At 41.4% G+C, this 72,089-nt stretch overlaps 1 protein-coding gene, 1 non-coding gene and 1 pseudogene across 3 annotated transcripts; 1 reads left to right on the forward strand and 2 right to left on the reverse strand.

The window, feature by feature from the left end:
- Positions 1 to 288: 288 nt before the first annotated feature.
- Positions 289 to 37,782, reverse strand: LOC124981002 (multidrug and toxin extrusion protein 1-like). 2 transcript variants are annotated; one of them, XM_047547146.1, is made up of 17 exons: positions 37,608 to 37,782; positions 29,333 to 29,434; positions 28,766 to 28,834; positions 27,195 to 27,343; positions 25,777 to 25,819; positions 24,236 to 24,280; positions 20,630 to 20,727; positions 20,256 to 20,353; positions 20,038 to 20,151; positions 19,879 to 19,946; positions 16,930 to 17,038; positions 16,726 to 16,801; positions 12,017 to 12,086; positions 11,631 to 11,763; positions 5,546 to 5,640; positions 4,771 to 4,849; positions 289 to 1,309 (listed from the first exon to the last, which is right to left on the reverse strand). In XM_047547146.1, exons 1-17 carry the CDS (start codon positions 37,740 to 37,742, stop codon positions 1,086 to 1,088), a joined length of 1,707 nt encoding a protein of 568 aa, XP_047403102.1. In that variant the 5' UTR covers positions 37,743 to 37,782; the 3' UTR covers positions 289 to 1,085. The 2 variants fall into 2 exon arrangements, with proteins under 2 accessions (XP_047403102.1, XP_047403103.1); XM_047547147.1 differs by lacking the exons at positions 289 to 1,309; positions 4,771 to 4,849; positions 5,546 to 5,640 and adding an exon at positions 9,708 to 10,137.
- A 15,173-nt stretch (positions 37,783 to 52,955) lies between these two features.
- Positions 52,956 to 54,008, forward strand: LOC124979306 (dnaJ homolog subfamily A member 1-like; annotated as a pseudogene).
- A 9,378-nt stretch (positions 54,009 to 63,386) lies between these two features.
- Trnaw-cca (transfer RNA tryptophan (anticodon CCA)) lies at positions 63,387 to 63,458 on the reverse strand. The gene has a single exon. It is a non-coding gene; the product is annotated as a tRNA-Trp (tRNA).
- Between the last annotated feature and the right edge of the window lie 8,631 nt (positions 63,459 to 72,089).

Below are 72,089 nucleotides of genomic sequence, written 5' to 3' on the forward strand. Positions count from 1 at the left end.
TTAGTCATGTATCCATTCTAGCACTGATCCTACTCAGTATATAAAGGTTTGCTGAATTAGCAGTGTGTACTTTACCCTGTGAAGGCTCAAAGAAGTAGGGTTACTATGTAATCTAAGGCCTTTGTTAAAACTTTGTCCTCTGACACCACCACCACCAGAAATTATAATTCTTGTTTGAATATTAACAGCTCTAAAGACTTGCCTCAGTTATGCACCCACAGTGCCCGAGATCTGGACCCCAAATTAAGATTAACAATTTGCCATCTGCCATTGAATAATATTCTAGGATACAAGGAAAGATGTACTGTAAAATATATTTTAAATAATTCACACAGTAAGAATCCTAAAGCACTTTGTATATGGGGTTGTCTTAGAAAACAGTAGGCAGAAGAAATATGAAAGCCACGGGTGAATATAGTACATAGTGGTCCTTGATTGAGAGTGAATTATTACCCAAGTATCATCTTTCAGATATTTTCTTGAACCAGAATATAGCATTTGCCTTCGTTCCTTTGCTTCATTAGGAAAATATATCTTCGAATTCTCCATTCTTAAAATCCACAGACACAACTAAGTTATCTGAAAATGAAATGCCACTGAGAGGCCTATGAATTATTTGTAAGTAGGTTCAAAAGTACAGGTGGTCCCTGCCTTATACTGGTTCTATTTCTGATGCTTCAAAAGTAGAAACTCTACTTTGGATTTTGAATTTGGAGTTTATCCCGGTTAGCAAAATGTAGTACAATCCTCTCTTGAGATAGTGGGCTGTAGCAGCAAGCTGCAGCTTCCAGTCAGTCCCACAATCACAAGGGTAAAGGATCAGCATTCCACAATATGCTGTGTTACTAACACTGATGATTGGTAGTGTACGTGTATTAAACGCACTGTCAACTTATGAAATATATATATACACGTAGGGTTAGGGATTGAACCCAGAGCCTCAAACTAAGCATGAGTTCTATTACTGAGCTGCACACCAGCCCCAGCTTGTGACATTTTCAATTTTTGATGATTTGTCAGGAGGTAGCCCCATTGTAAGTTGAGGAACATCTGTATCATTTGACCTGACCCTCTGTCTCGGCACATCACTGAATTCTGACATACATTCTCACTAAAATCCCGACTAGCAAGATTAAAATGGCGCCCAGCAGCAGGACTCCTCGCCGCAGAGCCAACTGTTTCACAGACAATTTATCATTCTTTGGATGGACAGGCGAAAGTTGTTCTTGGGGCATCTGCTGGTCCAATTGAGTCTCATCTTTTTTTCCAACATCTCTCATTAAAATTTCTCCATGGTTTTCAGGACCCACTGTGGGAGAAAAAGGAACTTAGCTTCAAAGGGATTTTTTTTCTTTTTCGTTTGTATAAAAGGTAATGTGCACATGTGGTAATAGCTGGGAGAAAGTTAATTCAGGAAGCAGTTACTACGGAGAATAAATAAATCATTTTTTAGCTGTTGGGCAAGAACATGTAGAGGCAAGCTCCTATATGTGTGGGTAGGATTGAAGGTATGTAAGCTGCTGCCCCTTTAAATGACTATTAATATTCCTTCAAGTTGGTGTTTTTTGGTTTGGGGGGATTTCAAGGTTCCAACACCCATCTCACAAGCATTTCAGAAAGAGAACAAAGCAAATAGAGAGGGAAATAAACTAAGGGGAAAAAAATTGAGGCTATTCACAAAACTAAAGATGGAATTCTTCATATCCAAGGACCTACAAAGTACCAAGCAGAATAATGACTCACACTTTGACTTAGTCTCATTATGCTACAGAAAAATAATATCCTAAAAAATTCCCAAGAGAAAAATAAAGGCAGATTTTCTAAAGGCACAAGAATAAGATTGGTATTCAACTTTTTTTTTTATTCATTTGCAGTACTGAGGATTGCATAAAATGTACTGGGAATTTGAACCCAGGGCCTGGCACATAAGAAGAAAGTACTGAGCTGCACTCCCAGTCTTTTTATTTTATGTTTTGAGACAGAGTCCTGCTAAGTTGTCTAGGTAGGCCTTGAACTTGTGATCCTCCTGCCTCAGCCCTCTGAGTAGCTAGAATTATAGGCCTGTGCCACCACGCCTGGCTGGCATCCAACCTCTTAATAAACACAAGTAGATACAGGTTGAGTATTCCTTATCTGAGATGATTAGGACCAGAAGTGTTTCAGATATCAGATTACCCTGTATTGGAATGCTGTAAGCCCTCAGAGTTCTGAAGGAAAATAATTTTGAACACAATAATACCAGCTCACATCTACAAAATGCTTACTCTGTGTCGGGTAGTTCTCAGCATTCACTTGACCCTCACAATAATAGTGTTAGGTAAGTACAATTATGATCCCAACTTTATAATTTGAGGAAGATTTCATTCATGGTAGAAAACTCAGACCAACCCTTCCTCTCAAGATAATTATAAAGTCTGGATAAAACAAGATCATCTTGAAGGCATCAGAGAGCTAACAGTGTAATGAAGAGATACCTGGGCAAGACCACAAGGAGACTGTAAACACAGAGGGGCAAGCCTGGCCTTTGGAGCTGCTTTTGCCCTGTGAGTTTTCTGTCTGGAACATGTGGCAGAGAGGCTGAGCAACACCTAGCAACAGTGGGCTATGGTAAACCTCTCTGTGCTAGGGCTTGAAATCCTCACCAAAGTGCTACAATTAAGATGAAACAAATAAGACAGCTTCACACTGGCTGCCTCTCATTCTTAGGTCAGCTGAGTAGTCCAGAGACCTTAATTTCTAAAAGTGCCCTATATTGCTTATGAAACCCAGCATCTGACAAAAGCAAACTAAAATCCTATCTGAAGCTAGAAAACTTTAATAGTGGTTGCTCCTTTACAAGTTGCCCTTTTGCTCTTTGCAAGGTTACTTTCTATCCCTATGCCTTTTGCAAGGTACCCAGCATTCTAAAACCTGCTAAATAATGTTTATTTAGATTTCCAGAACCCTGAACATCTATCTGGTGACCTTCAAATAACATCAGATTGTGTAATACCACTACTCCTTAGTCTTTAGTTCTGTTCAACTAACACTGTGTGTGTGTGTGTATACATATATATAATTGTGAGGTTTAACTTGAAGAAAAGTAATATGTTTGGATAAAGAACTGCAGGACTGACCCCAGTAGGTTGAGGTACATTGTGATATTCCTGCCAGAGAAGGAAAAAGAAGACACAGGCCTTGGTGGGAAAGACCCCACTCAGCACATAGCCTTCCTGCCCTGCTCCTTCTTTCCCTTCCTATAAAAACCCTTCACAGTCAAGTTCCCCAAGGTGAAGCTTTGAAGACAATAATTTTCTCCATCTTCCAGGATGCCAGCCCTTGAATAAAACCGATTTCCTTCTTACCAACTCTTTTCTCTTGAGTATTGACTTTTGAGTGGTGAGCAGCCAGACCTGAGCCCCAGTACAATTTTAGAACTCAAATAACTTTCAAAACAATGTCTCAATATAAAGCCTGCAACATAATCTAAGAGAAGCAGACACACAGGAGACTAGACAATATGCATGAGAACTGAGGAAGAAAACAAAACCCAGAATTGACCCATGGCAGACATTTAGCCATCAGAAAGTCCAAAGGGTTAAATTACAAAGGTGCACTGGGGCTCAGGACATGCTGCCCCAAAATATGAGTGTAGAAGACCAGAATATGCCACCCCAAAATAGCCTTCTTTGGCATGTTTCAAGCTGAGAAACTGCAGATAGAGGAGTACCTCTGAAAAGCTGTCCTTGAATAAAAGAAATTTACATCTATAAAGAAACATCTGTATTAGTAAATATATCTGTGTCAGGAAGCAGGCTGCTCCTGGACAACTTCTATTACCTAAGAAACTTTCTACATAAGAGGGCCACCTTTATTCTCCATGCATCTCCTCTCACCCTCCCTTGTGTAGCCAACCCCCTAGAAGCCCCACACCTTTACTTTCTGTTGTTCAGGAAGTTATATTAACTATACTCATTTGATCCTTCTTTGAATATCATTTTGTGGGATTCCCAAGCCTCTGGATGAAATTAAATATATATTTTTCCTGTTAATCTGCCTTATGTTAATTTCATTCTTGGCCTAGCTATAGAACCTAGATGTGCAGAGGAAAACCATTTTTACTTCCCTTACAGTAACAAAGGACTAAAATGACTACCTGCCTAAGAAACTGGGAATGTAGAAGAATTACTAAGCTGACAGGAAAAAAAAAATACTACATTTGTATGATGTTCATCAGAAGCAACGATCCAAACAATAACTTGCTTAAAGCAGGTTTCCCTAATGGACACTAGGGATCCCATTAAAACAAACACAAATGTCAGTTTCCCAGGTATGGCCCATGCATAGAATCATCAAGTATTAGAAATATCTGTAGCCCAACACAAAGAAATGATAAATGTTTGAAGTGACGGATAAGCCAATTACCCTAAACTGATCATAACACATTTGTACATATGTATTGAGATGTCGCACTGTACCCCACAAATATGTATAATTATTATGTCGATTAAAAATATTTTTAAAAGAGAAAAAATGCCTATAGAATGCTTTCAGAAATACCACAAATTAGCAAAGGAACTGAGGGTCTTTTAATTACTATAGCAGTATGTTAATGGATGGAACTGAAGCCAACAAACTTTAACTTACCCCAAAATGGGTGTTAACTGACTCTATCATTTGTTTCTGAAAATTAGTACCCTATTTCAATGGGAGTTCACAACAGCAAATCTAGCAAATGACCCCTCTAATCCTACCTAGATAGGCCTAAGAGTTGAGAGGATTATATCATACCTGGGTAAACTGTATCTTGAGAGACAGCAGAATTCTCATTTGGAGACATATTTACCTTCAAATTGGCATGTACTTGAGCCTAGAAAATGAAATTCAAAGTAAGTTCACTGGTTGTTAGATAGTGTAGGTTTGACACCCAGTTTAGGAAAAGCCAAGCCATGTTCCTCAATTGACATGTAAAGTTGAATCTTCTCTAGGTCATGGTTATAGCATCCTCTTTTATAAAGGTTGAAATGGAGTCAGTGGGAGAGGGAAAGTTAGATGGAAACAGTGCAGAGTGAGAAGAAGGACCAAGGTCATTTAGAACCCGCCTTTTCTTCACCTCCTTACTTCTCTCCTTTTTTTAACCTCCTATTTCCAGACCTCACATTGATCCTGGAAAGGTGAAGAGAAGGAGGCATACAGTATCTTAGCAAAATATTTTAAGAATAAACAGTGTTAGGATGAACTTGATGCTTTCTCTCAGGTTTCAATTCTTATCCTGAAATTGGCCAAAGGTGAGAATCTAGCATGAGATTTAAAAAAAAAAAAAAAAAAAAAAAAAAAAAAAAAAAAGGCCTATATATGTCTATCCATTGTCTATCCATTGAATCAACAAAGAGAAAGAAAAAGAGAAAAAGCCAGGGTCATGGAGTCCTTCACATCTGAAAATCCAGTTAAAACAAAAATCGCATTGAAGAGAAGAGAGCCTTCCAAAACAAAAGAGAGCACCACGTCAGATCCTTTTGTTTTCTAGGGAAGGAACTTCTGCTGGGACATCAACGAGCATAGTTACCTGTTGACAGGCTTGTTTCCAATTGAGCCGAGCAATAAAGACTATAAAACACACAGCTTGAGCGACAGTACAGATGATGATCCCTGCCCACAGACCTGGACATGGAAATATTTAACAGAGGTTAGCTCAGTAGAAAATGGCCACCCCTGGAAGGATGTGTCTCCTGTCACTTCTGCAGACCATGCTGGGAATTTACTTCCATGGCTGAGGTAGAGTCCACAAAGGGCCAAAGAGCTCTACCCTGCTCTCTTCTTGGGTTTCCAGAAGGTAAGCACCCACTGAAACCACCTCCTGTGATTCAGCATGTCAGAGCAAAGGCTCAAAGGTAATTGCTGGCCATTGTGATTATAATGACCAGATATTAATAAGAGTGCCAGTGATAATAAAATTAAATTTCTCAGGACAAAACTCCTTCTGCCCTATGTTCCTCAAAAGAGATGAACATTTTTTTAAAAAAATAGAAATCATGGTCAATAAGTGAATTAAAATACTTCATTTTTAATTTGACTGCTTCTAGTAGAGGCCTTTGATTTGGGTATTAGTTTGCATGTTGATCAACTGCAGATGAATTAAAAAGGAAAAAAACATGTAAGAAATCCCTAAGATTTATTTGTTCATATTATTAGTCCAGGTGGTTCTTGTGCTTCATCAGAAGAATCAGAGGAAGGCTCAACTGCCACAGGAACAAGACTATCAGGATCTCTTGCTCTAGCTGAAGGGAGGCACGGCATTAACCTAGAGACTGTCAAGCTGGCTCTCCAAAGAAGGGAGCTAAGTTTGTATTCCTGTGCAGGGATGGTAAGGGTCAGCTGGAGTCTAGGAATTTTAATTGGCTTTGGGTATATTTTCTAAGGTGTTTTCTTTGTAGGTCCTTCAACCTTGAGGGAGGGGCTGTCAGTCTGGAGCAAATGTTACATCTTTCCCTATATAATCATCTCTGCCTTGTGATAAGGATGAGTTACTGCAGCTGTGAAGAAAACACATGCAGGTTGGGAAGAACATCAATCATGCAAGTAACAATGCAGGGTCTTTGGAATTTGCTATTTCAACGACACCTCAACAGTTTTATCCTTTTTGTTGTTTGTTCTTGGAGAGTCATGGCAAAAATATCCTGACTTTAGTGATGCACCTGGTTTTTCAAGACCTATAAGAAGGTTTGAGAGTGAGTGGGGTGGGGGGAGCGATATACCCTAACAAGCTGAGTTAGTCCCTGGAGTGCTTTGTCCCTTGGAAGCTCTGACTCTATCTCATTTCCCCCTCAAAGATTTTACTACCTTAACCTTGAGGGGTGCTACTTTCCATGGGGCGGGGGCGTCACTGACTAATCCCTCAGTATTTAGGCTTCTGAAAGGGAAAGAAAGCCTTTTTTTGAGGGGGGGTGTGCTAGGGATTGAATCCACAGCCCTGTGCATGCTAAACACATGTTCTACCACTGAGTTACACTCCCAGCTGAGAAACATTTTAGAAATCAATGTATGTGTTCAAAAAGCTGCTTTTAAAGCCTGGATCCCATTTTACATTGGTATTAAAACATTTTAACAGTGAAAAATAATTTCATAGCAAAAATCACCACTCATTAAAAAGTAATATTATCTACTCCAGAGTTTCCTACCTGACCTCTATAGATTTTTCTGGAAGTTCCCAGGGGAGGGTTATGCACTCAGAGATGATCAGAAAAAAAGAGAAGAGGCTAAGTGGAAATGAATGATAGGGAGAGCCTGTTAGATCTCAAAGTATTATACAGATTCTACCTAATAAACCTACACAGGGCCAGGCACAGCAGCACACATCTGTAATTCTAGCTACTCAGGAGGCTGAGGCAGGAGGATGACCAGTTTGAGACTAGCCTGAGCAACTTAACAATACCCTGTCTCAAAATAAACATTTTTGTAAAGAGGGAATGGGTTGTAGCTCAGAGGTCGAACGCTCCTGGGTTCAATTTTCAGTATCAAATTAATTAGTTAATTAGAAACCCTACATAGGGTATTGAAGAGATGCAAATAATGAGACTTTTTTTTTTTATCAATAATGAACTAATGACAGAATCAAAAGCTCTAAGGTAATCTGTGGGAGGCTGGATGTACAGACAGAAAATTGCCAGACCCAACATAAAAGTAGAACTCACCTACATATGCAGCAACCAGCCTAGGAAACCAACCTTTTAACCACAATAAACAATGCAGGAAGACAGCCTGCTAGAACTCAGATTTGCAGGAAGTCACATGGCCATCTCTAGTGACAAACCAGGAAGCTAAACCATAAATTCTACAACAGTCAATGCCAAATGGCCAGGGTTTAGCTCGTAACTGACAGCTTTTCTAATTTGGGTCCCCACTTGCAACTTAGGACAAATATATACCCCTAGCCAATCATGTAGTGGCCCCATGTCTAGTCAGCCACTTTTAGCTCCTCCAGGCCAAGAGCCTCTCATCAGGCCCACCTGAACTATTTGTTTTACCCACTATAAAGCTCTCCTACTAATTGTGGCTGACTTCCTTGAGTGGCAGGCTCAGAATACAAAGCCTTTGCTTTTCTCCTTTGCTTGGTCTTGGTTTATTTCCACAGCTGTTCATATCCATGTAAGGATTTAGAAGGCTAGACTGGGTTCCCAGGTTCAGGTGGGGAGACTCCATGCAAGGTTTACAGCTCCTCTGCTCCTCTTCGCCAATTACCTTCACATCACATTTGTCAGGAGTGGCCAGTCACTCTTCACAATAGTGAAGTTAGTGACCACCTGCTATTCCTATAATAGATTAGTAAAAGTAAGCCACTCCTTCCTTTTCCAAATCCAGAGTTCCTAGTACACAGAAATTATAAGTTCACCTTATCTTCAACAGAAAATAACTAGCTAGCCCCAGCCATAATTTGAAAATTATGAACTTGATTTCCAGTAATTTCACAATACATACTAAAAGATTTCTGTTTGACTCAACTAGGAACCCCATGCAGAATTTTTCTTGGGGGGTGGTGGTACCAGGGATTGAACCCAGGGGCACTTAACCACTGAGTCACATCCCCAAACCTTTTTCATGAGACAAGGTGTTGCTAGTTGCTGAGGCTCGCTTTGAACTCACAATCCTCTTGCCTCAGCCTCCCTCGCTGCTGAGATTACAGGTGTGCACCACTGCGCCCAAACAGGATAATTATTAGAATATCCTGGGCAGGACCTAGGAATCTGCATATTAGAAAGGCCTCTAAGGGAATTCTGAGGCTGTTACAATGTGTTAGGGTTGCTCAGGAGAACCTGTAGCATTTTGATACCCATCTGGGCATGTTGTGTAGTTATAATGCACACCCTACTGAAAGCAATATGACATTTTGAACCAATTCATGCTATACTTCCATCTAAATGATAGGTAGAGGGGCTGACTACAGTCTTCTCACAGAGTCCCAGAGCCCTCAACATTTCCTTTTAGACATTCTCAAATCCCTCTACTTTGCACACAGTAGATATGCTTTTGCTAAATGAATTAAGTGGGCCAAGTACAGCACATAGAATAGAGATGGATCTATATTTTAAAGTAAATTCCTCTTCTGAAAAAGTTGAACTGAAAGAAGTAGAGGGTAGAATGATGGTTCCCAGAGGCTAGGGCGGCCTGTGGGGGTGGGGTGGGAGGGTACGGGGAATTGTTGGTCAAAGGGTACAAGGTTTCTTGGGCCAAAGTGTGTGACAGTAGTAGAGTGCCTGCCTAGTATGCACAAAGCCCTGCATTCGATCCCCAGCAACACAAAAAAGATAAACAAAGAACATAATGTTTTAGATAGACAGGAGGAATGAGTTTTGAGATCTACTGCACAGCAGGGTGATTATAGTCAATACCATATTGCATATGAGTAAATTTCAGATGTAAATTTTAGATATCTCACCATGAAAAATAAAAAAGGTGACAGATATGTTAATTACCTTTATCGACTCATCCTATATTATATGCACATGAAAACATCACATTGTGCCCCACAAATGTATACAATTGATTCATTTTTAAAATTACAATTAGTACATATTAATTGTACAAAACAATGGGTTTCTTTGTAGCATTTTCAAACATACATGTAAGATTTTTCAATTAAAATAATTTATATATATATATTTTTTTTTATTTGTAGGTGGACACAATACCTTTATTTTATTTTTATGTGTTGCTAAGGATCAAACCCAGGGCCTCATGAGTACTAGGCCATTGCTCTACCACTGAGCCACAACCCCGTCCCCTACAGTAATTTTAATAAGATACAATATAAAAAAGAATATAAGCTATCTCTTTAGTATTTTATACTTATTGAATGTTACAATGATAATATTTTAAATATATTGTGTTAAATAAAATATATCACTAAAAATATAGATTCTTCTGGTTAATTTCCATTAACATTGTCATCAGTGAACCCAAAGCATGAATAATGCCAGAAACTCAGCTAAATAATTTTCTGCACCAATGAATTCTGGCAATTCCATTCTTTGACCATCTTCTGTATTTTTAATTAAAACATTATTGAACTTGAGAAAAAGGTGCAACACAATGAAGCATATTGGACTGGAAGTTCTCTGTGGGTATCAGATGTCTTCTTACTGCCTCTGAGCCCGCCAAATACTAATGGAGTAAAACAAACCATGCTTAAGTCAGTTACCACTTAACCCCAAAGACAATGTTCAGGTTTTAATATAATCATGTATTCACTGCCAATGTATTCCCAATCATTATTTTAGAAACCAAAGCTGGGCAGTCATTTATTTCCCTACTTTAAAAAAAATAACTCTGGTAATTTCAGATCATGTGGATTCAGTTCTTTCCTCCAAATTCAGTAAGAGGATGTTATGGTTTAGATATGAGGTATCCATCAAAAGCTCATGTGTGAGACAATACTAGAACTTTCAGAGGTGAAATGATTGGGTTATAAGAGCTTTAGCCTAATCAATGCATTAATCCACTTGAATGAATTAACTGGGTGGTAACTGTAGGCAAGTAGGGTGTGACTAGAGGAGGTGGGTCACTGGGTATGTGCCTTTGGAGTTTATATTTTTTCCTTGTTAAGTGGAGCTTTCTCTCCTGATACCATGCCCTGAACGGCTTCCCTCTGCCACACTATTCTGTCATGATGTTCTACCTCACCTCTGGTCCAGAACAATGGAGCTGGCCATCTATATACTGAGACCTCTGAAACTGTGAGCCCCCAAATAAGCTTTTCCTCCTTTAATTGTTCTTGTCAGGTCTTTCAGTCATAGTAACAAAAAAAGCTGACTAATATAAGAGATAAAGAGGTGTCCTGCCCCACCTTCTTTCTGCACCGCCCACACTGCCCCTCCACACTGCCCCCCCATACTGTGGGAATACCCAGAAGACACATGGATAAGATCATAGCAAAGATTATAGTAGGTGGGAGGCAGAGGCTACAGAAGAGGGGGAGGATGATAAGGAGTGCTAGCCAGTTGCCATGCCCCTTGGTGCTATTCTGTGTCCTACTATGTCCAGGGGCCATGCTGCTGACCTGCCATTTTCCCACCTCACCCCAATCTCTCTAGGATGGCCACAGGAGGACGACTTTCCTTCTGCAGCTTCACTGTGAGGGTCTTGCCACTCAAGGGGCTATCATTAAAAAAACAGAACAAAAGGGACATTTCCATATGCTTCTTCAATGGTCCTTGCTGTCACTCATTTGAAGAAGTGAAAACTGGCTGGATAACTCAGGACAGGGAGAGCAGTAGAAAGGGCATTTTGTTGTACTGGGTGTGGCAATGGGGATAATTGCCTGCATGGGCAAGAGGGGCATGACCATGCAGCCTTGGGCTCCTGGCTGAGGCTGGGGCTGGGGCTGAAGGCCACCAAGTGTCCACTCCCTACTCTCTCTAACAAGGGGTAGAATTGAAGTGGAAAAACTCCAGAATTCCAGAATCAAGTTTCAGTGTTCTCTGAGGGTCATTTCCTGGGTCTGTAACTCAGCTCTGTCTGCCCAGATCTGATGGATTAAAACAAACCATGCTTAAGTCAGTGATACTTCACCTAAAGACAACCTCAAGTTTTAATATAATCATTTATTCACTACCAATGTATTCCCAATTATTATTTTTGAAATAATTAAAGCTTACCGATCACTCCAAGCTTGGTCGCAAACATCAGTGCAATCCCAATGGGGAGTCCAATCACGTAATATCCAATGGCATTGACAATGGCTCCAACCTTCTGATTTCCAGTTCCCCGCAGAATGCCACCACTTGTGCACTGTGGGCAGGTAACATCCCATCAGTGTGACCACTGCTGGTGCTTTTGAAAGACTCCCCACCTCTCAAGTATGGACCAACTTTCTCAGGGCACGCAGGCAAGAATCCATGAACATGTGACAAGGTACTACAGAAGGGGCTACGATAATAATAGTACTTCCTATCCTAACTCCTCTTCTCAGTTGAAATTTACCAATCATCAGAAGAAACATATAATGGAGACCGTGAAAGTTCTTAAGGGTATTAACACTCACAGCAAGACCTTCAAAGAGGTGGGATGCAGCATAAATTGGGACCACCTGAGCCACCAGAGCAACGATGTCTCTGTTCAGAAAATAAAACACATGATGATTAGTGGAAAACAAATGTGTGGAAAAGAACAACCACACTATTTCCAAGTGGTGGGACTTTGTTTCTGTCTCAGTTCAGCAGCACAGTTCATCCTCTGTCTTGCAGGCACGGTCCATGCATTCCAGCCAATAGCTTCTATGCAGGAACAATTCTATAGGTGCTTTGCCCAAAGAGGAAATAAATCGTATGATGTAGAACATGACATTTTCTTCCCCAGTGCTGGAGATCCAACTCAGGACCTTGCACATGCTAGGCAAGGTGCTGTAACACTAAGCTCTGAGCCCAGCTCTATCTTATAACTTTTAGGGAATATATATATATGGTCTATTTGGTTGAAATAAACCAATTAAATGACTTGGTACTCCACTGCCTGCAAAAGCTAAAGCTTAGATTTTACTGTCATCCTTCTTTTAACATGATTCCTTAGACCAGGTACTATGGTACACCCCTATGATCCCAGTTACTCAGGAGGCTGAGGCAGGAGGATCCTAAGTTCAAAGCAGCCTGGGCAACTTAGCAAAACCCTAATGCAGACAAACAAACAAAAAGAAAGAAAAAAAAAAAAAAAAAGAAAAGAAAAAGCTGGGCATGGTGGCACACAACTGTAAACCTCGTGACTTGGTAGGCTCTGAGGCAGAAGGATGACAAGTTCGAGGTCAGCCTCAGCAATATAATGAGGCCCTAAGCAACTTAGCAAGACCTTGTCTCAAAATAAAAAATAAAAAGGGCTGGGGTTGTAGCTCAGTAGTAAAGCTCCTCCTACCCTGAGGTTTGGTCCCCAGCATCAAAATAAATAAAATAATAAATAAATAAATTAAAAAATTAGGTGCTGGGGATGTATCTCAGGGGTAGAACACTTCTGGGTTCAATTCCACTGTAGATAGAGCATTACACAGTTAAGAGTTAAGGTGCTTTCCGTGGGAGCTGAGGGTGTAGTTCGGTGGTAGAGCACCTACCTAGCATGTGTGAGGCTGAGTTTGATCTCCAGCACTACCAAAAAACAAACAAAAAAGTGCTTTCTATGGAACCAAGGTTGGTAAGCTTTACAGTCATAGATATAATCTGAGGAATTATCCTTAGTGCATAGAAATTAGAACGTCTAATGTGAAACTAGATTAATTTTTTGGGGGGGAGGGGTTACTTGGGATTTAACCCAAGGGTTCTTTACCACTGAGTTACATCCCTTTTTATTTTTAATTTTTTAATTTTTTGAGACAGGGTCTAGCTAAGTTGCTGAGACTGGCCTTGAACTTGTGATCCTCCTGCCCCAGCCTCCTGAGTCTGGAATGACAGGCATGTGCCACCATGCCCAGCTAGAGAGATAGTTTTTAAAGCCTACATGTGACAGGAAGCAAGAAAAATGCTGTCACTGACCTAGGGAGGCACAAAATTCATCATACCCTTGACTGGACTGGTCACAAAATAAGCCTAGATCACTGTATGGCAATAAATATTTGCTAAATGAATAAATAAATGTGGAATCCAGCACCGAACAAGATGATCACTTCCTAAATAAGGACAGGAATATAGTTCACTTACTAAAATTTAATGTCTGAATAGGGAAAATTTGCAAATATTTAAAGAAATCAAACAACAGGAAAAAGAAAAGTGAGAAGTCTTATGGCCACTCTCTTCCAGTCTACCCCAGGTAACAATTTTTTCTACTTTCTGTATTTGTCTGGTTTTTATGAAAATATAAGCAAATACAAATGGATATTCTTGATTTCTGTATACTATCACTTCAAAAAAAGCATTCTCTACATGTTGATCTGCATCTTGTCTTCTCCACCTAATATATTCACTTTCTTATTCTACCAAAATATATTTTTTTCAATGTGTTGTTCAATTATGTCTACTAATATTTTATTTTGGATTTTTATTTCTTTTTCTTTGTGATGCTGGGGATTGAAACCAGTGTTCTATGCACACTTAAGTTTGTATGCTGGGCACACCAACAAGTCACACCTCTGGCTTCTTATTTTGGATTTTTAATATTATTAATATAATAAGTGAGAATGGTATGATTTCTTTCTTTTTCACATGCAAATTTTGTCAGATTCTGTTTGCTTCATAAACAGAATGTGGAAGTTCCATTTTTGTGTGCTCAGGAATAGTTAAAATATGACTAGAATTATCCACATTTTAAAAATTGGATAAAATTCTCCTTTGGAACCCTCTGGAACTAGTGCTTTTTGGCATTTTAAGTTATTATCTCTTATTTCTCATAAGGAAATCATTTTGTTTAGACTTTTACTCTTTTCTTGGGTAAATCTTGATCAAATATTTTCTTAGAGAATTGTCAGTTTCTCCAGGTTTTAAAATGATCTTGTAAAAAAAATTGTGCAAACTGGTATCTCTCATGAATTTTTTTTTTTAAAACAACGGAGTTTTGCAGTAATTCACTCTTCTCTTACTTTGGGTGGAGGGACTTTCTCCTCTCCCCTGTGATTAAATGAAGTAATGTTTCATTTAACTTCATGGATTTTGCCAATGTTAGTTGGTTCTGGACACTTAATGACAGTGATACATTCTAAGAAACATTTTTGTTAGCCAATTTCGCTACTGTGTGAACATCTCAGGATGAACAAACTTATGCAAACCTGATGGTACACCCTACTACACACCTTGGTTAAATTGTGTGTGTGTGTGTGTGTGCAGTATAGCCTGTTTTTCCTAGGGCCAAGTGGAACACAAGAGAAAAGGATGCAACTGAGAAAAGCAGGGCATAGGAGGTGCATGGGGCTCTGCTGGCATAATACTGCTTCACAGGAAAGTTTTATAAGGAGGTTAAAATAATGGTTAAAAGTGCAGTGCAATTGGGGCTGGGGATATAGCTCAGTTGGTAGAGTGCTTAAAAGTGCAGGACAATAAATACATAAATCAATAATATAAAGTCAGTTATTTTCAAGCATTAGGTAACATACATACATATGTACATGTTATACTTTTATACAACTGGCAGAGCTGTAGGTTTGCTTCCATCAGCATCACCACAAATGTGTGAGTGGTGACAGCTGTGGCATCTAGGGGCATCTAGATATCACAGGAATTTTTCAGTTCTGTTATAATCTGATGGGTCATATATTCAGTCCATCATTGACCAAAATGTCACACATGATGGTATTTTGATATTTGGGTTTCCCATGTCTCATAATCTCAAAGATATAGTTTTAAAGTCTTTTTTTTTTCATCCTTTTTCCTGCTCTATGTGGTTTTTAGAAGTGAACAGGATTCAACTTCCCCCATGTTCCCAGTGGAACCATCAGCCTATCCTGTATTTCTGGTAAAGTTAATTCTGATTCCCTTTGAGAAAAATGGGAACTATTTATTTGCCTTCCCTACTCATTCTGAGGTGAGAAATCTATAATAAAATGGCAGAGGCAAAAACAACAACAACAACAACAGCCTATCATTTGAATACAGAAGATAAATATGTGAAGAGTAAACTGAAAGTTAGTTCTGCCCACTCCAGTGGCCTTTTGAATCCATGAAGCAAAAGGCAATTTGCATTTTGTAATTGCTAATAAGGGATCCCAAATAAGAAGTATTCCCATGGTATTTCTATATAGTTAGAATGTACAAGCTAGCCTCATCAGTGAATAAAAAAAAAATTTGCAGAGCAGAAAGGGTATTTATGACACTCAACAATTCTTCAACAATCAATCCAATACTGTGATTTCTGAGACAGCTTATGGGTAAAGATTTACTTTGATCTGGTTTGGCAAAAATATTATGCATACCTGATAAACCTGGCATACCTGCTGTCTGGCAGATATAAGATGATTCCTGTCATTGGGACCAAGATAAACATCGAGTATCCTTGACCAGAAAAACTAAACCAGTGTTCCAGATTTTTTTTTCTGATATTGAAATATTTGCATATACGTAATGAGGTATTTTGGGTATGGGGCTCAAATCTAAACATGAAATTCATTGATGTTTCATATAAACCTCATACACATAGGCTGATGGTAATTTTTTTTTTCTTTTTTTGGGTACTGGGAATTGAACCTAGGGGCACTTAACCCACTTAACCACTAAACTACATCCCCAGCCCCCCCCCTTTTTTTTTAAATTTTGGGACAGAGTCATATTAAGTTGCTTAGGGCCTTAATTTGCTGAGACTGGCCTTGAACTTGTGATCCTCCTGCCACAGCCTCCCAAGTCACTGGGAGGCATGTGCCACCACCCCCAACCTGAAGTTAATTTTATGCAATATTTTTAGAATGCCTAGATTTTGACTGCTAGCTGTCACATGAGGTCAGGTGTAGAATTTTCCACTGTGGCATCATGCTAGTGCTCAAAAAGTTTCAGACTCTGGAATATTTCTGATTTGAGTTTTGGAATGCTCAACCTATAATCACCTGAAAATGTATTTGATAGTAATGAAAAGTGTTTTTCTTAAAAAGACATGACCACCAGAAGCATAATACCAATACCCATTAAACTGACATTCTAGATTATAAATATCTGTATTTATCTAATCAGTGGGGTTTCTGATCTTGCACAAGACTCATACCCATCCTGAGATGCAGCTATCCCAGGCTTCCACCCCCCATGACAGCAACTCTTTAGCACAGATTTTACATTTCAAGAAAATCCTGGCACTCACCGGTCAGTAGTGAAAATGTACCCCACAAGATCCTTACAGCTTAACAGCAGGACACAAAATGTTATAGCAAAGAGCCCTGGAGGTAAAAGGGAAGAAACAGCATCGTGAACAAGGACCCTGGCAGGAAACAGGAGTCCTGGGTTTCATGTACAGAGGCTACGGGGCACTGTGAGGCTCAAGCATAGGGCAAATGGGTCTAAGTACCTGTCACCAGCAGGGAAACCACAGAGGACTTCTTTGCCTGCTCAATGTTGCCAGCACCCAGAGCATTTCCTACTCGGACATTGGCAGCCACACTGAAGCCCATAGGGATCTAAAATGAAAAGGAAACCTACAACAGCAAAACTGCAAAGTAAGAGCAAGAAACAGAGAAGCAACTTTGTGCCTCACAAAGGCACAAAACTTGGTCCTACAAGTTCTGAAACCTAATTTGAAAATTGCCTTGGCTCTGCTGGGAAACCCAGGGCTAATGTGGAATCTGGATCCTCATGTTGCTCCTCACACTCTGGACTTTTCTGAGTTTCTGACCTCTGTCAGAGGAGGATCCCACAATCAGAATCCTCCTCTGGGTAGGGGGGAAGGGTAGGGGGATGAGCTACCCAAAGCCCAAGCTAGTATTTATTCTGAAAGATCATCAAGGGATTAAGTTTAGAAGACAGAAACAGTACCAAAGAAGTATAAGGAGACAGCACTGCACTGCAGTTACGAATCAGGATTCTGAAGTCAGGCTGCCTGGGTTCAAATCCTGGAGCAGCTACTTATCAGCTATGTGACCCTGAGCAAGTTACTTAACCTCTCCAGACCTCTGCTATGTGACTTCAAGTTACTTCATCTTTCTAGACCTTCATTGTTTTACCTGTAAAAAGGTTTCAGTCATCAAGCCTACTGCACAGGGATACTGTGGGTCTTTACTGAGTCCATATCTGCTTACTGCTTAAAATAGTGTCTCACAGGTAGTAATTGCTCAATAAAATTTGCCATTACTATTATCTACAAATTTGCCACTTGGGAAATATTAATAAAGAAAAATGATTTATCACTCTATAAATGTTGCTGTATAGTCAGGATAACTAAGGGTGGGTTAAAGAAAATCTAATATACAGATTGAGGAAAGATTGAGAGATGTAAAAGAAATGGAAAACTGAGTCCCCACCTCACTAAAGGGACAGAGATCTTGCATGAAATGATTTCTTCACCATAAAGAAAAAGACAGGAACATGACAGGGAGAAACCTGGCAGGCACCACCTTAACTAAGCAACTCAAATTAATGTCACCAATGATAGGACAATCAACATCATGTGCCTCCTAATACAATGCCCTGAGAAGCACATAGTATCACTTCTACAGTATTCCTGCCAAAATGGATGTTAGTCTGAATCTATTTATGAGAAAATAGGTAGAACACGCAAGGAAGATAGAGAAAGTCGAAGGATCTGTTCCAGATTAAAGAACTCTAAAGAGACATGCCACCCTAATGCCAAAGGAAAAAATAATTATAGAGGACATTACTGGGATAATTGGTGGCATTTAATTATGGAGCTTGTAGATAGATAAATAGGTAGGTAGGTAGACAGGTAGAGCCATCAAATGGAGTAAAATGTGAACAGTTGTTGAATCTGCAGAAAGGGATCCTTTTAAGAGAGAGAAGTAGAAATGTAAATTCTGTTTACAAGTCTGTTGTAAAGTATATGCAACACATGCAAAGGACTTGAAATTGTACATTAAATTTCACTTGTACAAATTTAAAGAAACAATTAAGCAAGTACACAGAGAGAGTCACACAGGATGTTCACTGAGGTGTCCATTTTAAAACATAACCAAATGGAGGATAGAATGTAACCCCAATGTCACAAAAAACTCAAAGCAGCTTTGCTGGTTTTAGTCTCTTTCCACATTACAAATGCTCCTTTCCATCTTGTGTGTTTGTGTGTGGTGCTGGCAATGGAACCCAGGACCTAGCACATTCTAGGCAAACACCCTACCAATTGAGCTATACCTCAAAACCCCATCTTTAATTTTATATTTCTAAAGTGATACTTGCTATAGAAGAGAGTCCTTCAGAATGTCCAATACATGTTTTCAGTAAATCAAAGTCACAGAAAATCCTCCAATGATTGGAGTTCTCCTATAGTGCATGAAGATTCCCTTCCTTTGCATGGTTGAGTAATATTCCATTGTATACATGTATCACATTTTGCTCATCTATTCATCCATCCATGGGTAGACACTCAAATTGCTTCTACCCTCTGGTTATTCGGAGTAATGCTGCTATGAACATTGTGTACAAATATGATTGAAATCCTGCTTTCCATTCTTAGGAGGGTCCCTCTGTGATTAGGAGACTTCAGAACAAAGCAGTTGGGCATGGTAAGTAACTTAGCCTTTACAGCCATACACCCTGTTTTATCTCACCTGGTCCCTCAAGGCATTTACGTTGTGACAACTGAAAGATTCTAAATGTGTGGAAATACAATCAAATCTTTCAGATTTGAATTGTATTAAAGCAGAGAGCTAGGATATTGTTATAGTTTGGCTATGAGGTGTCCCCGCAAAGTTCCTATGTTAACACTAGAGGTCATGGGAGTAGGTTATAGGAGCTGTAACCTAATTGGTGGATTAATCCATTTGATGGATTAATAACTTGAAAGGACTACTATACTGGTGGTAACTGTAGGCAGATGGGCCAAGCCCAGAGAAGGAGGGTCACTGGGGGCATGCCCTTAGGGATTATGTCTTGTCCCCTGGCTCCTTCTCTCTTTCTGGTTACCCTGAGGCAGATTTCCTTCACCATACCCTTCTACCATGATGTTCTTGGGCCCAACACAATGATATTGGCTGTCCATGGACCAAACCTCTGAAATCATGAGCCCAAAATAAACTTTTCCTCTTCTAAGTTTTTCTTGTCAGGTTTTTATTCACAGCAATGAGAAGTTCACACATGAATCATTTAGAGTTTCTGTCTAAGTCCTGCTTCAGCTCACAGGGAAGATCCAATCATACCTTAAGGACCCTCCTGGGCTCTAGAAAAACATTCAACGATCATTTCACAAGTGATTTACATCGCGAATGCTTGTGCCCACCTATAGAACACCACTTGCAGAATACCAAGCAAGGGGAACATCTAGCATGTCCACATGGTGGCACTCACTTACCATGTACACAATGACAGCCAGTTCATACACAATGGACTGAGCTCCCAGCTCCACCATGCCAAGGATACCTGGTGAATAAAGACAGCTGACACCTTGCTTTTGGACAGATCCCCCAAATCCCCTGCACCCCCCATCTTCACCAACCACCCCTATACAGACCACTCAGGAAGCTCCCGATCTCGTAGGCCCACCACTCAATGCATAGCATGAGCATGCTTGGGATAGCCAGGCGCAGGAAGGAGGCCCAGTCCTGCAGGCACTCAAGGGACCACCCTGCAGACAAGACACACACACATTTCCAACATATGTGGCCAGTGGGCTGAACTCAGCCCAAGGCAAAGGCCTCATCAGCATTGGAAGACAAAAGGCAGTCTTACCTCCCCAGGTAGCTTGATGCAGTTTTCGTCCTAGTATGTACAGAAAGAGGAGGAGAGCCAGGGTGAACTGGGCAATCATATTGGCCAATGCAGAACCCCTGGAAAAGACAGTCTCTGTAAGGGCAGGCACCTGTGCTTCACCTTCTCTATGCCTTTCTCAGTGAGGAGGGGAGTAATACCCCTTGTTGTTCCCTCTTCAGCAGGTTCCAAGGTCATCTTTCCAGGGTAGTCCATCCCTTCATCCCCCAATAGGGTTTTCCAGAGTGGCACACAGAGGCCTCATGTGGAACAGCTAAAGTGCCCACCCTACTTCCCCTTGGAAAAGTCACATAAAATCATCCCTTCTCTCTGTCCCAAGGGGAGGCTGGACTCACATCACCCCAAGATGCAGTTGATGGAGAAACAGGTAGTTGGCCAGGGCATTGACAAGGTTGGCGGCAACTCCTGTCAGGATCTGGGGCAGAACGATTCCCTGGAATAAGGAGATGACACAGGCCCCACTTACCCAGACATGCTCCAGCTGGCCTGCTCAGCTGGGCGTCTCTGGTGCAGCAGGAGGGGTTAACTTGGGATGCCATGTCCTTGCTGCTCCTTCCTAACCACTCTCCCATCCCCTTCTCTTTCTTCTCTATTTGAAGCACGAAGTGAAGAGCTCTGGCCACAGAGAGACACATGGGCAAGAAATGTGGAGCAAGCAGACGGAAGAAGAGAAATGACTCATCTCCAAAGGTGCAGGGATGGCAGGAGTTGACAGGTTTAAAGAAGGCACTTTCACATTGGGTAGTATGTGAAAGTACAATACTTTCTCAACCAAAATTGAAATTCAGAAAAACTGACCAAAGAAGATCTTGTGAAACTAGTGTTTCTTTCTGGAGTGTGGAATGGATTCCATCATAGCTGACTCTCAGAAGCAGGGGCAGGAGAAATGTCCAGTCTCTTTGGTATCTCAAATTAAGACTTAGGGGCTAGGGTGGAGCTTAGGGGTGGAGCACTTGCCTAGCATGCATGAAGCACTGGGTTCAGTCCCTAGCACTGGGTTCAGTCCCTAGCACTGGGTTCAGTCCTAGTACTGGGGGTGGGGAGTGGGGAGTAGCAAATCAGATGATGACTTAGTGCATGGACATAAAATAACATTGCACAATGGATGTCAAAATCTGTCCTGCCACATAAGGATAGAATAACAGAATACTTAGGTTGCAAAGTCAAGAGGGAATACTATTTTTCCCAAAGTCATGTTGCTCCCATAAACATCCTCTTTTTCTTTGAATGATTACTGCTTTCTTATTGAGAAAATTTCTTCTCAAAATCAAAGTGTGTAAGAAATTTTGCTGTTTGAAATATCAGTAAAAAGAAAACATCCCACTCTTCCTTTTGACTTTAACACAAAAGCATCTTTGGGGGCTGAGGTTGAAGCTCAGGGGTAGAGCAGTCCCTAGCATGTGCAGGGTCCTGGGTTCCACGCCCAGCACCATAAAAGAAAAAAGAAAGTAGCTTCAATTTCTACCCTACGTGCGGAGCTTCACATGAGTCCCTGGATGTAGTGAATTACATCCACCTGCCTCCTACATTCATCTCAGCTTTGCAGTTTCAGGGGAAAGAGGACCTGGGTCCACGCTGCAGACTAGACCTGACAGTGGTCCTTCACTCAGAGCCCTATTCTGTTCTAAGCCTACAAATCACAGCTTTATTTAAAGTTCACCAGAACCCGAGCCTCCTTCAAACACATATTCTAACTCTTCTTCATCTGCTGAGTCTCCCCATGACTCCTCTGATTTTTCCCTCAGTACGATGGTTGGATAAACCTAACAGGACCATGGGTTCATTTCTGATGGCTCAGGCTGAAGGCGCCAGGACAAGAGTCTTGAACAACCACTTACATGGACCACTTATTCACCAGGAGCCCCTGGTTAGTTTTCAACCAGGGAGCCTATGACCAGATTTACATTTGAGTCTGAAGGTAAAATCAGCAGTGTGATATTGGATGCACAGAGACATATTGGCAGTGGGAAGACTTAGTTAGATTCTACAGAAATGACAGAGGACAAATGGCAAGAAAAAAAAAAAAAGAATTAGGTGGTGGCGTAGAGGAGGGGAAGGAGCAGGTAGCACCTATAGGATGTGGTGACTGATCAGACAGATGCAGCAGGAAGGAAAAGAGGAAGTCACAGGTGTGACAGGGCCTATGAAAGACAGGTTACAAGGAGAGAAAGTGGTAGAGGCCATTGATTGAGATGGAATCCAGGCAGGGGAGGAGCAGGCTTGTGGGGCAGGATGAGGAGGTCATGTTTGCCTAATGCATGGGTCTTCCAAAGACAGCTGGAAATATCACCTGGGAGGTCAGAGACAGATGTGGAAGTCATGGAAACTGGAAACATGTAAGGAGGTAGCTTCCCTCGGGGAAGGTCATAAGAGGCCCAGGGAGGTCACTTTCCTACCTGAATGTTTAAGGATTTTCCTCTGCTCTCTTTCTCCCCATACCCTCTTGCATTGTGAAATTTCTCCATAACAGTCAGTTGCTTCTTTTTGTTCTATACTCAACTATTGACCAGGCTTCTCAGTAGGGAGGGTCCCTGAGAGAGAAACTTTGGGGTAAAGTGCCACTCCCTCCTCTCCCACGGTCCCTCCAGCCCTCTCATTCTACTAAGCTCACCCCATGATCACATTTCCTGCTGCTCCTCCCACAAGGCAGTTCTTTCTTCCTCATGGGCCTTCATCATCCCACGACCTCCATGACTACCTCATCCCTGCCCTGCCAATTAGCTTGTTTCCTACAAACTAAAGCCCTCAGCAGAGAACACAAGGCTCTGCTCTAACAGACCCTGGGCCAGCCTACTCTTGTAATGCCATCACCCACTATGTCCCCCAACACTGCAGCCCCACTGTCTGGGGTGCCCTTCCCCTGCTTTCTCCTTGGAAAGCATACATGCCCTCCATAACTCAGTTCATACCTCCTGACCCTCCTTAGCTCAGGGCTCCTAATTCTAGATCCCACATATTTCTGAAAAGTGGAGTTTTCATACCCACTGTCCTCACTTGCTCAAACTAGAGCCTGAGGTTAAGGCCACCAAATTGCCAAGAGACTGACAGCCAGGTTCACACAAGGTTCTAGAGAAAAAAGAGGCAGCCCAGAGACAAACCAGAAATGCTGACTTCTGGGCTGGGGATGGAACTCAGTAGTAGAGCACTTGCCTAGCATGCATAAGGCCCTGGGTTCCATCCTCTTAGTCTAAAAGGTAGTTTGAGTATATAATCCTAACACTAATAAAATTGGAAATTTTTTTTTGTTGTTAATAGGGTAATGTTAAATTGAGATCATTAAGAAGGTATGCAACTTCCTCCTTCTCCTTTCCCTCATCCTTTGTGTTCCATATGCTAGAAAGCCTGCCTGCCTGTGTGGTGGGGATCCACATCCCAGTCCCCCATTTACCTGGATTGTTCTAGAAGGAAGTCCATGGTTGCACATCAAACACTGGCATCATGAATCCACACCTACCATGTCAGGTAATCATTCTGGGACCTTTGGCCATTGCTGTTAGCCACACATGAAAAGTCCTGGCTAACATTGGATGTCATTACAATTGAAGGTTTTATGTCCCCAGTGGGGAAACTAGGGGCTTTCAGACAACTGAGCAGAGGAGCTGGTTCTCTGGAGCCAGACTGGCCACTCTGATTCTCATTTCTCTCCAGAGAGCAGACAAGCCTGCACCCTTCTTTCCAGGGAGCCAGTTTAAAATGTAGAGCCAAAGAACACAGAGGGTCCAATCCTAATCTGCCAATGACAATATTTCCAAGTGGGAACTGGATGTGAATTTTCCAGAGCCAAAAATAATGTTTTCTTTCCTTGATATCACTTAGCCCCCCTTTCCACATCAAAGTCCTGTGTGCACAACCATGAAAATGTCCTCCACCCTGGTATCCCTGAGTATTCACAGGGCCTCAATTCCATTAGCCCCCCAAAGGAAAAGAAAAATCCACATTACCTGGTTGAGCAAGTACTTAACTTGTAACGTATAAAGAAAGCTTGCCTGCAAGAGAACGAGAAGTGAGTGTTAACATTGTGGTCTGGCCACACATCAGTGAATTGGGAGCCATGGCTGGCTTGTACCATAACCAAGACCTGGCTGCTCTCTGCTCCCACATGGATCCACTGAGGCCCCCTCTCAGCACAGGGGCAGGAGTAGGGCATCTGTGGCCAAGGAGTTTCACACATCTCTTTTATGGATTAACATTATTCAAGCAAAACTCCATCTGGCTAAAGGAAATGCAGGGCTGGGGTTGCGGCTCAGTGGTAGAGCATTTGCCTAGCATGTGTGGGGCACTGGGTTCAATTCTCAGCACCACATTAAAAAAATAAATAAAATACATTTAAAAAAGGGAAATGCAGTTTCTTTGGTGCATGGCAAATATTTTCTGGGGATGTTGGGAGGTAACTTGGAGGGCAGCTCTTGTAGACCAGGCTTTCATCTCACTTGGTGGAACGATGAAAAAAATATCACATTTTAAAGATTTTAGGATAGCACTTGGGGTGCACCTCAGTGGTAGAGCATTTGCCTAACATTTCAGGTCCTGGTTCAATCCTTAGCAACACCCACCCCCTGCAAAAAAAAAAAAAGTAAAATAAAAAATAAAATGAAAGCAGGATAAACTAAAGAGCACAAAGTCAGTTATGGGAGCAAATAGATACTATTACAGACTGAACTTTGTCTCCCAAATTCACACTGAAGCCCTATGCCCCATGTGACTGGATTTAGAGGTCTTTAAAGAGATGATTGGATCAAATGAGGGCATAAGAGTGGGACCCTAATCCAATAGGATCAGTGACCTTAGAAGAAGGCACTGGGGGATTTGTACACAAAGGATGACCAAGTGACTTCGCAGCAAAAGGGGGGCCATCTACAAGCCAAGGAGGGAGGCCAAAGAGGACATCAACCCTGCTGATGCCTTGACCTTGGACTTGGAGCTTTCAGAACTGTGAGAAAATAGATTTCTGTTGTACACATCCCCCAGTCTGTGGTATTATGTTGTGACAGCCCCAGCAAATGAATACATCTACACTCTCCAACTTAATAACCTTAGCTTTGATTGTTCATTGACCATAGACAAACAGGTGTCAAACATTAACACCCACTTAGAGTTCTGTATGATCACACTCAGGAGACACAAAAGGTCTAAAAGTCAAAGTGATGCTCTCAGAGGGTATGAGATGGGTTAGACCCCTAGAGGGAGAAGAAAAGTCTGAATTCTTCTCTCTTTTTGACCTGAGGGCCCTGAGACTATAGGAATTCAAGAAGGTAGCCTCCTGGAATGCAGTCGCCCCTCCCAACCCTGGTGTTTCTTTGAGATTAAGTTAACATTGGTTGTGTCCTTCATGGGTGTGATTAAGAGCACACTTCTGCAAAGGAGCCTATGGCATACATGAGAATCACAGGAGATTGAGCCAACACATGGGGTTCACAGATGTTCCAGCTACTGTTCACCTGCGGACCCCAAGAGTGGAGCCTTTGAACCCTTGAAAACTTACAGGAAGAGCAGGAATGAAGATCATCACATAGGTCTGGGTAAGCCTATACAATAGAAAACAAAAAACAATTGATAGAGGCCTATATTTCAGGAAAGGCAGAATAGAATAACTCAAGCTAATTTTTGCATTCTTGGTTCTTTTTAAATAAATGGGCTTAAAGCACTGGAGTAAATGGGAAAATTTATACGTATATATTTCCATCTTATAACCCAAATTACCCTTATTGCTTCCTTTTTTTTTTTTTCGGTGCTGGGGATCGAACCCAGGGACTTGTGCTTGTGAGGCAGGCACTCTACCGACTGAGCTATATCCCCAGCCCCTGCTTTTTTTTAAGTCTAAGACTAAGATAGGTGTGTTATGGTTTGGATGTGAGGTGTCCCCCAAAAGCTCCTGTGTTGTTGTTCAGAGGTGAAATGTCTAGATTATGAGAGCTGTAACCTAATCAGTAGATTCATTCATTTGATGGATTAATAATTTGAAAGGACTACTGTACTGGGTGGCAATTGTAGACAAGCAGGGCATGGCTGGAGGAAATAAATCTCTGGAGGTATACCCTTGGGGATTATATCTGATCCACCTGGCTCTTCCTTCTCTCTACTTCCCAGCCACCATAATCCAGCAGCTTTCCTGCACCATGCCTTTCTGCCATGATGTTCTGCCTCAGCTTGAGCCCAGAGCACTGAAGTTGGCCTATCAAGGACTAAACCTCTAAAACTGTGAGCCAAAATAAACCTTTCCTCCTCTAATATTTTCTTGTCAGATATTTTTATCATAGCAACAACAACAACAACAACAACAAAAATGACTAACATGATAGGTTTTTTCCAAGCCCACAGTGTGGCTGGACCATTCTCTGCCATGGGAGGCTGTCCTGGCCTTCCTGGTTTCAACTAGTAGCAACACCCATTACCTGTTGTGATACCCAGGAATGTCTCCAGATCTTGCCAAATGCCCCCTAGGTACAGAGCCATTGGTTTAGGGCAAGGCTTTTTAAAGGTTTTAATGAGTTAGTCCCATGGGTCTCAAACATGAAGTTCATTGGAATCACCTGGGAAGCTTTGAAAGCTACTGGTGCCTAGACCTCACCCTGGACCAATTTAGAGTCTGGGGCTGGGGACTAGATGCCTGGGGTGGGGTTTAAAGCACCCAGGTGATTTTAATATCACCCTCAGTCAGGAATCACAGATCATTGGCTACCATGCCACATGGAGGATATTTGTAAAGTAAATTCCACTCAAAACTCTTCACTCTGGGAGTCATCAGGAGAGAAGGAGGGGTTGACTAAGGAGGGCTCGATGCTCATCTTGATATTCAGCTTTGTCCCTGCCCTTTGTATTTCCCAGGGGCTGAGCCTGCCTGGATAGATGGTCCTTCTGCTGGGAAGGATGCCCATTCCACCATGACATGTCTCATCTTACCTGGACACATCTGGGTCCTGCCTGAAGAGCAGCAAGATGTGCTGAGTGTTGAGGAAGAGTGCCCAGCAAGGAAAGCAGCAGAGGAGCAGAATTAACATGCCCCTCTGTAGGATGACCCCCACATGCTTCAAGTTCTGGCTCCCATATGTCTGGGGTGTGAACATCCAAAACAAACCCATTAGCACAGAAATAGCACATCTTTGCTGTTCCCCCAAAGCCTCCCATCATACCTCAGAAAGAAACATGCCGGTAGAGATTCTGCTATATTCTTTATGGAGGAGGTGCCCAGGGTCACATACATGGGTGGTTTTAGAATGCTACTGCCCATAAGAACCACCTGGGGAGTATTTATTAAACTGATGACAGGATTCCACTAAAGATATTCTAGATTTAACTGATCCAAGTAGGGACCCAAGTAGTAATGTTTAAAAACTCCCCATGTGATTCTAATGTGCAGAGTTGCATAACCTGGAAACTTGTTAAAAATGTAAATTCTTGGGCTCCATTCCAGACCTACTGAAGTGGAAACTCTGGGGTTATAGCCAGTGGTGCGAGGAGCCAGCTCCTTCTGACTTACAGAAGCCAAATTGTGTGTGTCTCCTCCAGTTTCATGTTCAGTGACATCTCTGTGGCAGTTTCAGATCAGCCAGAGGGAATGTTTACACAAATACACACAGTCCTCAACTTAGGAATGGATCAATTTAATTTTTCAACTTTAAGATAGTACAAAAGGGATATGGAGTCAGTCAGCGGAAACCATACTTTGAATTTTGATTCTGGATCCTTCCCCAGGTTTGTAATATGAGATATGATCCTCTCTCTTGGTACTAGGTAGTGGCAGAGAGCCACAGCTCCCAGTCAGCCCCACAATCACGAGGGGAAACAACTGAATACAGTGTGTTGTGTTGCTAAAGTAGGATATTTGGTAGGTTAGTATGGTTAATGCATTTTCAACTTAAAATGTTTCCAACTTAATGATGGGTTTATTGGGATATAATAGCACAATAAATTAAAAATATCTACATTGTGTACAACCATAGAAATGAAGAGTTGTACCCCACTTGTGTACAATGAATCAAAATACAGTCTGTAAAAATAAAAATAAATTAAAAATTTCTATATATGAATTGGAATGTTTCTCTCTACCTCCTCCCTCTCCCCTCAAAGAGGACGTGAATATTTACCTACCCCTAGATAAGGCCCAGCAACCTGTATTTTGACAAACCCTGGAGGCAATTCTGTTGCAGGCCCAGGTTTGAAAACTATAGGACCATACTAAACTTAAATGTATGAGTGATAGAAGGGACTTTTGCAAAATGTTCACTGTTTGGTCAAAACAGTATAAGGCAGTCATACAGATGAACACTAGTTCACAATGCTGAAAGAAAACCAGTCACATTTCAAAGACAGTAGGCAAGGGGAACTGGAGTCAATGACTGATAATGCCAAAGGTGTCTACTGTTATAGATCTTCTCATCTGTATGCACACATGTCTCTCTTTGCTGATGGGGTTCTTCCATTTATACTTAAGATGCTGGGGGCACTGAGAAAATGTAACCACTTCCATTTACCTGGGAGATGAGAGTATCACATGCAGAAGATAAGCCATGTCCCACAGAAATGCCAGTGACATTGATAACCTGGAAATAAACCAAGGATAAGACCAGACGTTGTTAATGGAGGAAAGAAAGGTAAATTCTCTACCTTGCTGATCAGAGTCAGCCAAGCTCCTCCTTCAGTATTAACAAGCCAATCTAATCACCTTGTTATCTGCCTGGAACCCCTGCTTAAATCTATTGGGCCACACACAAGATCAGAGAGGAATGAAAAATACAGGTCAGATGTTGTTACACAGTATTTTGTATTTTAAGTCTTGAACATTTTGCTCTCTAACTTCAGGGGGTCATGAACCCTTTTTAAGGGAATGAAATGGAGCACTGCAGCAATTTTGGATAAATTACTTGTTCAGAACTGTTGGTTGAGCACCCCTAATCCAGAAATCCACAAATCTGAAATACTCTAAAATCTGAAACTTCAGGACTGGCATGATGCTCAAAAAGTGTTCATTTGTTATAGCAGCAGGAGAAAGTAAATACGGAGGGTTTTCATAAACTTCTGCTAGAAACTCTTGTACATACTGCAATTGCAAGTGTGACTGCATCCAGTTCCAGCTTGCCCAGATGGCCGCAGAACACAGAGCTTATGAAACTGATCAGGAACATCATCAGCTGTGCCAAGAACTGGGAAGAGAGGGGAAGAGGCGGAGAGATGAGTGCCAGCGATCACAGTCTAAGGTGGCCTGGTGTCCTCCTGCAACCAGCTCCAGTGGGAAGTAAAGGCATCCAACTTTTACAGAACCAATGCCAGTTTGCATAGGCCAATGTATGATTTCTGAGGGCCTTTTTAAAACAGTAAAATGTATATTTGCAATCACTGGATCAAAAGCCCATATAATTTTTTTTTTAATTTTTAAAAAATTTTAATTGAAGCCAGACTTGCTAGTGCATGCCTATAATACTGGGGACTCAGGAGGCGGAGGCAGGAGGATTCCAAGTATAAGGCCAGCCTGGGTAACTCAGCAATATCCTTTCACAAAATAAAAAATAAAAAGGGCTGGGGATGTAGCCCAGTGGTGCAGTGTCCCTGGGTTCAATTCCCAGTACCAGAAAAAAAACAAAACAAAACAAAAAAAAACTTTTAATTGACACATAACAATTGTACATACTTATGGGGTACAGAATGATATTTCAATACAGTATGTACCATGTAATGATATATATCAGTGCACCCATCACTTTCAACATTTATCATTTATTCGTATTGGAAACATTCAAAATCCTCTATACCAGTTATTTTGAAATATACAATTAATTGTTGTCAACTGTAGTTACCCTATGGTGCTATAAAATGTTAGAAGTTATACTTCCTATCTAACAGCACCCCTGTACCAATAGGTCATTCTCTTATTCTCTTTCCATCCCCCTAGGATCACATTTTTAAGAGTACCCCGGTCTTTTCAATGTTATTTTTCACTTCAGTTTCTCATGCAAAGATCACATTAAATTTTTTCAGAAGTTTTCAGAGTTTGCCTTCTTGGATAACCTCTTTACCCCCTTGTTATTCCAGATTCCTAAATGAGAATTCTCCTGAAGAGAATATAGCTTTCAATGGCAAGAACTCATTCCAGTCAGCAAGACATTCCACAGCCAGCAGGGGCTAAGGTAGAAATGAAATCATCCACTGGAAGGCCGTATGATCTGGGACCCCTGGGTGAAATGCTACTGGTTTGCCAAGCACCTGAGACAGACACACTCTCCACCCCCCCCCCCCCACCTCTCTTGGAGTTTTTCATTTTTATATTGAGACAGGGTCTCGCCAAGTTGCTTACAGCCCTACTAATTTGCTGAGGCTGGCCTCAAACTTGCAATTCTCCTGCCTCAGTCTCCTGAGTCTTTGGGATCATAGGCACATGTCACTGTGCCCAGCTACCTATAATTCTATAATTCTATAGGGCTCAGATATGAGGGTAAATTCAGCTTCTGGACAATTAAGCAACTCTTCCTCAAAATTCCAGTGACTACTATGAATTGCTTCACAATGGTTTGGCTGCACAATTGGTCACTTATTTCTTGAGGTTAATTTAAAACCAATTCCTGCTAGACCCAGGTAGTCCAGTATGTCATCCCCCAGGGGGGCTTATGTAGTCCCAGAGGGAGGTTCATTTGAACCCACTCCCTAGGAGAAGAGAACAGACACCTAAGGATTTGTTTGCCTGCCCCACAAAAGCTCTTCCAAAAATTGATGCTCAGGGATGGTGACACTGTTGGTTCAGCTTCAATGCTACTTCTTATAGCCTTTTAAGGACTTCTAGTGACATAGTTCCTATTGCTGGTCTCCACCAAACCTGTGCAGAGACCATCTGCCAGCCCTATAGGTATCCCCAAATTGTTATATTAGTACCTGATCAAGTCCTGAGCTGTAATAGGATGACTACTCTCTTTCCTTTCATCCCTAGAAACCACATCTAGAGAAACCATTTCCAACTCCAGCGATGGGCCAGACCTTCAAAATATGAATGGCCAGCTTCTAACTTTGTATGTGTGCGTGTGTGCATGTGCACCCACAACTCAGGGACGTATCTTTCTTGCACCATCTCCCAAACCCAGATCCTCTCTCACTACCACAAAAATCAAATATGAATTTGATTTCCAATAGGGCCTCTCCCCACTGAGCAGAAGGAAACCTTTGCATGTATTGCACAAGTAAGCAAAAATATGACAGAAGGGAAATGGAAATGGAGGGGTGAAGATGGGAATAAAAAAGGTTGAGAGCCAGGGTTGGCTCAGTAGTAGGAGGCTTGCCTAGCATACACAAGGTCCTAAGTTCAATCCCTAGTACCACATGCACAAAAAAAAAAAAAAAAAAAAAAAAAAAAAAAAACAGACATGAATAATCTGATTCTGTAGAATCTAAAGCTTGAGCCAATGGACTGCCATAGGTGTGTGCCAGGACATAGTGACATGATTTAGGTGTTGTCATTTCCCTTACAGATGTTCTCTGTGGTTTCAATCAGTGGTGCTTGGTGGCTCTTTAAATTTTGAATTCATATAACTTCAAAGATCATAGGTCTTTTGTATTTGTAAACCCAGCATCATTTCCCAATCTTTTCAAATGGCTGTCCACGAGGCCTTTGTGCACAGGAATCACAGTGTTCATAGAAAGTTTTCTGTTTTCTCCTTTCCCACAGAACTTCGTGTTTCCACTTCACAGTTCCCTGCCTCCTTACAGGCTATACATAAGCTGCTTTTCATGGCTTCATGTGAAAACTGCCTATTCCATCCTAACAACAGGCCTCTGGAGTGTAGCCGAGATTTTGCTATTATAAACCATACTGCTCTGAACATCTTTTTCAGTTGGGTGGGATGAGGCATTTTCTTAGGGTGAGCGCCCAGTCCAAGGGTGGGAATAGTTCAGATGTCTCTTATACAAAAGTCCAAGAAAGTGGAGCTGAGTTCAACCAATCCAGTGAGACACACCTTCAATGTCAATGCCAGCTAAAACTGTTATTTTGTGACGGTTGCTGCAGTTTTGCTGGGGTTATGGTAATAACCGTGTTCTCGTTGCCCAGGTCAGACAGCCAAACAGAGTCAGCCCATCCTAAGCCTCAGTCCCAGGAGGGACAGAGTTCTGGAATTTAGATTTACTAACTACTCCTCAGATTCTGGTTTCAAGCCCTTTGGGTGACTCCTAGCCACAGAATGTAGTTTGTATGCACAAAGGTCACCTCAGGGAGTGGGGTGCTACAAATGCTTATGCTCTGGCCCATATTGAAAGACTGATTTAGGAGGTACATGGGGTTGAGGAATCTGCATTTGAACATATCCTCCACCCTAAACCCATACATAGCCTATACACAGGTGCTCAAAGATCACATTTTGAGAATGTTCCAGATCCTTGGAACCCTACCATCAAAAGGCAAGTCATTATGCCAGGGAATTCACCGATCCTGGACAAAGGTCTGTTAACCTTAGATATCTCAATGGTTGCTGCCTGAAAAACAGTGAACTGAACTGGTAATGGCTCAGATGGAGAATAGCTATTGTTAAGAGTAGGGGCTGGGGGTGTGAGCTCAGTGGGTGAGCTCATGCTTAGCATGTTCCAGGCCCTGGGCCCAATATCCAGCCCACACCCACCCAAACTGCCAAAATGACATACTTCCGACCCTTCTTCTTGCCCAAGGATGCTGCTCATTTTCCTGGTCAGGCAATAACTTACAAACCTTGTAGCAAGATAAAGATTCTTGCTGCCTGGCAGCTTGAGAAGGGTCCTCTCCATGACCTGCTGCTTGGAAAGGGTACAGGCGTAAACCTGTTCAAAGGACTGTGCAAGTGCTCCAGAAGGACCTCTCTTACCATCCCGGGGGGCCTGAAAGTCCACTCTTAGCAGCAAAAGGTCAGCACAGGAAAGAATCCGAGAGGTCACCCAGACAGTTCCTCCTTGTACATATGAGGATGCTCCAGTCCAAAGTCTGAACTTGGAATGTGTTTTCAGGACGGTGGCTTTGGAATTCAAAGTGCATCCCAGGTACTGGGGTCATGGGTGTGAATTAACCAAACACCATTGCTTCATTCCCACCCAATGGAACCCACAGTAGAGAAGGAAAAGATGTTGAAAATGCAATAAGTAACTCAGTTAAGTTCATTTGTGCAGTGAACTTCTGGTTTAGTCAAGTAGTCAGGGAAGACAATGAGTTAATTTGAATGATGAATTTTTTAGGCAGAGGGACAGAGTATAGATATCAGAGGGGGGGGCTAAGGCTTCCCAGGAGGAGGGCAATGGAAGATAGTGAAACAAGATAAGGCAGGAGGGTTCAATAGGGATCAGAGTACAGAGGGACTTATAGGACCAAGTTCAGGGTTTTGAGTGGGACTAAGGCACAGATATGCATTTGAAAGGCACTTCAGTGGCTCCATGTGGAGCATTTGGGGCACCATGAGCTAGAAAGACTGCTTGGAACTATAGTGGTCCACTGAGAGAGTGGGAACGTGAAGAAGTTGATCTCTTTGAGAGACATTCAGAGTGCTGAAACCAAAGACTTGAGAAGGATGGGTTGGATGGGGAACTGGGAAGGAGAGAAGGGAGGTCCTGGGCTCCTGCGGGGTTTCCTCTGTTTAGCTTCCACTATCACTGAATATTTCCTCACATCCATTCACTCATCCTTTGACTTGTTGGAAGAGGAACCATCCTCCCCTTCCAGGTTTTCCTCTCCTTTGGTCTGGATTGTCTCTTTCCCTTGCAACCTTGCCCTGCTGAATCTGACATATATCACTAAGTACTCCCTATCAAGTATTTCCCTATACCCCCATGACAATCCAAAATTTCAGCCTGCATTTGTTTATGTCCTGACTCCATCAAGTCAGTTTCATCTGATATCACCCCTCTGTCCCCGCTATCCCTGTATCTTCTGCCCTGAAGCCCTAGAAGTTTCCAGAGCTCTTTCCCAGGAGTTTGAGCCTAGGCAATCCTACCGCTCTTACATCACAGTCCATGCCCACAGGGCATCCATCTTTGGGGTTATTTTTGAGGACTCTAACAATTCATCTTGGTTGGAAGATGCTAATCACAAAGAGAAAGCACGGTTGAAATGCTTGAAGTATACTACCACTTTCCATCTCTGGCAAATACCCACATTCCCAAAGTTTTCATCAGAATAAAATGAAGAGCATCTTTTGAGAGGTGAACCTGTTCATCTCACACTCTCTCCTTTGCCTTCTGGATTACTGTCTCTTGAAAGTCTTCATTTAAAGCTCAATAGGAGAATATCTTGATAAATCCTAATGCTCTCAAGGGTCAGGAAACATGAGAGGTCTGGGAAATGGTGATGAGAAAGAGGAAACACACAAAAAGTAGTGCCACGCTGGCAATTCTACCTATTTTATTGTGGAATCTTGGAGAAGAGAGTGTTAGACATTGACCACAGGGGGAAAAGGTTTTGATCTCCTACCCCCTGCCCATTGGAAAATATGTAACTTACAGCAGATGGGAACAGAGATGGAGGGACATCAAGAGGGACTCCATATACAATTCACAAAAGACTAAACTGGTGCCAGAAGTCTCCAATCTCATTTGTGCAAAGCAGTCATGGACATGTACACAAAAGACTGGAGGAAAAGAATCCCAAATTATCTCTTGGGCAGTGCAATCTTAGAGTTTTTTCTTCTGTTGGTATTGGTTTTCTTTCTTTTTTCTTTTTCTGCAGAGTACATATCGTATTTGTAATAAACACAATCATCACATGTATAGGTGCGTATACACACACAAACAGAAAGGGGAGACCCTCCATATCAGTCTAGTGTTCATCCCTGGAGACCCAAGGAGGTCTCCTACATCAAGGGCATTGAAACAGATTGAATTTGGGGGACATCCTCTTGTCCTCATGCTCCTCACACTGGGAATGGAAGCTGAGGAGCTGCTTCTCCATGGCCTACCCAGGGCACCAAGGGAGCTGAGGATGGAGACTGCCCCCTGTCCTGGCTTGTCTAGCACAGGCTACACGAATCTGCATATGTGCATTTCCTTCCTTTCCTCCCATTTTGCCCCCTCTTCAGGCCAACTAATCCTACATATGTATATCACCTGGCTTTGGTTTCTATAAATTTTAAGAGCTTCTATGGGACTCCAAGGGAGAAGGAATCTAGCTGCTTCTCCCAAATTTGCTCAAACTGCATAAAGTTCACTTTTATTTTTTCCATCTTGTGCCTAGTTCTTATGCAGGTGGGTGGCCCAATCCAATCAGCTGGCATCCAGGCAGGGTCCCTGGCCCAAGCTGCTAATAACAGGATCGGGTTACTGGAAGGGGCTAGGTCTCAGAAAGCTTGTATTATTAGAGCAATAATGGCCTTACAAAGTCCTTTCTCATAGCATCTTTGTGTGGGAGTGTTGAGTCAAAACACAGATCATCGACCTCATTTTATGGATGGATAACTGGAGACTAGAGACACTCAAGTTCACAAATCTGTTTCCTAACATACTTTGGGAGGTGAAAGCACGTGTAAAGGGACCCTCCTTTGAAGTTGCCCTTATTTCCTCCTCCCTCTGCCCTTCCAGACCTCCCTAATTCTTTCACAGAAGGGAAAGTCCACCTAGGTGGTTAAGATGTTAACCGCTTTTTTTTTCCCCCTTGCAGCACCGGAAATTAAAGCCAGGGGCGCTCTAACACTAGGCTACATTCCTTCTTTTTTTATTTTGAGACAAGAGTCTCGCTAAATTGCCCAGGCCGACCTCAAACTTGGGATCCTCCCTGCACAAGCCCTCAGATTGCAGGTCTGCACCGCCATACCCACTAAATCTTTCTTTAGTTGTATGGAACCCAGAACACCTAATGACCTTTGTAGCACTCCTGTTTGAATCTATGCATCAACTAACACGGAGCATGTAAATTCAAAAGGACAAGAAGGGCAGGAGGTCGCTGGCCCCACGACTGGAAATCTACTGCAATGTTCCAGAAGAGAAAAAAGAACACACGGATGAACATAACCCCGCTCAACACCTAGCCTTTCTGCCCTACTTCTCCTTTCTCCTTCCTATAAAAGCCCTTTGTGCCCGAGACCCCCTAGATGGATCTTAGAGGGGACAGCCCCTCTATCTTCTCAAGAAAACAGAGTAAGCCTGAATCCTTTCTACCAACTCTCAGTTCTCAAGTACTAGCCTTCCAGGGCTGGGGTAGCCTGGACCTTTAATTCCGGTAACACAGGGAACTGAAACCCAGGTCTAGAGATTCCAAACTAGGAGTTCTTTCCAGTCTACCAGGAGCATCACAACCTCCTACACAATGGGTGTATTTTCATTTCAGAGCTTTATCCTCTGCATTATTCTTGCTGCCTGCCCACCACAATGCTATATCCCACAAACAACAGGAGTTACCATAACTGGAGGCCACACCTTTCCACTTTAGCCAGCGCAGGTGCAGAATGCCATAACCAAGAGTATATTCACTTTAAACATACACTGACGGTTTCTGGTCTATCCTACTCCACAACCGGCACAGGGGGCTTGAAAAACACCAGAACCGGCAGGAGAACATGAACGGGATTATATGTTCTGTAGTTCATATGGTTTAAAAAAAAAACAAACAAAAAAAAAAAAACCTACATTACCTTTAAAAGGTAAGGCAGAAAGAGATCTAAGCAAAAAACAAAACAAAACCCAAACAACAACAAAAACACAGATAAGAACACTTCAAGTCCAAACAGAATCGCGTTAAAAACTTTTTAAAACACAATTACTGGTGGAGAGGGGAAGCTGGCGCGAGATGCCTCTGCAGAGGTTGATTCTGAATTCCAAATACTTTCGGAAGCCTAAATCCAAGAAGGACAATCCGCTTCCCTCCTCCATGCCTCAGGATAATTGTTTGGATACCTAATACCTGAACTACCGGACTTTGCCGCTAGTTTGCAAAGAAGCCAAGTTTTGGGTGCTTGGAAGCTCTAGTAACTTTTGCTTAGTTCGCTAATATCCGTGCCCCCATAAGGCACCCAGTGTACGTGTGTGGCGGCGGGAGCCGGCAGTTTCCTTAGGGCACAGGTTCCCGCTCCCCAGTAGGTACTAACGATGGAGACGGAAGCCGTTGGCTTTGCGGTGACTCCAGCTCCCCCAGGACCCAGCAGTGCCAGCTGTGCCGGGTGGTTCTGCCTAGTGGGGCGGTGCAGAGCAGTTGGCAGCCTGGACGCGCGCGGAGGCGCACAGGCGCCCCCCCACCCGGCTCTCCGCACCTTAGGGAGCTGGTGCTCACCAGCTCTCCCGCCTGCTGCAAGTTCGCTCGGTCCCCACCTCCTCCATGTCCTACACCGCAACACTGGTCACGGGGCCCCCAACCTGCCTGGACTAGCCTGCAACTGGGGCCACCTGACTCACCGCGGGGCCCGCCAGGATCAGGAGCTCCCGCAGTTCCTCTCGAAAGTCGGAAAACAGCAGGCAACGCAGCCCGCGGCGATCAGAGGTGGTCTCCGGGCCCACCGGCTCCGGCACCGGCTCCAAGTGAGCCTCCATGTGCCTGGCGCGGTGCTGCAAGGCAGCGAAGACTCGGGCAGCAAGATCGCACTGGGCCCGCCCCCCACGCCAGTCCCCGCCCTTGACCACCGCCCCTAGCCCTCCCAGGGCCGGACTAAGTGCGCCGCCAGCAAGTCTGCGACCTTGGACCCGCTCCTTGCATCCCAACACCCGGGTCGTAGGCCCCCAGCCTTGGAAAGGCTGTGAAATCCTGCACTTGGGATTTGAAGTTTGAAAAGCTGTCAAACTAACGGAAAGCGCTCCACGAGGTGGGAGGACAGATCCTTGTGTCTTGGACACTAGGACTCGCTGGGGCCCTGCTTCTCTCCTCAGGGTTTCAGATTCTGAAATTTGTAGCGTGGAAGGACCTAGACTCCTCCAGTTCTAACCAGGCTGGCGGCCAGCCAGTTGTTCGGATTGGGCGTTTTTGGTGGCTGCTGTACAGCTTGCTTTCAGCGCACATTGTTTCCCGTTTGGATTTTACATACTTCTTTTCTCCCATCAGTTCTATTAAAGAACTTAGAAACTGTCAGGATAGAGTAACAAGTTTACATTTTCCAGTCGGTGTTTACTGGTCTGGGTGCTTATCCATCCGCCAGAGGTAGAAGTAGGAGACTAGGCTGCTAGCCTTAGAAAACAGGCAACTTGCCTCGCAGAACCTCAGTTTCCTCATTTGTATATACCTGCCAGTTGTGAGATATGATTGGGATCATGTAGGTGGAGGACCTGAACCAGTACCACATGCCCTCAGCCTGGCACTCAATCACTGCCTAACAAACCTTAGCTACCAGGTCAAGGATGATTTCTGTTAACAGACAAAATTCCTTCTGTTGTAAGTGATACGACTTAAGCAGAGAAGCTGGGAAAACAAATATTTTGGCTCATGGAAACAGAAAGTTTGGATTCAGGGATTTAAAAACGAGATCATTAGTATTTTCCCTTTTGTCACCTCTCTCCCTTGCTCTCCACACCAACTGCGATTCTTTCCTTGGTTTCCTTCTTCCTGCACAGGTGTCTTTCCCTTCTTTGCAGGTGATAGTGGCCTCCAGTGCCCACATTCCTATCTTGCCCATCCTTTAGGCCAGAAAGTAAGACCCTTCCTGCTTCTCTTCTAGCTCCAAAGTTACAAACACAAAACTTGGAGAAAAAATAATTAACCCTGCTTGGGTTTCTTACCCACTCCTGGAAAAATCGCCCTGACCAGGAAAACAGGATCTTGGGTTTGGCTGCAACTGGACCACGTACTGAACTCTGTACCAAAATGTTGGATGCTATTTGTAAATGACAAGGGCTCCACCAGAATTGCATGAAGTAGAGAAGTTTCCCGAAAGGTATGAGGGTTACCATAGCCAAAAATCCTAGAATATAGACTAGATCTTTGGTCACTGCAATTGTATTTTTGTTTGTTTTTCTGGTTTCATATTTTATTAATGCTGTGGTGCTCAGACCTTGACCAGGTACCTCCACAGCTGCTTCTTGGTTCAGGTCCTCCTGCTTGTTGACCCCGAGGTACATGACATACATCTTCTTAGTGCAGATCCTGGGGCTTGAACTTCCTGCCCTTGAGGAATTTCATGAGGTTTTCTTTCTGAGTCTGGTTAATGATGGTGAGAATATAGGAAACGTATTTGTGGACTGCTTTTCTCTTGGAGAGCTTGGACTCAGTCCTACCTATCACTTTGGGAATGTACAGCTGGGATAACTCTGCCTTCAGGTCATCCAGTTATTTCAACAACTCTTCTTCCTCCTTGTTGAGACCATCCTAAGCCTTCATCTTGTCCATGGCTGCACAAGCCTCTGCTGCTGCCTGCTGCCTTCTGCAGAAAAATAGCCACTGCTTTTGTTTAATTGTGTCAGAGTTCGGATCTGGAATGTCCTCCCAAAGAGACATGTGTTGAAGGCTTGATCCCCCATGCAGAGGTGGAGCTTTTGGGAAGTGATTGAATCGTTAGGGGTGTCTAACCTCATCAATGGATTAATCCATTGAGGCATCCATAGCTGAATAGACATATTGGGAGGTAATACGAACTCTAGTGGGTGAGACCCAGCTGAAAAGGAATGGGTCCTTGGGGGACATGCTCTTGGAGACAGTAACTTGTTCCTGGTCCCTTCTTTTCTCTCTCCCCTGCCAACTCCCTCCCTCGCTCTCTTTCTCTCTCTCTCCTTCCTGGCTACCATAGGTTGAATAGCTTTGCTCTGCCAGGCCCTTCCACCATGATGTTCTGCCTCACCTCAGTCCCAAAGCAATGAAGCCAGCCACTTATGGACTGAAATCATAAGCCAAAATAAGTGTTTCCTATTTTAAATTGTTTTTTCTTAGGTGTTTTATCACAGCGATGAAAGCTGATGAACACAAAAAATCTTGACCAATGTAATAAGTCATGAAACAAAAATGTAATATATAAATATAGCAAAAGAAGAGGCAAAAGCATTACTTGCACTTATAATTTCAAACAATCCAAAGAAACCCAATAGGGGGAAAAAATCTAATAGAATTAATAAAAGAGACTGGGGATACAGTTCGGTGATAGCACACTTGCTTAGCATGCACAAGGCCCTTGGGTCAATCCTCAGCACTGGCAAAATAAATAATAATAACAACAACAAAACATTAACAAAGAGTTTTAATAAAGTTGCTACTCACAAGTTCTTCAACAAATATAAAAAACAAATATTATCAACCTTTTATCTATTAGCAAAAACATTTATATGAGAACATTTTTGAAAGAAATCTCTTTCACAACAAACAAAAATTCCTGGCCCTCACTCCTTAAATATGGGCTGTACACAGTGACTTCCTTCCAAAGAGTATGGTATGGAGAGGGAGTAAATAATGACTTCACAGAAGAGAAAACTGATAAACATAACTTCAACCAGATGATCAAAGTTAATATCAACAGTGATGCATCATATTATTATGATGTTCCAGGGTTAGTTTCCTAGGGCTGCTGCAACAATTACCACAGATGTAGTGCTTGAAACAACAGAAGTTTATTCTCACACACTTCTGGAGCCCAGAAATTTGAAATCAAGGAGTTGGCGGAGTTGGCTTGTTCTTGGAGCAGCCATGCCTGTCTGCTGGCTGCTGGTGGTTGGCCTGCAGTTCTTACAATTCCTTATTTTGCAGCAGCATAATTCTAATTGCTGCTTGTGACATCACATGCTGTCCCCTCTGTATTTGTCTTTGCACATCAGGACACCAGTCATTGAATCAAGAGCTCACCCTAATCCATGTGACCTCATCTTAACTTTATTACATCTGAAAAGATCCACTTCCAAATAAAGTCACATTCTGAGTTTCCAGATAGAGATGAATTGGGGAGAGGGGACAATATTCAACCAAGTACAGTATTCTTAGTATGATGTGAAGAAAATAGCACTTTGCTCCTACAGTCTTCTTCCCCAAAATTCATAACTCCAGTCTAATCACACAAATTCCAATTAAGGAACAGCCTACAAAATGACTGGTATTGGGGACTGGGGTTGTAGCTCAGTGATAGAGCACTTGCCTAGCACATGTGAGGCACTGGGTTTGATACTTAGCAATACATAAAAATAAATAAAGGTATTGTGTCCGTGTACACCTAAAAATTTTTAAAAATGACCAATATTCCTCAATTATTCAAGGTCATCAAAAACAAGGACATTTGAAAAATTGTCACAGTGAAAAGGAGTCTAAAGAAAGAAAATAATAAAACACAAGGTGGCATCTTAGAAGGAATCTTAAAATAGAAAAAGGATTTTAAGCAAGAACTAAGGAAATTCAAATTAAATGTGGACTTTAGTTAGTATTAATGTGGCAATATCAATCTAAATCCTGAAAGTTATTGTTTAAATACAACCAGAGTACTTCTTCCAATTGCTGGAATAATTAAAAAAAAAATAGCTTAAAAAAATCCAGTTCTTGGCAGCAGGTAAAATTAATATGGAAATGGGGTTTTTGGAACACTTTAATGTTTTTACTTGCAGAGGGCTGAGAGCCATGCTTATAGCTTTTCTTTCCCTCCCTTCCTCCCTTCCTTCCTTTCTGTTTTTGTTCTTGGTTGGTTGGTTTGGTTTGGTTTGGTTTTTTGCAGTGCCGAGGGTGGAATCCAGGGCCTCATACATACTAGGCGAGCACTCTACCACTGAGCCTCATCCCTGCCTGCTTGTAGCTTATGAATGTCACCTGGGGGCTACATTTAAGAGGAAATAAAATGCATGTGAAACTGTGTAACCTGTCTCTGTGTTTGTTATTCTCAAATTTTCATTTCATTAGAATTGAAATAATCAAAGCTGAGTGGAGTCAGGCCACAACACAAGCAGACACCCAAAATGTCTACTGATAGTTTTAAAAAGAAACATACATGGTATTTATTTATGAATTTTATACGAGACTTGAATTAGAAGTGCATGATGTTCTTGAGGACAGCCAGTCTTTCCAATTAATATATTGGGTTTTAGTTCAGTTTATTGTATCCTTTTAAAATTTAATAAAATGATTCTGAGAGATTTTTAGAGTATAAATAGGTAGGAGTGGGAAAAAATTCAAAAAAGGAAAGTGATAAAGAGGGAAATAACTCTTTTGGCTAACAAATTGTTTTTAAAACAATGTGCAATTAGCACAAGAGTAGACAATTAGAAGAAAGAAATAATGCACATTCAATAAGCAGATCTTATCCATAGGCCTGGCCTCTAATTAGAATCTAATTTATGTTGAAGGACCATTAAAATCAATGAAGAAAGAAAGGATTCATTCATAAATGGTTGTAAAAAAAGGAAACTATTTGACTTGGAAAATATTGGGGTGTCGATTGACATTATATCTGCAAATTTATTCAGAAAGTCTGCACCTCATTAAAATACTGAGTCAATTGGGTTTGGGTGTCCATGCCTGTTGTCCTGGTACTTGGGAGGCTGAAGCAGAAGGATGAGTAGATCCCAAGGGTTGGAGGTCATCCTGGGCCACCTAGCAAGACCTTGTCTCTACAAAACAAGTAAATACATTAAAATGAAATAATATTTAAAAAACCAAATCTTCTAGTCAATCATACTCTGGTCCAAGCTATCTACTACTCCCTTAGATGGGTAATTGATTAACTTTGCTGATGATACTTGATAGTCATTCTTACATTCATGTGTGACTCTTAACTTAGCAAGAAACATATTAAAATTAATGTTTCAAATTAATTTTATCAGATTTTCTTCAGTATGATCACATTTTTCTTTTCTTTTAGTATGTCAATTTAAGTTCAGCTTAGATTTCCTAGGGTTTAACCATCACTAATTCCTGGAAGAGACTTCCCTTGATTGTAGTGACATGTGATGTTGGATCTATGGCTAACATTAGGCTAATGTTAGGACTAACATTTTGGATTAATGGCTAATATTTTATTAACCATATAAGGATGACAGGCAGGTCTCTTGGAATATGTGCTCACTCTATTTTTTTCAACTCAGGTTAGTGAAGTCATATATAACCTCATAGACTCAGTTTTAAAGATTTCTGGTGTTACACTCTGATTTATTCACATACCATAAGAATGATTTATTCCTTGAATGTTGGAAGGCTCTCAAAGACCATCTGATGACTTTTAGGAGAGGTATATTTGGTTTCAAATTAACGGGAAAAAAGAAGCAAATTTTCTGTTTCTTCTGGAGTTACTGTTGCTATAGTTTGTATATAGCTTGAGTGTGTCCCCCGTATGTTCATGTGCTGGAGTTTGGGTTCTCAGTGTGGCAGTTTTGAGGTGGCAAAATCTTTGAAAGTGGGACCTTGTGGAGGTCATGGGGGCATTGCCCTGGGAAGAGATTAATGGTGTTCTCACAGGATCCTAGTTAGTTTCTGTAAAAGTAGGTGGTTTTTAAAAGCAAGCCTGACCCCTGAATTCCTCAGGCTTCATGTCTCACAATACAATCTTTCCCTCTTGCATATACTTCCATCATGATGCCATATTGTGATATACCCAGAAGATTCTCACCAGAGCAGAGTGGTATAGACACACATACTCTCAAATCCCCAAAACCTTGAGCTAACAATACCTCTTTTCTTTGTAAAGTACCCCGTCTCTGTTATTTTGTTGCAGAAATGGAAAATAGACTAATATGCTGGTCTGTTAGGGGTTTGAAGGGGGGCGGTGTTGTTTGTTTGTTTTGGTGCCTTTTTTTGATCCATGATGATAAATGTTTACAGACTACTATAATAAACTATCACAAATTTAGAGCTTGAAACAACACATGCTCATTCTCTTAAAGAGGTCAGAATTCTGAAATAGGTTTTATGGAACTAAAATTGAGGAACCACAAAGGTCAGAGTCAGAAAGAAGAGATACAGTGACAGAGCAGAGATTTGAATGTGTTAATTCATTTCCTATAGATTTTTGGAGGCCTTAGGGAGAATCTGTTTGCTTCTTTTTCTAGCTTCTAGAAGGACCAGTATTCCTTGGCTTGTGGCCTCTTCCTCCATCTTCAAAGTATATCATTTCTTGCTAGGATTTGGATACAGTTTGAGGGTATCCACCAATGGTTCATATGTTGGGAGTCTGTCCTTAGTTTGATGATATGAGAGACAGTAGGACTTTAAGAGGTAGAGCTTAGTGAGAGGTCACTGAGGGACTCACTCCTCAGAAGAGATTGATAATTGTCTGGTGGAATGAATCAGTTGTTCTCTTGGGTTGTTATAAAAAGGCAACCTGATCCCCCAACCCCGCACTATCTTCCTTCACCAAGTGTTTCTCCCTGCCTCTTGGGCTCTCACCAGCCAATGAGAGAGAGAGAGAGACAGCATTATAGAGAAGGTATGAACAGACCATTGTAAAAGGGAACTTTCTATTGCTGGCAAGAAAGGATTTTTTTTTTTTATGCACATGTCAAGAAAACAAATTCTTTTTTTTTTTTTTTTTTCCTCTTGGGCAGTGTTGGGTATTGAACCTAAGACCTCACTCATGCTAAACAAGCACTTTATCACTAAGCTACATTCACAGCTGAAGAGAACCTACTTTTTCAGTTTTACTAACTTTACTGACAGATTGTAAAGGAAACCAAAACCCTCAAACTAACCAGTTAGTTGCGTTTCAGGTGTCAAAGGGCTGCTCTCCATTCCAGGGAGAGAAAAACACTTTTTTATATTGTATGGCTTGAGCTCCTACTGGTACCAAGCAATAAAAACAAAACTGAGGATCCCAGGAGGTATCAGGATCCCCAAGATAAACAAACAAGCAAAAAAGCCTTAACAATCAGAATTCCTGCTGTCCACTCTCAACAGTGACCACTAAATGGTCCTGGCATTGTCAAAACCCCACTGATGGGAAAGTAAATCGCCATATACAAGTCAGAACCCAAACCAGAAACAGACTTGGCCACTGAACATCAAGCTGAATGTTTCATGAACCTCATCCCTGATCAGGCAGAGAGACCCTGGAGGACAGTTTTTTGGCTCTGGTAAGTAAGTAACTTCAGCTGCTCTTGGTGGACCTTTCAACCATCAGCTGTGGAAGGAAGAGCCAGACAGATGCATTTTAGACTGAAGGAGAATGTTATTTGCATAACAGTTGAGATATCAGATTTCAGAGAATGGATTGACAAATAAGGAAATATTTCATGTTTTTGGAGGAAAAATGAGACAAACAAGATTAATAAGATTTAAAAACCTTTTTATGATGTGACAGAAAAAAAAAACAGCAAAAATTTCATATGAAAATCATATCCATACAGATTTTAACACATCTTCAGACACCAGCATTTAAAAAGTCAAGGAGAAGTTACTTTGGTCTGGGAGTCAACAATTTATAGGAACAATTCATGTTTCACTGGTTTGGGTTTCTAGAACTCACACAGTGACCCTGGGTTTTTGGTTTGGTTTAGTTTGTTTTATCTCAGGGTCCAAAGGGTTGTTTGCAATCTTCTACCTGTGGAATGTGACATGTGTGCTTAATCATCACACCAAGAGTCAGTTTTATTTCACAAAAGAAAGTAAAGCCACAGACCTGGGGGATCATACCCTGGGTCTTCCCTCCTATTGGATTCTTACCTTTGACTCAGTTTGAATTCCAAGTACCTATTGCTTGCTGAGGAAGGATACTAAATGAAACAAAAAACTTCCTCTGCCTGTCCCCCTCCCCTTCACGAACAGGCAGCAGCACATCATGGTGGAGCATGTGGCAGAATATTTCCCTCCCATCATGGCTAGGATACAAAAGATACAAAGGAAGAGCTAGGGTCCCACTGTCCTCTTCAAGGGCACACTCCCAGTGACTGGAAGACCTCCCACTAGGCTCCACTTCTTCGTTTCTGCCATCTCCCAATAGCACCAAGCTTTGGACCAAGCTTCTATCATATGGACCTTTGGGTGATGCTTACCCAAACAATAACACCTATGTTGTTTGAAATGTCACAGTAGACCTTACTCTTGTTTTGTACGGGTGAACAAACTGTTTAGCTAGTTTGAGTGCTATTTTATATTTTTAATAAATTGTACTTTAAGCATCTATCATGCACTGAAATGGCTTTCTGGAATGTACTTTATGTTACTTTGGTACTCCTGTGTGTTAGGGTTTAAGTAGAAGGGAACTTGTATTTTAATCTTATCTCATTCCTTCCCTTTAGAGCTTAATAAACATGTGACATATATTGCTAAAAACATTATTGTCTCCCAAGGGAAGCAAGAATAATGCAAAGTGGCAAAATCAAAACAAATCTAGTCCACATGCACGTGAATCTAGCAACCTGGATGTTCCAAGGTGACAACCAGCTTGCTCACAGTGGCAAAGCCAATACCTTGCCTTGCATATCTGGATAGCTTCAAATAGTCTTGTGTTAGTGATTGGTTCAGATTCCACTCCTTGAATCTGAGGATAAATTAGGGTTTGCCAGGGGGAAGGGGATGGGAGGGAAGAGTACATTTAGAAGTCATTGTGGGGCCTAGAGTTGTGGCTCAGTGGCAGAGCGCTTGCCTAGCATGTGTGAGGCACTGGTTCAATTCTCAGCACCACATATAAATAAACAAATAAAAATAAAGGTTCATTGACAACTAAAAAATATTTTAAAAAATAAGTAAAAATCATTATGGACTTCTTAATTCTAGTTTTATGCAAGGAACTTAGAAATCACCACTTAATCTTTAAATGAAAAGTTGAACAAATCAAAAAATCAACAAATCTTCTTAGATATATCAGAGTCGTGAGGGACCAAACACTGACCACCTGAAAGATGAGACATACTGGCAGACACAGAAAATCACAACCCACCAGAGGAAAAACCCACAAGCAGAAAATTTTATGGGAATCCACATCAGACAGAGAAACCTGAACTGTATCTCATAAGTAGCCAGAGGCTTAGTACAGATAAAACTGTGAATCAAGACCTCCATAGGGACACAGTCATACCTCTGCCCCATAATTTTGTGAGTTCTACCTCCAGGAGCCCAACTTGGTTCTCCCTGTGAATATTGTAGAAAAGTCCACATATGTTTCTGGAGGGAAGGAAAGATGACAAATTTTGATAATTCCAAGGCAATTCTGTTCTTAACAAAGCCTGACTTCAGGGGAAGCTCATTAACTAGAGTCTAACCTGCTGAGGTTTTATCAGGGTCTAACTGACCCGGAGAAAGAGAAATACCTAAAGCTATTCCATTTTACTTATCCTGTTCCACCTAAAGGGTGGACAAACTGAGAGACACTTGTGAAGTTTACAGTCCAGGGACATGGGTTCACCTAAAGACTAAGACCTAATCACGAGACTAAAGAACACCCCTATTCTCCACGGAACTTACTGCCATCTTACTAAAAGGCCTATTCATTATATTTCCTTTGTTGTTGTTGTTTTGTTTTGTTTTGAAGTACTGGGGATTGAACCCAGGGGTGCTCTACCACTGAGCTACACACCCAGTGCTTCTTAATTTTTATTTTGAGACTGGGTCTTGCTAAGTTCCTGAGGCTGCCCTGGAACTTGTGATCCTCCTGCCTCAGGCTTCTGAGTTTCTGGGATGACAGGCATGCGCCACCACACCTGGCTCATCACATTTCCTTTTTCTACTACCTCATGTTCATCTTTCAATAACAACAAAACAAAATATTACAAGACACACTAATTCCTTTTTCCTTAAATTCAAAGAGATTGAATAAGCACTAGAACCAGAGTCCAATATGGCAAGGATTTTGGAATGAATTGACTAGAAGTTTTTAAGGAAAACCATGATTAATGTACTAAAGACCTTGCAGGGAAAAGTAGACAACATATAAGAACAAATGGGCACTGTAAGCAGAGAGGTGGAAATTCTAAGAAAGAGTTGGGGGAAAATGCTAGCGATTAAAAACAAACCACCACCACTAGAACAGAGAGATGGAATTCCCCTCCAGTCATCAATAGACTAAATGTGATCAGGTATCTCTGAGTTTGAGAATATGAAACTAGAATCTTCCAAAACTGGAAAAAAAAAATACCCAAGGGGAAAAAAGACCTGAAATAAAACAACAGAATAATACCCAAGACCAGTAGAACAACTACAAAGGTGTAACGTGTGTGTAATGGGAACACCACATAGAAAGGAACAAAAACAATATTTGATACAATATTGAGTAAGAATTCCCTCCAAATTAATGCAAGACACCAAACCACAGACCCAAGAAACTCAGAAAATACCAAACAAAGGGAAATAAATCTTACCTATGGAAGAGCAAAAATAAGAATGAGATCCGACTTCTCAGAAACCATGCAAGCAAGAATAGAAGGATTGTAAATAGAAATATTTAAAGTGTCGAGGGGAAAAAAACCCACCAAACTAGAATTCTACACCCTGCAAAAATATTCTTCACAAGTGAAGGAAAATTAAAGACTCTCTCACACAAACAAAAAAATTAAGGAAATTTGTTGTTAGTAAACTTGTCTTACAATATATGTTAAAAGAAGTTCTTCAGAGAGAAGGAAAAGAATACAGGTTAGCAAATCAGATCTATGTAAAGAAAGGAAGAGCAATGGAGAAGGTATATATGAAGGTAAAATAAAAGTTTTTTTTAAGTGATGAAACAAAGGTTTATAAAAAAGTTTATAGAAAAGTTTATATTTTCATTTATAAAAAGTAGCATCACTGCCTAGCATGCACAAGGCTATGAGTTAGACTCCAGCACTGCCGAAAAATATTAAAAAGCAACGGTGTATTTGATTATGTATCTGTAAATAAGCTAATGTATAAGTGACATGAGTGACAGTTATGACACAAAGGATAAGGATATAGGAATTCGGATTATTTTGTTATAAAATACTTGAGCTATCTGTGAAGTGATTATTATTTGAATGTGGTAATGTATATTGTAAACTACCAGGGCAACTATTTAAAAAGTAAAGGAGAAGGAGAAGAAGAAGAATAGCTGACTTGTTAAGAAAGGAGAGAAAATGGGATTATATAACATGTTATATGTTCAATTAAAGCCCTACATACAATGTGGAAAAGGTAATGGGATATAAAAATAGGAACAAAGAGCAAGGGTAACAAATATAGTAGATATTAAACCAACTATCAATAGTCATTTTGAATGTGATTAAAGTGATTAAAGAGATTGTCAGAGTATATTAAAAAACAAGAACCAACTATAGGTTGTCTAAAAGAAACCCACTTTAAATGTAAAGACAGATTAAAGAGGTGAAGAATGATATATCATGCTAACAGTAGTTAAAAGAAAGGAGTAGTAGCTATATTAATTTCAGACAAAGTAGACGTCAGGACAAGGAAAGTAATCAGAGATAAAGAGAAGTGTTGTGGAGGGCTGGGGAGTGGCTCATGGTAGAACTTTGCCTAGGATGCATGAGGCTCTGGGTTCTGTCCCCAGAACCACAGGGAGGTAGGGGATACATTACCTAATGTTAAAGGGGCCAATGCTCCAAGAAGATATGATGGTCCTTAGCATGTATGCATCTAACAAAATACATGAGACTGAAACTGAGAGGACTGCACTATTCTTCCTACCTTGCTGCTTCATGTCATTTCTATGCATCTCTGATGGTCAGGAAGCTTGTTATGCTAAGCCATATCTGAAACCCACTTGTGCCAGTCTTAGCTCTGTTTTCAGGAGAGATACATACTAAGTCTTCTCTGTCTTTCCATGATAGCTCTGGAATGCTCTGATGCAGGAATCTTCATACTTATTCTATCTAAAAGGAAATTTCCATAAGTTTCTTCTTGGGATACACAATTTTTCAGTGAGATCCTTTTTACACTGAAGTTCCCACATTCTGAAAAAATGGAGGTGTCCAGAACTACTCATGTTTCCCTGTGTGTGGTCTATCTTGAGATGCCAAGATGACCTCATTAGGAAGGTAGGAAGAATGGGAAATGTAGATAATTTTTACCAATCCCTTTGATGACTTTTGTTAAAAAAAAAATAGTTGTTAGGACTGGGAATATAACTAGTGTTAGAGCACATGAATGAGGCCCTGGGTTCCATCCCCAGCACTGAAAAAAAAATGTAGTTTAACATATATAAATAACATCTCACAGATTACAGGTGTATAGTTGGATGAATTTTTCAGAGTAAACAAACATTTAATACCTGTAAAACCAGTACCCAGATTAAGAAACATCATCACCCCAAAGGCTTCCTTATGACCTGCCTGTCATTAACCTCCCAAAATGTAACCACTGTCCTGGCTTTTAGCAGCATTGTAAAGAGTTGAATGGTACCCACCCTCCCCACAACAGCTATGTCTGTCTCTTAACTCCCGGACCTTATGAATGTGACCTTATTTGGAAACATCACCTTTGCAGATGTAATTAAGTTTAAGGATCTTGAGATGAGATTGTCATGGATTATCCAGGTGGGTCCTAAATCCAATGACTGGTGTTCCTGAAGGAGACAGAAATGGAGAAGACACAGACACAGAGGAGAAGGCCATGTGAAGATGGAAGCAGAGATGGAATGATGGGACCACAAGTCAAGGAATTTGCAGAACCACTGGAAAAATTAAGGAAGGATCCTCCCTTAGGCTTCTGGAGGGAATGTGACTTGGACACCTTGTTTGCAGAGCTCTGGATTCCAGAATTGTGAAAGAATAAATTTGTGTTACTAAGTTTGCAATCATTTGTTAACAAGGCCTCAGAAAACTAACAGATTTGTTGTGCCTATTTTCTATTTTATGTAAATCAAAATATACACTATTCATGTTTTGTTTGTGGCATCTGACATCCTGCATTATCCCAATGCTGATATTCACCCACATGGCTATGTGTAGCTGTAGTTTGTTAATTCTCATTACTCCATTGTAATTCACCTTATGAATATGCCACAGTTAATTCATTCACTGTTCTGCAAAGCAACATTTGGAATTTTTCCAGTTTGTATCTATTATGAATAATGCCTCATGAGCATTCTGGTATGTGTCTTTTGGTGAATGCATGTACACATTTCTGTTGACTATATATGTAGTAGTACATCCCTGGGTCACAAAGTTTTTTGAACAATTTTTCCAAAGTGTTAGTACCTATTTATGACCCACCAGAAAATTATTGCCATTTGCTGTACTTCTTGATCAACATGCTTGGTAGTTTTCATTTTAGCTTTTCAGCTTGTGTGTGTGTGTGTGTGTGTGTGTGTGTGTGTGTGAGAGAGAGAGAGAGAGAGAGAGAGAGAGAGAGAGAGAGAGAGAGAATTATATTGTACTTTTGATTTGCATTTCCCTGAGAGCTAATGAGGAGTCATCTTTTCATGTATGTATTGGTCATTCAAATATATTCTTTTTAAGGTACAAATCCAAATCTTTTGTGCATGTTTCTGTTGGCTTGGCCAAATAATGTATGTGGAAGAGTAAAATATCTCATCTCAAGTATACCTCTTTGAAATATTTTGAATTGGTCTGCATTTTCATTGCAGACCTCTGCAGACAGAGGAAGGACTCTGAAAAGCTGTCCTTCATTAAAATAAATTTACATCTATCCACATTAGTAAAATAAACAGCAATGCTCATGGAGGTTTCTCTCTGAGATTCTCATATTGCCTAGGGAAGATCTTTTCCAATTGCTCTGTTTGATCCTGTCCCCAGGATTATTAATAATAATGACCTCCATAGTATTATGATACCATTACCCATTACCCACCATTTTATGTAATAGCATTTCCCTTTTGTAATAGCATTAACTTTGCCTTATTCCATGGCTGTGCCGAGAGCTCTCAGCCATTATCTCCACACTCAGAATGTCTGACAAGGAATTATTACTCTCTTTCTTCAGATGGGTTAGTTTTAGACTCAAATGGTTAAATGAGTTGCCTAAGGTTAAATGGCTAAGTGGAAGAGAGGTGACTGGAAATTACTTCTGCCTGGCTCTAGAGACAGAGCAGGAATAAAAATCATAATTTAATATCAGATAATTAAGAGATAGGAATACCCAACTCTGTGCAGTTGCTCACTGTGTGCCCCATAAATGCACCTGCTATCCCCAGGAACAAAGTATTCAGAATGAATAAATTCTATATTTTTAAGATGGGAAGGGTCAGAAATGAAGAATATCATCTCTGAAACTCCAGAAGTAGCTTAATCCCTAGTTTAAATGAGAGCTTACCTCAAAAATAAAAATAAAATAAAAATAAAGCCTGTTCTTTCTGTTAGAACACACACTGCTATGGTTTTGATGTGGTTTGTACCCCAAAGTTTCATGTACTGGAAGTTTGGTCCTTAGTTTGATGATGTAAGCAGTGAGGTGGCCTGTTAGGAGGTCACTGAGGGCATTGCTTTGAGAAGGGATTAAGGCAGTCCTTGTGGGACCCTGAGTTAGTTCAGGAGAAAGCAGGTTGTTATAAAACCTGAGCCTGATCCCCAAATGGCTCTCTGGCTTCCTATCTAGCCATACGATCTTCCCTTGCATACACACTCCTGCCATTATAGTGGCTGTCAGGAGTTAATGTAACCAAGGGAACCCTCACCCAGGGATATGCTGTTTGGACTTTTCAGTCTCCCAAACTGTGAATTATAGACTTCTTTTCTTTATAAGTTTCTAGCCTCAGATATTGCATTATAGTAAAAATATATATATATAAAATAAACATATATATTGCCCGGTTGCAAAACATCTAAGAAGAGGCATCAGGTAAGATCTTCAAAAGGCAGAGGACTGGGAACTTTCTCTTTGAGAATGCTCTTTGAGAGGTGCTCTTTGAGAGGTGGAGGAGGCATGGCTGCCCGAGCTGCACACAGTTATGTGCTCTTTCCCCTTCCCCCTCTTGACCCCAGCCAGCTCACCAGCTATAGAAAATGGTGAAAGAAACTACTTAGTATGATGTTTTGGGAGTCAAACCCAATGCCCCCCAGGAAGAATTGAAAAAGGCTTATAGGAAACTGACCCTGAAGTACCACCCTGATAAGAATCCAAATGAAGGAGAAAAGTTTAAACAGATTTCTCAACTTTATGAAATTCTCTGTGTTGCCAAGAAAAGGGAATTATATGACCAAGGAGGAGAACAGGCAATTAAGGAGGGTGGGGCAGGTGGTGGTGTTGGCTCTCCCATGGACATCTTCGATAAGGTTTTTGGAGGAGGAGGAAGGAGAGAAAGGAGAGGTAAAAACACTGTGCATCAGCTCTCAGTAATGTTAGGAGATTTATATAATGTGGGACAAGAAACTGGCTCTGCAAAAGAATGTGATTCATGACAAATGTGAAGGCCGAGGTGGTAGGAAAGGAGCAACAGAGTGCTGTCTCAACTGCTGAGGTTCTGGAATGCAAATTAAGAATTCATCAGATAGGTCCTGGAATGGTTCAGCAAATTCAGTCAGTGTGCATGGAGTGCCAGGGCCACGAGGAATGGATCAGTCCTAACGATAGATGTAAAAGCTGCAATGGAAGGAAGATAGTTCGAGAGAAGATTCTAGAAGTTCATATTGACAAAGGCATGTGTGGACATACAGCTGGTGGCAGTATTATGTGACTTCCAGAAGCCAACATCCACTCTTGATAATCGAACCATACTCATCACCTCTCATCCAAGTCAGATTGTCAAGCATGCAGATATAAAGTGTGTGCTAAATGAAGGTATGCTAATTTATCGTAGACCATATGAAAAGGGTCATCTAATCATTGAGTTTAAGGTAAACTTTCCTGAAAATGGCTTTCTCTCTCCTGACAAACTCTCTCTGCTGGAAGGGAGAGAGGAAGGAAGTAGAAGAGACTGATGAAATGCCTCAGGTAGAATTGGTGGACTTTGATTCAAATCAGGAAAATAGCACCATTATAATGAAGAAGCATATGAGGATGATGACTGTCATCCCAGAGGTGGTGTTCAGTGTCAAACCTCTCAATGGGGCCAGTGAATAACACTCACTGAAAGCATTTTATATGCAGTAGTGAATGAGTGAAGGATTATAATCCTAATATGCTCACTACTTGCAATTGTTTTTGTTCTAATATTCAATAATAGTAGTGTTTTAAAAGTTAAATGAAGAATAAAAGCAAATATAAAAGCTCTGATTTGGCCCTGTGTGTATGATGACTTCAGTGTGCAAGAAATTGTTTAATACCTATAAAAACTACTTTTTAAAAAGTTCCCTTAGCATCTGTTAGGCCATACCTTGTAACTGATTTCAGTTGTGTACGTGGACAAACTTAGACTGGAATACTAGGAATATGTGTTGACCCTCCATTGTTCAGCTATAAAATTAAAAATCTGTATTGAACTGGCAATCAGAAAAAAGAAAACTTAATCTGTAGAGGAGTGTTAATCTGTCTAGTTATTTGTATTAAGTGGGTTTCATTGTGATGCCTCTGCATTCTATTGCCTTAGCTTACTTGAGGGTGATATGAAGTATAATTTCACTCTGGTATCAGTGAAAGAAATGATTCCTTTCTAAAGATGGTGTTTATCATTTCATACTGCTTCTTAAGGGTTTGCACTTACAGAATTGCATTCCCTTCTATTGTGCCATCTTTTAAAAAATATATATGTACATACACACATATATAAAATTGTGTTGACCAGTCCTGGTTACATTAATTTTCCCTTCTTTTTGGACCATAATAAGCCCTTGTAGTGAATTCCAGAACTGGATAACACAGAAATTGAAATAAAGAGACCTACACATGGAGAAGTAGTTTGCACGTATAATATAGGAAGGTGTTCCTTAGGTATGTTACAGGTTTACTTTAAACCATTTGACCTATGCTCTAAAGTAACTGTAATTTGATGTTGGTATTCTAGCAAATATGATGAATAGCTTTAACTGTATGTTTAAAAGTCATCATATGTTCACATGCTTAAATCTGGATGTCAGAATTTAAGCAATTCTTGAAATGTATGAATGTCTCCTTAATATACAGATTACAAAGCCAAAAAAAAAAAAAAAAAAAAAAAAAAGCAGAGGACTCAAGTTACATTCAATGATAAAACATCCCTATATTTTAATGAAAAAACAATTAGGTGGTTTTCATATATAATATTTTTCTCACTTTCAAATTTTACTTACATGGTTTGCTAAAAATGGAATTTAAACAACTATAAATGCTTCCAGTGTGCAAAGTAAGGCAATTGAATAGCATATTGACAGATAGAACACTTAAAATAGAAACGTTTTAACATAATATATAACATTCAAAACTAAAGTGTTACCTAATGGTTGCCTTGTGCTTCCTAGCCATAAAATATTGAAGTAATTTTGCAACATTTAAAAAAAATTCTATTCATCCCTTTTCCATCTTTGCTGGGCTGTGGACAATAAGCTCAGCTTTTCCATTCTCTATTCTCTGCATAGTGGGTTTTGATGGCATTTTCACACTGGAGTAGACATATGCCAACATGGGAAGGCTTTCCAAGGGAATAAGTGACAAGGGTCATTTTAAGAAATTGATGTATCCCAATCCTCAAGATCCTTGTTAAAACTGCACTGCCTGAGAAAGAACCTGAGGCTGAGCCTTCCTTTTGGTTTCTTTTGCATTCTCTTCTCATGGTCATTGTGACCAAAAAAGCCACCTTCTTAACCATGTGGCATCTCACTAAAGGGTATCACTCAGAGTGTAAAAACTTCTCAAGTACCAAAGAAAAAATAGGCAATTTGACAATATGAAAAGCTTGCAGTATATGTGTGCTGTTTGTAGCAACACAGTACTAATAATTCAATCCCAAAGAAAAATTGCTAACACCAGCTGTGGTGGTGCATGCCTGTAATCCCAGTAGCTTGGGAGGCTGAGGCAGGATCACAAGTTTGAGGCCAGCCTCAGCAATTTAGCTGGACCCTAAGCAACTTAACAAGACCCTGACTCAAAATTTAATAAAAAGGGGGCTGGGGATGTGGCTCAGTGGCTGAGTGCCCCTGGGTTCAATCTCTGGTTAAAAAAAATATATTAATACTTAGACTTTGAAGGTCTCAGGAAAGAATACATTGTAATTTCCAGTTTGTATTTGTATTTTTGTGGCAGGAAGCATGATAGTATGGTAAATAAGTGACTTGAAGCAAATTTTCTGACTGTTAAAGAAGAGTGTGTTACTGTATTTTTTAAAGGGATGGCAGTATCAGATTATTGTGGTGTTTATATTTCATTGGATATATTTAAAAGAATGATGTAACTGTTTTATTTTTAAATGTTACTATTTGCAATAGACCAGACCTTGAAACTACTTTTAATTATGGTGACAATGTTATACACCCACTTGAAAATGTGCAAAGGTTACACAGTTGTCCAGAAAATCTTTTAGGGAACTCAAGCAAGAAAGTTTACTAGCACCAAGAGAGGAAAAAGATGTTCCAGGTGGCTTCCCACTTTTTCCTGGATTTTTCCACTTGTGCCCTCTGCTGGTAATCCGAGTTTCTGCTTTTAAGCAAGCAACACTACTACCCTTTTCTTTGTTCTCTTTTTCTAATTGTGATCAAAATCCCAGAAGCAGGAAGTCCCAACAGGAGCAAGTCTGCTTGGGATGGCTTCAATGGATGAATTTAGTGACAATTTGAAAAATATATCCACAGAATCACAGGGACAAAAAGTGTGAGAGACGGCAGAACACTCAATCTACGTTCTAAGAGATTTTTGTTTGGTTGATTGTTTTTTGTTTTATTTTTGTTTTGGGGTTGGGAGTCTTACAATGTTGCCCAGGCTGGTTTTAAACTTCTAAGCCCCAGTGATTCTCCTGCCTCTATCTCCTGCGGGACTACAGGTATATGCCCCTGAGTCTGGCTCTTAGTCTGTGCTCTGAATTTATGCACTCTTCCTTTACTGATTGATCAAAGGAAGTGAGTCTTAGCCTTGGAAATATTGATGACTTAAGAGAAGTAATAGTAATCACAACACCAGCGTCTGTTGTTTACTACATGCCAAGTACTGCTTTACATCATTCATTCCCTGTATTCTCTCATTTGCCCTGTGAGGGAGGAACCATTATTATTTCTATTTTGCATATGAGGAAAATGGGCACTCAGAGGTTACATATATTGCTCAAGATCACACAATTAATAAGAGGTGGAGTTAGAATTTAGAACCAAGTCATACCAAGTCAGCACACTATTCTTTATTGTCCCTTGCAGAAAAATGAGAAAATACAGGCAAAAAAGACTTGCCCCCACAAAAGTGTCATCTCACCACCCAGAGATAATCACTCTAACATTTGACATGTTCCTTTTCAGTTGGATGTGTGATTGGGAGTCTGTACCATTCTATGTACATTCTATGTGTGATTGGGAGTCTGTTTGTTTTATACAAATGCTACCTTCTAGTTATGTAATGTGTTTTGGACTCTTAAAAAGATATCCAGGTTCCTCTTTATCACTTTTCCCATTCTCAGCCACAGTCAGTTCTGTGTATTCCCAGGAACTTGTGGTAGCTCCATTTCTTTCTGACATTTACCTTCTAGAATTTTTTCTCCCATGAGTGGCTCAAGCATATGAGGCTGTGGAGACCCCTCCACCCAGGTCTGACCAGACAGTGCACCCCAGGGTTGCAGTCACTCCTCAAGGAAGAGCACCCTTCCTGTGAGGCAGGGGTGAGGCTGATAGTCAAGAGATTTCCATGCTGAACCTCAAGTACAGAAGGTGTGTAGGAGGAAACAGAGGGTAGCTTCAGCATTTTGTCTTGTTCTGCTTCACTCTTGCAGCTTTGGCAACAGATGCCCAGATTTTAGCCCACTGGAGGAGCAGATTCCAATGGGAACACTCTTAATTCTGAATCCCAAGCTGATTCCATCGCTTTGGAGGTGAGGATGAGAGAATGTGGTCATGAGACCCTCTGGACAGTCCTACTGGGTGCTTTGAGGCAGGAATCCTGTGGCACATGGTCTCATGGGGTAGATCCTTTAAGGGAGCACCCTTCAGGGACAGTCCAGGCTGGTGAAGCACCCTGGGGCTAGCAAGGGGGGCATGCTTTGCCATATTGAGGTCTGCAGACCTGAGAGCTGGCAGGAGTTACCAGCACTTGGGGACAAGAGAGTCCTATGGAGAGGATCCCTTATGACTCTGTGATGACCAGTTTGCAAAGACCCTATAGGGAGTCAGCTGAGAATAGCCTTTGAACAACTAAATATAGGAATGGACAGACCAGATATAAAAATAGAACTCTGACCCACAATCTGGAGCAAGCAGTTCAAGAAACCAATCCATCACCCAGGATCCAGCCCGGGAAGCCAGCCTCCTAGGAAGTCAGATGACTTACAGGAAATCTGGTGACAATCCTTGAAGCACAGTAATAACAATAACCCTGTAACAATCATTCTGAAATGTCCAGAACTTGGTTAACAATGAACAGCTGCCCCATTTTTTTTTCAGTTCCAGGGATTGAACACAGGGGCGCTCAACCACTGAGCCACATCCCAGACCTTTTCATACTTTGTTTTTAGACAGGATCTCATTAAGTTGCTTGGAGCCTTATTAAGTTGCTGAGGTTGGCTTTGAACTTGTGATCCTCCTTCCTCAGCCTCCCAAGCCGCTGGGTTTACAGGCTTATGCCAGCCTGCTCAGCCTACTTCTCCAATTTTTATCCCTGCTCCCAACTGGGGTCCATCCAGAGGAAGCCAAATTTTCCTCCTTTTGCCCCACTTCCAGTCAGCAGCATCCCAGCTTCCCAGGGCAATAGTATCCAATTAGGGCACACCGTCTCTTTCTCTACCATAGAGTTTTCCCAGTCCTCACCCAGCGGTCAAGTGTCTGCCAAACCCAAGTGCTGAATGCTGACGCCTTGCAACAACAAGTCCTTTGCTTTTCTCACTTGGGTAGTCTTCATTTATTTCCACACATGGTCTCGTTGGCACTCCACACTGGCCAAACTCAGAAAACAGAGAGGGCAAGAGGAGTCATGTGGGCAGGTCACACCACGGGTCAAACATATAGGAAAACTGTATTTGGGGATGTTGCAAATGGGAGAACCCCTGAGAGGTGTCACATAATGAGGCCAAGATCAGGGATGGTTTGTCACACACCTGACATGTGAAGTCACACATAAGGTCATACCAGGACCCTTTAGTGGAGCCCCTGCCTATTCTGCCTCATCCTTCCTGACTGTGGCCCATTCCTACACAAGACCCTGGGGACACACCACACCCTTAGATACTAATGACAGAGATTTTGTTCTAGAAACCTATTCGCTCTGTCTCATTCAGATTTTTTGTATGCCTTGCCTCACTGAAGTTTTGCACTTTGTGCCTGTTCAAAACTTTTCCCTTAAAAACAATCCATGCCAATTGGACATGGTGATGTGTGTCTGTACTCCCAGCTATTTGGGAGGCTGAGACAGGAGGATCCAGTTCAGGAGTTTGAGGGCAGCCTGGGCAACTGGATGAGACCCTGTTCAGCCACCCCCTCCCCCTAAAATAGCCATGCCCAAGTGTCCCTTGGAAGGTCTTTACAGATCTTCAAGGACTACAGCATCCACAAATAACTGTTTTTTTAAACTAGGCAATATATTCATTCTGTGACAAAAATCTCAAAGCTACATTAAAAATGTCATATGAAAGATTTTTGTTCCCACTTCTACCCTCTCACTATCATCTTCCTAACTGTTGGTTGATTTTACGCAAAAACTATAGGTATTCTATACATTAATTTTGTACCCCATCTATGGACTGATATGTCTTTTTTCATTTTGTGTAATTCTGCAGGTGATTTTTTTTTTAGAGTTTCCAAGGATGTAATCATATCATCTGCAAGTAGTGGTAGTTCTACCTCCTCCTTTGCAATTTTTCTTCCCTTTTTTGGTGTTGGAGGCTGAACCCAGGGTCTCTCACATGTTATCCACACACTCTACCACTGAGCTCACCCCCAGCCCTTATTCAGATTTTTATTTGATATCTTTAACTGATTGATTTGTCTGCAAATCAATCAATTACTAATAATATCCCTCTTCTCCCCCCGCCCCTCTCTCTCTGTTCTGGGGATTGAACCCAGGGCATTGTGCATGAGCGCAGTACCATTGAGCTATACCCCACCTCCTATTCCACCTCCTTACTCTACATTTTAACATACTTAATGAGGTCTTAGATCAATAAATAGTCTATTCTTCCTTTCAAATAATATAACCACCTTATAAGGTGTTACTTCCAAAATGTTTACTCTGATTTGCAAGTTATTGTTATCCAGTATTTCAGTTCTACTTTACAACTACATAAATTTGTGATACTATTGTTATTTTGTGTAGGCTAGGTTTGTTAGTTACATCCTTATGGTCACCGTGTTCGTTGTTTACCAGTCCTTCTTGCATCTCAGACCTTCTGTCTGGGATCATTTTGCTTCTTCCTGAAGCATGTCCTTTTGATAGTCCCTTGGGGATAGATGCTGGTAATTTCATTTGAAAATGTCTCTTATTCTTGAAAGAAAATTTCCCAAGTATATAATTCTAGGTTGGCAATTATTTTCTTTGAGCACTTTGGAATTATTAATACAGTTTTCCTGGCTCTCCTTGTTGCTGCTGAGGATTCTGCTTCAGTCTACCTTGTTTTGTTTTTAAAGATAATCTGTCTTACCCCCCGCTTTGACTGTTTTTATAATCTTTTCTTTATCTTCTGTATTGTGAAGTTTCCTTATGGTGTATACACATTCCTTTTTCTTATTCTATCAAGTCATGCTCAGGATATATTATGCTTATTCAGAGCAAGAACTTATGTTTCATCAATTCTGAAAAACTGTGAGCCATCATCTCTTCCAGTATTGCTTCTCCTGTTGTTTCTATTATCTTCTTTAGAGAACTTTTAAACCTATGGTAGATTTTGTCATTGTATTTTTCACCATCTCAACTGTTTTCCATCTCTTCTAGTTCCTTGTCTCTTTATTTGCCTTCTGTAAAAATTCTTAAATTCACCCTTTGTGTTAGTTATCTATTGCTGCATAACAAATGACTCCCCCTAAACACAAATCCTAAATCATCAAATATTTGTTATCCTCCCTCCTTTCCTTTCCTTTCCTTTCCTTTCCTTTCCTTTCCTTTCCTTTCCCCTTCCTCCCTCCCTCCCTCTCCCTCCCTCCCTTCCATCCTTCCTTCCTTCCTTCCTTCCTTCCTTCCTTCCTTCCTTCCTTCCTTCCAACAGGGTCTCACTATGTTGCCCAGGATGCTCTCAAAATCCTGGGCTCAACTCTCCAGAGTGGCTGGGACTACAAATGTGCACCACTGCACCAGACGTTATCACAGTTTCTGAGAGTCAGAAATCTAGGTGTGGTTTAGCTGGTTGCTTCTGGTTCATGGTCTCTCTGGTACATAGTCAAGTTGTTGGTTGGGGATGCAGTCATCTGAAAGCTTCATAGGGGCTTATTCCCATAGTCATTGGCTGGGGGCTTTAGCTCCTCATAAAGAGAACTTCCAGTAAGACTTAAGTGTTATAATAGCTTGGCAGCCAGTAACCCAGGCAGAGAGCAAGCAGGAAGCTATAGCATCTTTTATGACCTGGTCTCCAAGTCATACACCATAATTTCTGATTTTTCTTGCATATGAGTTATTAAGCAAAACCCACACTCAAGGAAAAGAAAATTAAAAATTTGTGGACCTGCTTTGAACCACCACAATATTTTATTTAATTAGTACATTTTTTTAGTTATGTCTAAACTGCTGTTTTAATATACCTGTTGTGTTTCTAATTTCAAATATTAAATCTTTTATTGCTAAAATTTTTAATTACTTAAAATGTACCTGGACATTTTACTCTCTATTGTTCTGCAGTCAAGTTTTTGGTTCCCCCCCCCTTTTTTTTCTAAGATGAAACATATGTTTCTGATCATATCCATATCTGAAGTTCTTAGGTCTGATACTGTTCTGTTTTTGCTATTTCTCATTCATAAGGTCTTCCCTCTTAATTTGTTTACTTTTAAAACTTCTTGTGAATGAACTTTGAGATTTTGTAGTGGGAACACTGGAAGTCTTGATGTGAGAGTGTATTTCTTGCAGAGAATTTATCTCCACTTCTGCCAGCATACTGTGGGTCTTACTAATCTGGAAAATTATAATTTGTTGACCTAAAGGTTTCGGATCATACAGGTGGAGTCAATTCCGAGCTGAAAGTCATGTTTCATAAGAAGAGACCCCATGAACCCTCAACCAGACTTAATAAATGTTAACATTTTTGGTTATACAAAAACACACACACAGATGTATATATGTATACATAATGTAGTTTTGAGGGAAGAATCTGCCTTCACCCTTCTTCCTCCTCTTTACCCACAGGTAATCACTATCCTAGAGTTGGTGTGTATAATTCTCATCCATATTTTAATATGAATACATATTAAGTACTGTATGTATTTATAGGATGAGCATTCCTAATCCAAAAATCTGAAATTCTCCCTAACTTTCTGAGCACAACATGATGCCTGCTACAAGTGGAAATTTTCACACCTGATTTTATGGAAGGGATGGAAATCAAAACACAGGGGCACTAAAAATGCTATGTAAAATTACCTTCAGGCTGTGTATAAGATATATATGAAAAAATAGATTTTGTGTTTAGACTTGGGCCCCATCTCCAAGATATCTTGTTATGTATATGCAAATATTAAGAGAAAATCTGAAATCTGAAACACTTCTGGTCCTAAGCATTTTGAATGAAGGATATTCAATCTTTGTTAACATATATGGTATGGGTTTATGTTTAAAATGTCTATGAACTTGCTTTTTTTTTTTTTCCTCTACATCAACCTACCCTTGGGCCCTGACAAACCTAGTAACAAACAAATGGATATTGAAATAAATATCCAGACATGATGGCTGTGGCCGAATTTACAGACCTCCTGAGAATGGGGTTAATAATCCAGGTATGAGAGAAATGACCACCAGAGAGACCTTCACTGAGAGATCAGAGTCCCTTAAAGTGGGACAGAAAAATGAAGTTCGAAGCAAACCATGAGAAAACGTATCAAAACCCTAGCACTAGGGGGGACAGTCCACTTCCGGGGCATAGACCTTCTCCAGGGCTGGCCCAAGTGACTTAGGAGGAGGAGATTAAGTGTGCGGTGGCCTTTCGCGATGAGGGCTGCGCCGGCGTGTGAGCCGGACTGGGTCAGCTAGCTGTCCCTCAAGGGTCACTCTGCAACTTATGGCAGCGCCTCCTGTCGGTGACCAGGAAGAAACTCCGTCTTTCTCAATCCGGTATCTATATGCTAAAAGAAAAGAAAACGAAGTGAGACTTCTGTTGCGTAGAAAGGACGACGGGTCTTGCGCAGGCCTAATTTGTGTTTTATGATACTAACCCTACGCGTCCCATTCTGTTGCTGTTAGAGAGGAAAAAAAGCCAGTCTTGACCCCGACGTGACTTGAACACGCAACCTTCTGATCTGGAGTCAGACGCGCTACCATTGCGCCACGAGGTCACAGTGAGCTGGGGACTCAGCGTCGTTAAAGGCCTCGCTCTGCCGGCTCGGTTCCCGGGTTTGAGAGATTCAGGATGAAACGTGCGTTCCTTCCGGGACTTCCAGGCCAGGTTACAAAGAGCAGGGCTCGGGAGCCTCTCTTCCAGAGTGCTGGGAGACTGGACGCCTCCGGGGCAGCCGGGTCTGAACTGCGGCGCCGCAGCAAAGCCGTCACCCGGCAGCCGACCCTCGGGCTCCGCCTCCTCGGCGTCTCGGAGTGACAGGCGAGGGGACGCCAGGGGCGGGAAGGAACTAGGACTGCTCTGGGCTGGGAGGGAACACTGGGCCGAGGGGACTCTGGGAACACACCGTCGCTGGGGCGTTGGTGAGGGGACGTTAGGGCCGACTGAGGCAGAAGGGAGACGGCCTGGGGGGCGTGGGCAGTCAAGAGTGGTCACTGTCCCTGTCCCTGTCCCTTAAAACGGCGACGGCCACTATCAGGCGGTCGAAGGACCCTGCGGCGAAGCGGCCGAGACCCTACGACATTCAGAGGCCCGGATGCTGGGCTTCCGGCGGCCCGGGCTCCCTCCTCTGTTGTCCCCTTAGGAGGAAAAAAACGCTGGGACAGCGGAGGGCGATGCTCACAGCTGGCACACAGCTGGATAACCAAGGTTGAAAGACGCAACATTTGTTCGTTTGTTTTAGGATGTCGGCTTGGGGGTGTACGCCTGAAATCCTAGCGGCTGGGATGGCTGATGCAGGAGGATAGAGTTCAAAGCCAGCCTCAGCAACTTAGCAAGGCTCCAAGCAACTCAGCGAGACTGTCCCAAAATAAAAAATATAAAGGTTTGGGAATGTGGCTCAGTGGTTAAACGTCCCTGAGTTCAATCCCTGGTACCCACCCACCCCCAAAACACACACACACACACACACACACACACACACACACATATATATATATTTTATTCATATATAAACATTTCATATATTAAACGTATATTTGAGGAAAATCAGAACAGTTTGGAAGAAAATTAAAGTCATGGAAAATCCCACCAGAGATATCCACTACTACTATTTCCATTGCTGTTTCTTCTTCCAGATTTTTACCTGCTACTTATACCAAATATTGCTGGCTACAATGGATGACTTGTATACATACAGAACAGTTATCTTTAAATTTTCACGAAGTGCCAACACATAAGCAGCACCCAGATCGAGAAAGAGTACGGGCATCCTCCTTCCAGTCACTTCAATTTCATTTTTAAGAGGGGATTATATTGTACATAACATTTGGTTAATTTTTCACTTATTATTTTGCCTATATATTTGAGTTTGTATTTTTCCCTACCACAATTTTAAAGGGTTCATTGCCCACCTTGTGGGAATTCTAAATCTCTGCATTTGGACCATACTTTTTTATTTTTATTAATTAAGTGAGCAGATCAACTGCTTAGTAAATAAGCCTTAATAAAGATGAAGAACTAACTATTTTGGTCTGTTCAGGAACACGGAGCACCAGTCTTAATTCAGCAAATACAACATTCACAGGACCCTATGACTTTTAGAGGAGGAAAGATTTGAACTGGTACCATTTTTGTAGAAGGAAAAGAGGAACCATGTGCTATCCAGTGCTCCCAGTGAAGCTTGTCGGGTGTAGAAGTGTCTACCATGTCTGCCACCTGATTTCAGAGTTTCTGGGGAGTCCCCAGGTTGCCTCTGTCAGGCAAAGGGGAAAGAGAGAAAGGAACAGTGGCAATTTTTTGTTGTTTGTGGTCAGGTATAAGAATACAGGCATTTGGGATTAATTGAGAGTTCAGAAAAGCAGGGTCCAGAGGACTCTATCTCTGTCCTTAGGGACAAAAGATTCAGTCCAGCCCTCCTGTGATTACTGAATACTTCTCCAGTAACCAAAGACCTAAGTCTTCTTTGCAGTTGATGGCCCACAGTGAATTGTACTCGTGTGGGGACAGGGAGCAGGAGGAGTTTTTCTGGATTCGTGTCTGGGTTGGTTACTCTCAGACTTCTTTCCCTTCTCCCCTTTGAAGCCCTCCAGCATCCACCACACAGCAAAATCACGGTGAGGAAGAGCCAGTGCCTATTCCACAAAGTCAAGAGTTCAGAAGTCCTGGAAGGGGTACCCAAACCCAAGAAAAGATTGTTGCTCTGGTTTTAAACTCCTGTTCAGATTGTAGATACACCTGTAATGTCCTGGCCTCTATTCTGAAATATGGAACCAAAGGCTGTTTTGTCGTCTATGCTGTAGACATGCCATTAAACTGTAGTATGAAGATGTCATCAAATGAACAATTATTAGATCAAGTGACTTGCCAAAGTGTCCCTTTCAAGGGTAGAATTCTGCTTACCAGGACTAGAGGGAAGTGAGGCAGACCTGCAGTTATGCAGGGTTAAATCCTGGTAGGTTTTGTGGTTTGTTTGTTTTGGTTTTATTTTTTGGTTTTGGTGTTTGAGGGAGGTATCAGGGATTGAACCCAGAGGTGCTTAACCACTGAGCCACACCCCAGTCCTTTTAATTTTATTTTTTAATTTTGAGACAAGTCCTCACTAAGTTGCTGAGGCTAGCATTGAACTTAGGCTCCTCCTGCCTCGGCCTCCTGAACTGCTGGGATTATAGGCACCTGGCTCAAATCCTGTTTTAATTAAAATTGTAGTATAGTATTTTGTTCATCAGGGATTTTTGCACTTATTTTTTTTTAAACTACTGCATCCCTTTAAATTTACATCAATTGCTGGGGTTTTTGGTGACCCCTTGTTTTCTGTCCATTGGCGAGTGCCTTAAGGCCTCCCCCTGTATTCCCTGCTGCTTATCACAATTCCGCCTCAGCCCAGAAATTGTAAATAACTCTTTTCCTATTTCACAATTTGTGTATGAAAACACTCAACCTTATTTTTGAAGAAGAAAATTTCTGTAGAATATAGAAAATTCCCAAACCAAGATCAGTCCATGTCCAATGAAATACAGAAAAAGTATGATAATTAGCAACAGGGATGTGGAGAAGTAGATATTCTCACCCCAGACTGGAAAAGGATGCAAACTGGTACTTTCTTTTTGGATTGTAATGTGACAGTTTTGTTTTTAAACCAAGCATTTTTCTAGAGCTTAGGTACTAAATAAACAGTTACGGATGACTGCAAAGATGAATCTCCCAAGATTATTTCATCAAAACTGTGCTATAATAAAGCACTGGAGTCATTCTTCACGGCTCTGTTGTTCGAGTTCAGCCTAGATTTCCAGGGCAGTGAGGCAGGGAAGCTGACCTTGAGGAGCGCTTGCCTTGATGTGGATCCCAGGGGATCCACAGGGGTGCAGGGGTGCAGTAGTGAAAACACGACTGGTGATGCTGCCTCTGGCACATTACGAGTGGGCTGCCCCATCCCATAGAAAAGCACAAATTTTGACCTCTCTGTCTCTGCATTGTATCATCTCAGACCTGGGCAATTGCTGTATTTGTTAGCAACAAAAAACTTTTTACTTTGCTCCTATTTTCTAAAAGGTTGAAATATTTGACCTCCCCAAAGCTCGTGGAGATGTCTTCTTTCACATTCACATAATCCTTACCTAACAAATCCCAGTTAGAAACTCGCAAACTGAACCTTGAGGGAAGAAGCGGGTGCCATGTGGAGTGGGTGGATACCACCAACTGAAGAGTTGCAGAACTGCCTGGTTTTTTCCCCTCCTCTACTGGGGAGGGAGCCCAAGTCCTCCATATCTTCTCTCCCACCTTCCCCACATCTTTGTTCAATCTTTACTGCTGAGTGTATGGGTCCGCATTTGTTTCTTATTTTTGCTTGTTGCTTTCATTGAATTTTGAAGAAAAGAAATGGAAATGCCAAATTTATGCCTACCACCTGCAAGCCGGAATACCTTGGAAAACATTTTTAAAATGTGGCTTGTCAGTCTAATCCCAAGACTACTAAGGCAGCACTTCCAAATGCATCTCTCAGACATCTGTGTTGTTTTTTAAAAAGCTCTCCATGTGAAAGGCAAGTTTAACTTAACTAGAAACCCTGTTTTCTATTTTTTTTATTTTTATTTTTATTTTTTATCATTTTTTGTGCTGGAAAGTGAACCTAGAGACTCTAGAGGGCGCTGCATTCCTTGGTTTGTGGCCCCTTCCTCACATCATTCTAATCTTTTGCTTCTGTGGTTACATCTAATTTGTTTCCTGGGGTGATGCAGGAAAATCTTCCCTTCTCAAGATCCTTAACTTAATCATATGTGAAAATTCCTTTTTGCCATATAAAATAACATTCACAAATTCTAGGGATTACATTTTGACTTTTTTGGGGGACCATTATTCAACTGACCACAATGAGCTAAAAAACTTTTTTACATTCTTAAGGTTTTCTCCAGTCATTTTTGTATGTAGATGAGTCTTACTTCATCTTTAAGAATTCCTAGATGTTGTATTTCTCATTCTGTATCTGAAGTCTGGTTTATAATCTATTTTCAGTGACTCTAATAATTGTGCTCAAATGTTAAATTATCCTTTTATAGATAATATATTTTCTTGAGTGATATGTTCACTGAATAATCAGAACTGTCCTACTTGGCTCTTTTTTCACTGCAGGTGAGAATAAAGTAATAAAAACACCTTCCCTATTCTGATTCATTTTTTCTGTCACCAATTCTAATACATTTCTGGTTTTCCAACATGAATTCTGTGGGAGGCAAGATGATGCTGGCCATGTGAAATATGAGCATTTGTGTAATGTGAGTTTAGATTCATTTACTGAATTCTTATCACATTAGGGACAGTATTAGGTGCTTAATTTCAGCATTTAATTTACTTTATTCCTTGCAAGGGCCCCATCAAGGCCCACCCATATAAAAATCTCTGTTTCAAACACAGTATCACTCTGAGGAACTGAGGGTTAGCAGTTTCAATATATGAATTTGAGGGAAACACAATTCAGTCCATAACATATAGAAAACTTGTTTTTAGTAGCTGCATAACCAGTGTTGAGACTTGAACTCAAATCCATCTCTCTCTAACTCATACTTGTAACTTGTTGACCTTCTTATCTTTTTGCACCTGAAATTCTACTTTGGATTATTCATTTCTTCTCATTTATTCATTTCCTGTCTCATGAAAAGGAATCCTTTGTGACTTGAGCACTCTTCTGTGAAAATCCTGTCTAAAATGAATTGTAACTCAAGCTTGACACCAGCAGCAGTGGGGATAACAATTCATAAACTTTCCAAAGTTTTCTTAGAGTGGCTCTGTGACCTAAAACTTAATTAAAATCATCTCTCAGTATCTGTGTGGGTTGGTTCCAGGATCCTGTCCCTAGGATACTAAAATCTGCCAGTGTGACTTGAACATTGTGAACATTATGAAATGGCATAATATTTGCATATAACTCATGAACATCCTCCCATATACTTTAAATCATCTCTAGATTACTTACACTATCTCATATAATGTAAAGGCTATGTAAATAATATGATACTGCATTGTTTAGGGAAAAATGACAAGGAGAATAGTCTGTAAATGCTTGGTCCAGACATAATTTTTCCCCTGAATATTTTCTATCTGCAGTTGGTTAACTTCTCAGATACAAAACTGGAGATCATAGAGGACTGACTGTACAGTTGCGTTGGAAGATCCTTGAGGAAATGATCCAGACAAGATTACAGCAGGGTGAAATTCACACACTGAAAACTTCACATTTTCAAAGCTTCCAATCAGCTCACCAAGAACCATGACACCTTCAAGGAAAGCTTCTCTGAAAGGGACCAGCTCAAGGACAAAACTATAAAGCAACACTTGCCGTCTCAGAAAGTTAACCCATGTCAAATTATGGTGAGAAGATGGGAGGAGAAGGTCACAGGTGTGCAGTGGATTGTGAGCAAGATGAGAGCCAGCAAAATGCATTTGATTGAGAAATATGGAGATAAATACCTCCAAAGGATCTGCCAAGGAAGTTATGCATGGATGGTAGAGAGGAGGGGGAGAGGATAGAGAGGGACATCATCTGTTTCGATGAATGTTATAGTTTAATTTGATCTTTATACTCTGCTAATTTGATTACGTTGTAAAAGAAATAAAGAGTATGAAGTATCAGACTGCATAGGTTATTGAGTGATGGACACTGAGGAGTTCATACATTTTTCTAATTGTTTTTTCTTAACTTCATTTTAATCTGATTGGAGTAGAAATAGAGGGAGAAAGGGCATGTATAAATGCAGACATGGAAAAGTACTGAGAACTTGGAAAATGTAGAAAATAGATTTTTATTTAATAAGTCAGCTCTGCAGCAACCCCACCCCTGCAGTGTTTCACTGTTAACCCTCCCCTCACTCTGGTCTGTTTCATAGTTTCCATCTGACCATTCTAAGATCTGTTCTACCCCTACAAATGCTGTCCAGGCATCGTCTTTGGAGGGAGTTGGGCTGCTTGGTGTCCTCAAGCTCATTTTTCTCCCCCTTGGGATGATGAACCACCGGTCAGTCTGGAGGATGTGAAGGATGAAGTATGGGGCCAGATGATTATTCTCACACCTTAAAATCTAAGTGTGTCTTGCTAGGTTTGGGAGTTGCTTGGGAACCATTACCCCATTCTTCCTTCTTGTTTCTCCCTTTCAGAATGGGAACAATGATCCTATGCGTGGTCCACCATTGTATTTCAAAAACACATAATTTGGTTTCAGGAGCTCACAGCTGGAAAGGAATTTTATCTCACGATGAATTGTACATCAGATCTCACTCATCAAATTTAGGTGATATTTCATTGAGACTTTGAACTTTGAACTTCAGTGTTGATAATCACTTGCTCTGGGGGAGTCTTGAGGGTGGTGTCTGGACCCTGCTTTGTGTAGAGCAGTGGTGAGTTCAAGGAAGGTGAGCCTTTGGGCTGAGAGTCAGCTGGTGGGGAGCTCGCCATCACTCAGTGGGGATCTTACGTAACAATGATGTCTTCAGGTCAGGGCTTCACCTTCAGCATCCTGAAAGGCAGCACTGGATTTAGCCTGGAAACCACTAGCCCTGGAGGTCCACAGAAAGAAGGGGAGGCATGGATTCCAGACATGTCAGTCCCACCTGTTTCCCCCGATTCTTACCCAGCAGCACTTTGGTGACCCTTGACCCCCATATCAGTGAACTGGCCCTTTGATACTGATTCCTGCTGTTAGGTGAGGAACAAATAATGGCTGCGCCGTAGAACATCTGAGAAGATCTCAGAGCAGAACTGAAAATACTTTACCTGTTTCTCAATAATGGCTGTTGGATCCTCTCTGTGCTGCAAGCTGCAGACACTCCACATCACCCCCTGTCCCACCTGTACACACACAGGTGTACCTGCATAGAACAAATGACCTTCCCTTCTCCTGCAGTTTCTCATAATTGTGGGTCTTCTAGTTCCTGGGTTCCTCCTTTGCCTCAGTGGTTTCAGGGACAGGTATTTTGGACAGAGGCAGCAGTTTCTGCTAGTGCTCCACGCTGGAAGGATTCAGACCTCCTCCTTGTGTGTTCAATTCAGTTTAATAAAGCAAATCTTGCAACAGCTCTGACATCTGTCACGGCCCTGAAATCTGTGGCTCTTGAATCCCACCCTCAGAGAACTCCAGGGTGATATTATGGCCTCCTCCTTACCCAGAACTCAGTCAGCACTCCCAGTGATCTCCACCTTCCCCCAGAAGCCAGGCTCTATGGCTCTAAGTGCAGTTGCCTGTGTTCAGGCAGCTTTCAATTCTCTGCTGACTCTAACCCAAGTTGCAAACATGTTTACCACCTTGACTATTGGAAGCTCATGGTCACTGCCTGACCATGAGCTTCAGCTCAGCTTTGCCACTACTGCTCCCACTGCTTTGCCTGTGCCAATCATGCTAGTCTTCGTGCACCCCCATTAAGTCCCCTTTTTTCCTGGCCCCCTAGCCTCAGCTGAAGTCCTGATACCTCACCGCCCAGCACTCCATGTCAAGGAGCTTTCCTTTACTAGGAACTCTTGGAGACTGGGATTATACTTAGAAATGCCTGAGATTTCTCCAACTAAGTACAAGTAACATCCCTATTCCCAAATCCAAAATCCCCAATGCTCCAAAATCCAGAACATTTTGATCACTGGTAAGATTCCACAAGTGGAAAATTCCACATCTTCTCCTTGTGTGATAGGTTGCATTCAAATGCAAGGGCACTAAAAATATTGTATAAACCTACCTTTAGGCTCTGTGTATAAGATGTATTTGAAACATAAATGGGTTTTGCATTTAGACTGGGGTGCTATCCCCAAGATATTTCATTATGTATAGGCAGATATTCCCAAATCTGAAAAGATCTGAAATCCAAATACTTCTGGTCTCAAGTATTTTGGATAAGGACTATTTAGCCTGTACTGATATGATGGGGAAGTCATATCATGTGGCTCCTGTTCAGTGTGTGACCAGGTCCAACTCAGTGCTGAGCAGTATCTTTTGATGGTAAGAACAGAATGCAAAAGGAGCCAGCATTTAGGGTTCTGGTTTAATCCCACTAATTTATCTGTGTTGTGTTTTTTTTTTGCAGTGCTGGGGATTGAACCCAGGGCCTTGATGCTTACAAGGCAAGCACTCTACCAACTGAGCTATATCCCCAGCCCACTTATCTGTGTTCTTGAAAAAAACTTTTCTTCTCTCTTGAGTTCATGAATTAGCCAG

The sequence above is a fragment of the Sciurus carolinensis genome, chromosome 3 (assembly GCF_902686445.1).
Source record: "Sciurus carolinensis chromosome 3, mSciCar1.2, whole genome shotgun sequence".
NCBI classification, from domain to species: domain Eukaryota; kingdom Metazoa; phylum Chordata; class Mammalia; order Rodentia; family Sciuridae; genus Sciurus; species Sciurus carolinensis.

Excerpts from the sequence above, each read along its gene's own strand:
- LOC124981002 (XM_047547146.1), bottom strand. The coding sequence starts at position 37,742 with ATGGAGGCTCACTTGGAGCCGGTGCCGGAGCCGGTGGGCCCGGAGACC. Across the intron at positions 17,039-19,878 it reads TGGCTGTCATTGTGTACATG|ATCCCTATGGGCTTCAGTGT; the intron begins GTAAGTGAGTGC and ends TTTTCATTTTAG. Across the intron at positions 12,087-16,725 it reads TACATTTTCACTACTGACCG|AGACATCGTTGCTCTGGTGG; the intron begins GTGAGTGCCAGG and ends TTTTCTGAACAG.